We start from the raw sequence: 71,621 nt of genomic DNA, 5'->3' as shown, positions 1-71,621 counted from the left end.
TAATTAAGGTAGGTACATGTAAACATTTTTTTTCAAATTTAACACATACATGCATATTCTTTGCAGTACAGTCTATTTCATTTCTTGCTAAAATACACATATTGTAAAATTATTGAAGTATATAACATACATTATAAGGGTATAGCATAAATTGTAAGGGTCATATCGAAGGTATAGCTCATAAATATATACACGTATATATACACATGCAAATAACCTCTTTTCATGCTTAAATTGTTCTAGTAACAATTAAATAATGATAACATCGTTTATAATTTAGTTAATCGGTAGTTATAGATATAATGTATCTGTTTTGAAAGTATTGTTTTCAGCCATTAATTTAGCCCGTTTAAACATTAAATAAAATAAATTGTGAAATAATTATGCACTTTAAACTCCGCGTAGAAAGCACACTTACAATTAAATAAAATGCCTGTAGTTGACTGAAGTTTAATGTCTTTTAATGTGTATGTAGCGATGGTAAAATGGTAATTTGTGGTTTTTACGCATTCGTACATTTCAGGTTTTCAATCACATTTTCGGCTCAATTGAAATGATAACAAATCATTATAAATTGATCATATTTATTTAAGAAAGTTAAAGTAATAATAAGATTGGTTGTTCACTTGAAAGCAACGTAAACCAGAAAAAAACATAGACACGATGTCAAAGGTTTATTTCTATTTAAAGAAAATCTATCACGCATGAAGTTGTGGCATTCAAGCTATAGAAAAAGTAACACACTGCAGCCAAGTTATCCATCGAGTCCACATAGTTAGATTTATTACAAATAAGCGTGCAGTTCTATTTTGAGGTCAAAAGGTGTCCACGTGTTTTACACCACATTAATCTACCATATCGCTATTATTTAGGATTCCTATCCGAGTGGACAGCTCCTAGGTGTCACAGGATGTCGGACACTTTTTTTACTAAATAATATTCACAGTGCAATGTGGCATCTTACTATGCAATAAGCAGAAACAACTAAACAATTTACTGAAAATAAGGCTCCCTCCACCAATTTCTATTCGTATACCACATGTATTGATTACGGTAATCTAAAGAAAACTATCTTATGCACAGTAAAATTACTTTATATATGTGTGCGCTTTATATATCGCGTTTAAATTTTTATATAATATATAGCCCCCTTGAGGTTAAAAGGTACGAGGTGACATTGAAGTAAGAAGGCACATGACACCTTTTTGCACCAATAGGGCGATATGCACTTAAAAATGATCTTGTAACACGCAAATGAGCATTAGGCCGACGCGAATGAATAGGTCGCTGTTGCGTAGTGGATATGGCGTCACGAATTCGATCCTCACTGGGAGCTTTTTTTAGATCTCCATCAAAGACACCAAGTTCTGGTTCTACCCAGGAAAACGTATCGGGAGCGTTTCCATAAGCCGTAGGCTTATGATGCATCAGAGCATAAATAATTAGGTTTTAACATTTTTGAATTTCTAATATACATGTTTCATCAGGCAAGCTATAAAACAATGACAAACAGGAAGCAAACCCTACAGTAGTATGTTATGCATGTACTCCTTATTGATTGTTTGGGCTGTGCGTTAATCTTCATTACCCTTTATGATCGTCTATGAGTGACGCGGTAAAATGCATTTTTTATTTTAATGTAATTAAATGTGATCCGTCAAACGAAAATTTACCGTGTACCTTCACTGTATCTCACATAAATTTGTCCTTCCAATTATGTATGGTCGATTTAGGTCCGTAACATACACCAAAATCAAAGAGTATGTAGGTGAATGAGTTATTATATGGACTGCGTGCGATAAGTATGGACTGCGTGCGATAAGTATGGACTGCGCTTGCAAAATATGGACGTATTACGTCAACACCCGCGTTGCACACAACATAGTTGCACTGTTCTTTAATTTATGTCTTTCGATGTTGACATTTACGATTGTTTAAAACTGAAAACATTTTTTGTGAACAAATAATTTTTTAACAAGTCAAAATGCCAGCGTTTTTTACGAAACATTTTTTATGTGAATATATATTTTGGATTATGTGTATGGACCTCAGCACTCAATAGCTGTATGCCTGTTCAGTATTTTGTCATAGGGCCCACGGTCGCTATTTTTAATTGCAAAATACATCTCTTCAGACCAACAGTTTATTAAATGGTAATATGATAATGCTCTTTCAACAGGAATATTATTAGCTGTAATAATTTCCATCTTTATGTGCCATCATTGTTTCTGGCCTTGTCGCATTTATCAGCCGAACGGCTTCGTATCCAACAGAGCCAATATTGACCTATATTTCCTGAAGATCATCGGATGGCTGTCGGTAAATAGTGTTTTGCATTTTGAGTTTTCAAATTATTGAAAATTGTTAAAAATGCCATGTTCTGCATCTCACCTTAAGGAGATATGTTCAATTGTATGTTGCATTTTTATTTTAATCAATACTTGCTTTAAAATACTGTTAAATATAACATGTATTGTGTGTACTCTTCTTATAATTAATCTCTTAAAAATTCACGATGACCTTTTAATTGTACTATCCGGATTGAATGATTTTAAAATTTCCTTAATTGTTTTAAAAAGCTCATATATATTAATAGCAAAACTATTGTAATGAAGTGCATGTCAGAAAATTGTACATGACGATAAAACGACCAAACCCAAAGATATATCGATTCGTAATACGCATTATTTTATCAATTCTTCGTTTTGATTTCGTTCTTAAATGTGTTTATTATCAAAATTTAAGTATGTTTTTATTTCTAGATTATTATAAGTATTAATATACGTATCACTATGTGTGTAGTGAACACACATCCGCTTTCAAGCAATGCCAAAATGGCGATTGGTAAAAAAGGACTTCTCTCAGAGTATCTCTCAGAATATAACATTTTCTCAAATAATGTCACATCAGTGAATATTGTATACTTTTATATTATAACTCACGATCTTTCAATGAGTGTAAATGTAATATTATTAAATAAATGATGGTGCATGTTCTTTATTGATTTTAATATAATTTCTTTCATTTTTACATAAAGTACCTTTTTAACTCTTGCTTCAGAAGCATACTTATTTAACAATAATTCACATTTCTGTCTATTATGTTCATACGACTTCTATTTCTTAGAAGTATGTCTACTTAAAAATGTTAAAGTCATTTAAATATTATAGCATGTACTTGACATTTAGACAGATACAAATGTACCGATACGTCCGTCATAAACAGTACTTGACATTTAGACAGATACAAATGTACCGATACGTCCGTCATAAACAGTACTTGACATTTAGACAGATACAAATGTACCGATACGTCCGTCATAAACAGTACTTGACATTTAGACAGATACAAATGTACCGATACGTCCGTCATAAACAGTACTTGACATTTAGACAGATACAAATGTACCGATACGTCCGTCATAAACAGTACTTGACATTGAGACAGATACAAATGTACCGATACGTCCGTCATAAACAGTATTATTATACTGTCATACATTGTAAGTTAAAATATATTCTTAGCAATTAGATTATTATCGTGTGCTTTACACTTGGGAGTAGTTTTTACATCTGAAGTAGACATTTTTTTATACTAAATTGCTGTATCTTGATTTTTTCGTAGTTTTATAAACCAAAATGATAAGTTTAAGATTAAAATAATAGTTATTATAATACAAGTATTGTTTCATTGTAGATGAGTAACACACGTAAACATTATTATTATGCATTACATAACTAAAATATAACTGGAGAAATACCCTATTTTGCTTACTTTACATTTAATCAACGGATCTACTTTTCATTATTTTACTAACTTGTATTTAGAATTCGTCAAAGAACGTGTTTCTACAGACCAATGTGCGTTGGTAATTATTTATATTTAAATCTCTCCGATGATGCTATGCTAACAATTCCAGCAGAAACCCCAGCATGTCGGTTTTGAAGCTCTCGAACGCACGTGCATCATCATGAGCCGTATGATCGTCTGTTGTTGTTGTCTTCTGCTCACTCTTTTTCTAGAATGTCAAGTGACGAAGGCCTATGCACCAGGTAAAAGTGATTTTGTTTTAATAAAATAAAATATTTATTTTGAGTAAGCGGTGTCTGATTCTTGCATAAAAATCGTTTCATTTAAATTGAAACTGCTATAAACCGATATAAGATCAAATGTCGCTTGACACTATTAACAAATGCATATTGTATTTAAACTCTTTAAATGTCATAGCTTTTATTACTCTGTATCAGTACATATAAAAATGTGTATTGTTCTTAGTTTAACTTTTTTCAATGTTCTGGCAGTGTTATGTGTGTTCTAAATGCTCGCTGTCATTGAACAAAACTGGAAGCAGAACACATGGAATGTTGCAACGCGTTTCAGCTATTGTTTGGGCAAAAAAACAACGTTATTAAATAATTATAACACCATTGTATAAAATATGGGTTGAACGTTGCAATCAATATTTACTGCATGACTGCAATTTATGAATATCAACATCAAAGAAAACTGCAGCTTTTATTAATTAAATAAATTGCATAATTCATGTTCCGCATCAAATCAACTCTGGTGATTTCAGTTTCTGATGACATGAACATGAATGCGATTTCTGTTTAAAACACCTTGTTCATTTATGATTCATAATGTTTCATATTGCCTACATTTAAACTGTCGATGTATTTACAATTCATGTCAATAGATCAAATGAAAATTGTCACGTCTTTAATGAAATTGACATTTTAAATTACTTACGGTTTACAGTTCGTTGCTGAAGACTTATCATAGCCTTCCAGTTGGGCCTTGTAGTACATGTATGCATTCGTTAAGGCAAGACTTAGACTTTATCGTTACTTTTAACTCAAATTGTATATACCAGTTTTACAATATTTTTTTTAATTGGTTTGTTATAAATGTGTGTGAAAATAAAAACGTTTCATGTTTTCAAATTCTAGGCAATAAGAGCATCAAAACAGTTGTTTGCCAACAGTTGCTTTATAATTTGAATGCCATACTCTATATGTAAACACACATAGTTAAAATAATACATGAAGAAAGGACCGGTCTGTACCAGGATAACCCTGATATAGTTCAAAAACCTTAAAAGACCAAATTGTGGACAAAGAAACACAATTAGCAAAAATGAATGCATGTTTAATTTGTATTGTTTCGCATCTGTATTGAGCAAATTTCAATGCTTTTGTTCCTTGTGACATATCAATTCGATAGGCATTCACTTTATTGTCATGGATAAAACAATGTTTTCTGTAAACATTTAAATGGTTGTTCCTACAGGCGCACTCAAACATTGAACGACGGGATCATCTTTCTCACTGGTAAAATTAAACAAGTTCATTTTAATGTAACAATGATACCATATTTCCTTTTGCGTATTGCACTTGAATGCAATTTATAACCAGGTCGTCATTGATATTGGTTAGTTGCAATTGTAATTAGTGACTGTTTACCGATTGCCATTGGTCATAATATTTTACTTGCACAACATAAACGTGGTCTTTTCTTGATACATGTATTTATTGTGCAGTAAGCTGGTATCTCCTGAACATAAAACTATACATTAAACTATATCTCCTCAACCAAATGTTCATTTTCATTATTTGCAATATACTTTAGCATTGAACCTTCCGAGAAAATGCCTAAAACGCAGTAGTTGCGAAGTTCAAGACAACATTTTTGAACTTTGTTAGGTTTATTGCAATCGGGTTATCCAGTTAATGACACGGTGGTTATATGGATTGTAGAAGGTCGGACATACATTTGATTGCCTTAATATTATACAGACAATACAAATGAGTTCAAAAAGTACTCTTGTGCACACAGGCGAATGCAACCTGAAGGCCTCTGATCTGGGCCCTGACTGGTACAAGGTACCCCAGCCTGTGCCCGAGGAGTCGGAGGGGGCCGGGTATGAGCCCTCGTACGTGCACATGCCTTGCGCGCCGACCACCATGTTTGAGATCAGTGTGTGCGGATGTACCAATCTCGTCTCGCTAATCTTCACCTCGATGCGTAGGTGTTCACGAGAACTGGTACAGTTTATCCGGAAAACAAATGGTTCTATTTCTGATCTTCTGTCCAAAATGTCGATGGTAGGCAGGGACTGTTTAATGAAGTACCGAATGCCTCAAAGAGTCAAACTACGCGCATTCGGTCTTATGAACAATATTGGAATTTGGATCGAGAATAATTTAACGGCAATTCCCAATTTGTCTGTGAACAGTAATAATATTTTGAAAAATTAAAATTTAGGGACAATGAAGGATAGACGGCAAAAACTTAAGCTCGTCTGATCTAACGTGTGACTATTGTTGTAGCCCTAACTCTATTTCTATATACCAACTATGGTAAAAATCGAGTCAATTACTGATTTAAATAATAAATTAGGTTTACACATCTGTTATTCAGTAGATTTCTCATTATGCTTAACAGCAACTGATATGAAAATTAACTAGCAATAAAAAAGCAAAGAACAATTTTGAAATAAAGGCGGAAATAGATTTTGTATCAACCTAAATATTTCAGAAGGAAAACCTGATAAAAGAAACACCGAAGAACGGCGAAAACTCATAGAACCCGGAGATTTTGTGAAAGCTCTTGGTAGGTTTAAAAAATCATCATGTTCATCATCATGTTCATGTTCATGTTCATCATCATGTTCATGTTCATGTTCATCATCATCATCATCATCATCATCATCATCATCATCATCATCATCATCATCATCATCATCATCATAATCATCATCATCATTATCATTATCATCATCATCATCATCATCATCATCATCATCATCATCATCATCATCATCATCATCATCATCATCATCATCATCATCATCAGTAGCAGCAGCAGCTGCATCATCATCATCATCATCATCATCATCATCATCATCATCATCATCATCATCATCATCATCATCAGTAGCAGCAGCAGCTGCATCATCATCATCATCATCATCATCATCATCATCATCATCATCATCATCATCATCATCAACAGCGTGATCGTCATCATTACAATGATCTTCTTCAGCGTATTCGAGATTGTCATAATTATTATAATTGCCGTCGCCGTCTTACTGATAATTTTCTGTACAATTATCAACTCAGTATCATTATATGTATGAACATCACCACCATGTTCATCCTCGCCCATTTATACTTTCTTTTCTGCGATAATCATGAAAAAATAAGAGCAGCTCTCGTGTTCATGCTGATATTTATCAATATCATTTATAATGGAATCACAGTACAACTTATCAACTTTCGTTATATAAATCGCCCTTGTATTTGTTGATGTATTCATACATGTTCAGCATTTATTATTCAAGTATCAATTATTTAAACCTATAACAAGATCTAACAAGCGAATTGACGAATCTATTAAGTCTTGTTAGCGTATTTTATTTCTATTCTCCTTACGGGAATAAACCTACTGCGCGACGCCATAATGTGCATCAATCATTTTAGGACGTGTTATCCACAGGTGCTATGCAAATGAACTGGTTCTATATAAAAGTTAGAATAGCAATAACCAAGCTATAATTTAGTGACAAACAAGTATAAAATGTGATTTTTCATTAACTGTTCTAACGTACTTTACACCTTTTTACAGTTTGTCAAAACATTTTGATAGATAGCACACAGCAACACCAGTTTTTCTGCGCTTACGCTTTTTACCATTAACATTATAATCAATTTGCTGGAGAATAATTTATATGTAAAGTGCCTTATTATACCCGTTTAAATCCGTCTAGTTACTAAACATATAAGCTGAAAATAGGCGCAGCTCCAATATAGGGGTATTCCACTACGACCCGATTCCCCACGATTTGTCCCGATTTCCAATATTTTGAGGTCGGGGACATTCGTAACTCAATCGGCGAAGGTCCTAACTCATTCGTAGCTAGTTGCGGGCGAGTCGTGAGCTCCCAAAAAATCGCGGCCAGTTTTTAAACGTGTTTAAAATTTGACCAAGACTGAATTTAATCGCAGTTGACTCGTAACAGTGTCGTAGTGCGTTCTTGGGCGTCGTAATGGAATCTTAGGTAATTCGTGACTCAATCGGGGAATTGGTGATCACGTGATCTGTCTACGAATCATTTACGTCTTTGTCAAAACTCTCAAGAGTTCACCCTGATTGAGTTGCGAGCCCGCTAAGATTCTCGCGATTTAGTTACGAAACAGTTACGATTTTGTAAAGAATGATAAAGAAATAATATTTTTCCATCATGTTTTGTTGTCTAATAACCCACAGTAAGGAGTATAGATGCGTAGGAATTAAATCACGAATGCGGAGCACGAGTGCTTTGATAACACGAATCTATACTCCTTACTGTGGGTTATTCGACAACAAGCCATCATAGAACAATATTATTTCTATTCTAACAAGATTCTGATTAATTTGCTTCAAGCTTTTGGATGTGAACTATATTTTCCAATACTCCACCCTATTAGTACAAAGTTCACTATTTAGTGACGTCATTGAATTGTAAAAACATTTGACTTCGTTTTCATTCATAAATATTTTGCAAATTACGTCACTTTCATTGAGAACAACACGTATAGAAACTAAACGACGTCACATGTGTTAATTCTTCTGAAAAGCTGACATGCTATAAATGTTTTCTTAATTACGTTTTTTAACAAACAAATTCTAAGCAGGCGTGGTCATGCCACTTATCACCAAATATACAATTTGTTGTTTCTTTTCATTTATATACGTGCTACATTGTTTACAGTTCTTTAAGAGCTTGATTTAAGCACGTGCATTTAACTGCAATATTTTCTTTATTTATTCGGAACTATTTTCAAAACATTAAGCTCTGCCCATAATTTATCGCAGAATAACCCACACTTTATTTCCTTCTTTGTCTATAGAAAACAAGTCGCGTGCCGTGTTAGAATAAATATCAGTAGATATTGGAGCCGAATTCATGGGTGCGTTCGGTGAGGTCCTAGCTTAGTCGTGACCGATCTGCATCGTTCGTAGTACAGTCGCAGTAGATTCTTACACATCGTAGTGAAGTCGCAACCCTATTCGCAAGACTTCAACCGAACCCCACGATTCGTCGTAACTCAATCGTACCACTGTCGTAACTGAATCGCAGACTGTCACGAGTCTTCCCGATTCAATAAATGTGAGAAATCGTAGCGAATCGTGGACTTGTTTTCGTAGTGGAATAGGGCCATTATGAAAGATGCTACTTCATAAAAGTGGTGACTTTATATAATGACATGTCATAGATTTTATTAATAGTCTAAGTTCAAAACAAAAACATATTTACACACAAACTCTTGCGGGGTTCCATATAAAACTGAGAAACGCATAAAAAACGTTTTCTAAAATAGTCAACTAACGACGTTCATCATGCCTTCAATATTTTTTAATTTGATAGGCCTGGGTGTTCAGGTGCAAAGCCCATGCTTAAAGATGACCTTGTTCACTATAAATTCACTCCTGCAATTCATGTGTTTCAAGAATACAAATTTGTACCTTTTTCAGATCCAAAGATTGAAGAGCGCAACACCGCGGGTAACGTTGTCCTAAATACACGAACCGGAGAGAGTAAGTAGATCGACTTACAACAACAACAATAACAACAACAACAACAACATCAACAAAAAACAACAACAACAACAATAATGATAATAATAATAATGATAATAATAATAATAATAATAATAATAATAATAATAATAATAATAACAATTATTATTATTATTATTATTATTATTAATATTATTATTAAAATAATCATAAAACAAATCTCAACAATCACTGCAATATTAATATGAAAAATACTCAAATCAGAAAACTGAAGCCGTCGTCAGAAAAATACTACGTAAAATACTTATAATGTCAAATAGACAATATATATGTTCTGCAATTCGAATTCTTAAAACTAATGGTGTACAGTTTTCTGGGTATGAGTTTGTGATATTGTAAATTTGTTTGCGTGAAATGGTTGCTCATGCTTTTTTCAAATACTACTATCCTGATTTATAAACACGAGAACTTCTTCGTCATTATTAATTTTAAACGGATGCTCTATTGCCACAAAATTATTGGGTTTATAAATGAACGATACTGAGAAACTGCCTAATAATCAGCACGGTTGCAGTAAAATGTGATACCATGCGTTCTCTTCGATAGCGCATTGACGATCCAATCATATGGATTATATTTTTAAGACATACCATGAAGCAAAATGAGCCACGCTCTGGGAAAAGAGGGTTTAATGCATGTGCAAAAAGTGTCGTACTAGATTAGTCTGTTCAATCCACACGCGCTTGTCAGGAACGATACTTTCCACCTTAACAAGATTATCGTCTAGAAGAGACTTCATTCTAACGACAAAACCCACAAAATTGGAGAGTGTCGTCGGCGATAGGCCTGCGCGGACTGAACACGTAAATCTGGGACGACACTTTGCGCGCATGCATTAAGCCCTTTTTTCCAGGGAAGCGGCTTAAATATTTGCCAACAGTTCAACAGGGCAGGTTCTCACATAATGAAGCCGAACGCGCGGAAGGACTTGTTACTAAACTGAGACACGCACAGTAGCTCGTTTCAAGCGAGAGGTAATTAGTTGTGAAGCATAATAAGTTTTTACCCAGTAAACTATGAAAAATTAAACTTTCAGTGACAAACTGCCCCTTCCGGGCGTCCAGTCGCGGCCAAGACTGGTACCTGGCTTGGGAACCAGGCGATGTCTGGCGGCATATGCGCTGCGCCGATGGTACCTTGTTCAGCAAGATCAAATGCACGTGCGAACATAGGTCGGGTATGTAAGATATATAGAGCGGATAAAATGCATGCATAGGGTTATGTCGCATGGAGTTTTGCATTTCAGTGTTTTTCTATTATGTTTTTCTTGGAAGTATTTCCATTCGGTCTTGTGCGGAGTTTCTGGTGTGAGTATTATGACATAGTTATAATAGTGATTTCTCTTTATTAACATTCGCCCCAACCTCACCCCCAACACACGAAAAAAGTTATCTGTGTTCCGGCTACCGACAATATTTTCGTTAAACATCCAAACCTTAATATTAAGCGAAAATTTTTCTTGAAAATTCTTATTCGCCGATTAGCATTCTGTATCGTACTTAACACGGTATGTCTTGAACCAAGTTATCAAAATGTCATCTGATATTATTCACCCTGAATAAGATTTTAGATTTTATTTCAGAAATATAAAATATGTTGGTTTTGTCTGAGATGTTACTTTAGTTTTATAAACGTTTACTTTTTTACTGTAGGGAATATTTTGTGTACTAATGTATTTTCAAGCGTCTGTTCGGAACGCGGTTTAAAGTTTCAATACACACACACCAATAAGAGTCCCGTAGTATCAGTATATGTGCAAAGAGTGCCGGTAAACTCTTCTTATATTCAATGACTTTTTGTCAGTTTGACCACCTTTACAAACATATGTTTTGAAAACGATTGAAAATTAACCACACATGCATTAAACTACACCACACAAAACAATATTTGCAACAAGCAGCATCACAATAGTAATTTTCCTACGATTGCAGAGAGACTAATTAACTGTGTTCTAAATACCACAACGCTACAATTTATGTACTGATTATGTCTACCACAGATTAAGATCGATTACCATTCGTGTTTAAAAACAGACCCGAGTGATGGATTAGTTCGAATTCCGCTATTCAACTTGGCTGATTTGACAACTGATCGGTTTGTCACCGATACGGTTTACTAAAATAAACTATGTGTCTTAATACAATATTAAGACGTTGTAGATTATGGAAGATAAAAATTATGCTTATAATACAAATTAAAATACTTTTATTGTTTTTTTTTAAAACTATTCCATCAACAAGTGACGTGTGTATGGCAATTCAATGAAACACGTCGACGTCAATTTGGCTAATAAAAATACGTTTTAATACCGTTCGTTGTTGCCTATATATAACATATGGACCGTGTTCTGTAAAAAGGGGGTTAAATGCGTGTGCGTGAAGTGTCGTGCCAGATAAGCCTTGCAGTCCGCACAGGCTAATCAGGGACGACACTTTCCGCTTCTATTGTATTTTTTTTGTTTTAAGATAGTCTCTTCTTAGCAAAAATCCAGTTTAGGCGGAAAGTTTCGTCCCTGATAAGTCTGTGCGGACTGCGCAGGCCAATCTGGGACGACAATGTACGCGCATCCATTAAACCCACTTATCACAGAGCACGACCAATATCCTTAGATGTTTCAAGCTCAGCGTTACACTCGGAAGAAAACCATTTAAGTAAGAAAACCATTTTAAATCTTAAATAGCAATATCTGATAAACTTAGTAATGGGTCTGTGTATTTATAATTTTATACACGTATACGAGTATACATGTACATAGCAGCAGTTTAGTCGATACAAATCTCCGATTTGCTGCGTGCTAAAATTCTCCTTATTTTTACGTAAAGTGCAGCTGAACTCTATATCCCCGCTTTGCTGCGTGTTTCAATTCTCCTTATTTTGCGTAAAGTGCAGCTGAACTCTAAATCCCCGCTTTGCTGCGTGTTTCAATTCTCCTTATTTTACGTAAAGTGTAGCTGAAGTATAAATCCCCGCTTTGATGCGTGTTTAAATTCTCCTTATTTTAACGTAAAGTGTAGATGAACTCCCGTTTTTGAACGTGTATTAGTTCTCCGAATATTATGATCTGTGACCTGTTTTAGTTGCTCTACGGGAGCCAATAAAGCCAGAGGATGAGAACTTAGTAATCATTGCAGAGGACTCCATTAACACCCAAGACGTACGTAGTTACCGCTGTCTTCTCAGTTTCACTTGCGTCCGATATTTGGGAATAAACATGTTTGATTGCATTTAATGTTACATTCCTGATTTGATCTCCGGAACAAAATTAATATGTAAAAGAGTGTAGTTTATATGTACATATTTTTTAAAAGCTTATATTCACATATGAAAATATACCCGCATTATAAATGAAATCCATTCAATTTTGACAGAAAGAGCATGTTTAACACTAATTAAATTAATAAGTGGGCAATTATTCTTACAAACAGTTCACTGTGCCTTTAATCGTAGTCAAACTTCTATCGAACTCAAGTGGCGTTGCGGCTCGCAGAATTCTTCCTAGACATTGTTTTCATATTCCGAGATTTTCCAGACTATAGATGCTATTTTTATCTGCAAATGACTGCATGAATTTCCAAATTATTTCAAAATCATCTCTAAATAATGCTACATTTGTTCTTGATAAACAACATTAAATTGTACATAAAAATTAACCGGTATTATAAATGACATTATTGGTAATAATGGTATTATTATTAGATTATAATCTTTTATAAACACATGATCATTGTGTGATCAGAATGTGTAAATTTGGGTTCTTATTTAAAATTAAGTGAAGCAACCAAGCGAAAACTGTCTTAACAATTATGACGTTAACTTATACCATTTGATTGTTAGTTAAGCAACCTTTAAGCATTGTTTTAACAATATAATATTATGAAAAGAACACAAATCTATAATATTGGCTAATTAAGGTTATTGATAGTATGTACGTTTGTTCGAAAATATTACACATCTACCAAACATATAATTTCGAAATTTAACACGATATGCTTAATATGGAGCATTTTGAATCTCCCATCAAACAAACAAAATATATAATTTGTTCTAGCATATACAGTTCGATAGACAATGACATCTACGTCATTGTGGAATCACTTATTTTTGCGCAGTTATAATTTTTGCGCTTTTCGCGCGCCTGCCAATACACGATTTTATGGCCACCGCAAATGTATACCACTTTGTCATCTCAGTAGAGTACATGTTAATCCATATGCAAATGCACGAAATTAATGCATGAAATGTATTGTTATTGCCTATTTTTGCATTCGATTGAGTGAATGCATTTTATTAAGCAAGACTTGGCAAAGCAATTTATTTAAATATTCGTTTAACATTTAACTGGCGGTGCGTATAGCTGTCAGTTGACATAACTATAGATTAAAGTACAACACCGCCTGATCTATATTGTGTTTATGAGGCGGTATTACATTGAAAAAAATGTCATTAAAACATTACTTTAAATATATTATTACACGACCCCAATAATCCACAAAAGAGGAAGTTGACCTATTCAAATTAAGAGACTAAACAATACGGACAATGCCTATTATGCTTTTCGCCAAAACCTACCAGACTCTAAATTTCAAGGAAAAAAAACCAAGATAAATTTCCAATGAACATAATAACGCAATAAGTGTTTGGAAACAGCAAAAATACAATGGGTATATGTATTCCGATTTACTACAGAGGTATCACAATCGCATGTACTTTCACTTAACTAATATTTAAAATACAACGTGGCTTACTTTGGCAGATTAATTGAACCATCGACATAGATCATTCAAGACTTCGTTAAATGGCATGTATCTTTTCAGGAAATCACAATTACTAGCCCCAAAACGTTGATATTTTCAGATGAACACTATAAGTCGGAGCCTTGGAATAAATCTGAATGACGTCGATTTTGGATTCAACAAGAACAAAGACGATGGAGATATTCCCTTCTGGAGAAGAAGCAATCCTACGAACACTCAACCGGAGGTAATTCGTCCTAGAAATATTCTGTCCGATGTCAGTGTTAACATTCACCACCAGAACCAGCTCCTTGGCACTAATAGACGTAGTGAAGTCAACATAGGCATGGACCAAATATCTGACGCTCATAAAGAGTTGTTAATTCGCTTAAGATCAGGCCCCAGGTCGTTCTTGCCTACGGAGAAGACGTCGTCGATCCTGATACTGGATCGGATAGAACAAAAACCTAATGCTTTGCCACGGAATACCGGGGCTGTTCTAAATGAGGCTCCTGTGAATGTTGATTGGAAAGTTGATGCCAACATACCGAATACTAGAAAGCCATTTATTTATGTTGAGCCAAAACCGCTAGAGCGTACAAAAGTTGATCATGAGTCAAAAGAAATGCGAGAGATGCAGACATTTTTTAATGAATTTAAAGAAGTGCATAAAGAAAGAAATGAAACTGGAAATAGTGTTCCTCAACCGAAACAAATTGTGTATCAACCAATAGTCGAGATTGTAAAACATGTAAGTGATGACGTCAATATAGACGTTTTAGCAGATGTTTTAGGTGTCATCGGTAACCAAATTAACGCAATTGAAAACACTAAAGTCCCCGTTGAAAGGATTGTGGATAACGTCAACGTTCAACCGATCGTTTTCGATATGGGCGCTGATTCCGTCGACGTAGTCACAGGAGCAGGTATGTTAGAGAATGCCGCGTTTGAAAATTAGCATGCATGCCAAATATCAAGTTGCTGTCTTCAATATTGCAAAAGTTATGAGCAAGGTTCAAGTTTTGGGACAGACACACACATACAATGACAGACAGACACACACAAGTAATGACAGACAGACAGACAGACAGACAGACAGACAGACAGACAGACAGGCAGGCAGGCAGGCAGGCAGGCAGGCAGGCAGGCAGGCAGGCAGGCAGGCAGGCAGGCAGGCAGGCAGGCAGGCAGGCAGGCAGGCAGGCAGGCAGGCAGGCAGGCAGGCAGGCAGGCAGGCAGGCAGGCAGGCAGGCAGACAGACAGACAGACAGACAGACAGACAGACAGGCAGGCAGGCAGGCAGGCAGGCAGGCAGGCAGGCAGACAGACGGCCAGACAGACAGACAGACGGCCAGAAAGACAGACAGACCAAACAAATATACCCCCGATCATTCGATCCGGGGGAATAAAAATAAAGCAAACAAAGATGGAATATTGTAAGAGAAAGAAAAATTCATTTTTATTATTTGCGTTCTGCTGTAAACGTAGTGGATGAAAATAATAATGGCTATATTTATTAACAAATATGTGTGTGTTCTACCAAGTCTACAATTAAGTGGGGACAAACTTAATAAGAGTACAAGTGATTAATATCTTTATTTATTATTTATTTTATATATTGTGGTTATCAATAAAACGACAAAACAACTTGTAATCTTTTACCAAGTACAAATCAATTAGAAATGTAAGAGAATAAACTTGGTCAACTCTATTATTATATCTCTTACAGAACGTGCTTGTTCCTCACAAAAAAGTTTTTTTTGCAAAATAACCTTTCATTCTTTTACTCAGTGTTTATTAAATGTTAAACAGCATAAAACAATAATGTCTCTATATTTTACTGGATCATATAAATTTATTTTTTATACGTAGGCAAACAAATTCCTTGACACCAAAACTCTGGAAACCACACGAAGTCTAATCTGATATTGAATAATAAACATAAAAGCAACACCATCATTCGATCAAAATATGTAAATATTTATTTAATGAATTGTCAAATTATGCGGAAAATGAATATTTCGTCAAATTCTTTTTTGCCATGTGTACTTCAAAGCCAGTGAAAGGTACTTTTATTTCACCCTTGATATAACTCATTTTATTGAACTCTATTTAAGGATGTTCGATCGTTTTGTGAAAATTTTCAAAATATCCGGAATGCTATAATTTTTTGTATGGTGATTAATGAATCTGTATCTGAAATTAATATAAAATAAAAAAGAGAGGTCACCGTGAATAATTTTGAGATAACGAAGGTTTTTAAATGCCATGTGCGTTTGAAAAAAGGTCATTTTTGTGGGGCATAAATTTGGGGGTACGGTAAAATGTTTTTGTGTAATACATTTAAAATGGCATAATAGTATTGAGATTGCATTAGATTAGCAACTGTAACATGTGTATTATCATAGTGAACAGTTTTAAAACCAAAAATTATGGAAATCGTAAAAAATAATGAGAAATAAGTATGACTAGTTTTTTGTTTGTTTTGAATTTTTTATTGCACAGTTCAAAATAGATAACATGCAATACAGATACATATTTCTGTTGATGTAATATTCATATTCATTTGAAGTTCTCAATAATTAAAGGAAACTAGCTAAGCATTAAAATGAAGTAAAGAAATTGATAGGTCACCGTGGATTTTTTTTTGCTATAGAAATTTTAATATGGACTTAATTTCAAAAATACAATGACTAACATTGTAATAGTAATTAAAACATATCTATATAATAACTGCTCCATAACAATTAAATTATCAACTGAAATGTGATACACGTAGAAATATTTATAATGTATATTGTTATGAACATATTTCAGATGTAACAACTGAAAAAACAATGTTGATGTTCAAATAAACATCTTAAATTAACCCACCCACCTGTTACCCATGTTGTTGGTTGTAAATTGAACATATGTACTAGGTATTTTAAAATTATTTTTAGAACTGTGTGATGTGTATTTAAAGACAAGAGGCCATGATGGCCCTGTATCGCTCCACTGCTGAAAAAAGACTGAAACAAATATTCTCCGCATGTGCAGATACTTAAATAGAGGCCCTATTTAAGCACATGTACAATTTTGTGACCACCTGGGCTGGGTCAAATTTAACCCCAGGGGCATAATTTGAGCAAACTTTGTAGAGGACTACTATATCTCACTCCATACAAAATGTGGTGGCCCTAAGTCTTAGATGTAGAGTTAAGGACAAGAATATTTTTAACGTTTTCAAAAAATAAGCAAGATACAGGCGTATATAATGTTCAATTTTGTGACCCGCGGGTCAGGGTCAAATTTGACCCAAAGTAACAAACTTGGTAGATGACTTTAAGATGTTCCTGCATACCAAATTTGGTAGCCATAGTCAGAATGGTTTTCGACAAGATTTTTAAAGATTTCACAAAATAGGTGCTTTATAAGCGTTTATTAAATTTTGTGACCCCCCGCAGCAGGGTCAAAGTTGACCCCAGAGGCATTATTTGAACAAATTTGGTAGAGGTTTATAAGATGCAGGGCTCGCGCTGTCGTTCGCCACTTGAGCCATTTGCGAAAATATTGAGAATTTGGCTCAAGAAAAATCCGATTTGCGAAAATGCTAAAATCTCGTAAAATTTCATTGAAAACCGCCGCCATTTTAACCCGAAACTGGTTTTCTATATTTTTCTCTTTGTTTCGATGAAAGTATTCGCAGTTTGAACAGTGAACGAAAACCGGTCTGCACCTGTATCGAGACATCGCTTGACCTTATTGTTATTGAAGTGCACATGGTAGCTGGCCAATCAAAACTGAGTTCGCTTACACATGAAATGACGTTGTTGAATGAAACGTAAAAATGGGTGGAGCTTTGAATACACAGTTAATATTGTCGTCTGCAAACAAAATAGCGGCCGGTCGCAAATGTCGCATTATAAGATTAAAAATGAAAATAAGCGTGACCATAAATTAATTATTTCCAAGCTGACTATCGATCTAAATTAAAGAGTGATAATTAAATAATTAGTTCTATGTCGTTGATGTTACAACTTTCTGCCGATGAAAAGGTGATTATTAATTAATTTGATCGTTTTACTCACACACTATGCTAACTAACAGCGGCGTATTTTAATCAAAGGAAAACGTGAACAACACGCGCGGTTTAATTGCAATTAAAGTTTAATTAAAGTTACGAATTTGTAACACATAGGAACAGTAATTCATATCGTCTACAAAATTTGGAACATCTCATGAAAATCTCAATTGAAGGAAAAGACTGCAAAGATGTTGACTTTAAAGTGATCTACAAACTGTAGCCTTGTAAAAAACAGCGCATAATAATAATGATATAATAATGATACATGTCATGACTTTGTTCTCTGTGTATAGCAGGATTTGTTTGCAATGTATTTTGTGAATGAAATGTATGCTTGTATTTTACATGCCATTCATCATGTTGTTAAAAATGTCCTGTATGAAAATATCTCTATAACTATGAAAATTGTGGTGTGATGTATATTATGAGATGTGACATGTGCCTGTATATTTTGTTATTTTAAACAAACAAAAACTGGTTGGCAATAGGCCCAAAACGCACCACAGATAATCTAGGATCCAAAAAAATTTCCGGACCCCCCTAGATCTGGGTGGCTCAAAGATATTTTGGGCCAGCGCTAGCCCTGGATGTCACTACATTCCAAATTTGGTAGCCCTAGGCCCATTAGATATGGACAATTTTTTTTTAAAGTTTTCACAAATTAAGCACTTTATAAGCATATGTTCAGTTTTGTAACCCCCGGGGCAGTTTCAAATTTAACCCAAGGGGCATAATTTGAACAAACTTGGTAAAGAACTATTACATGTCACTACATACCAAATTTGGTAGCCCTATGCCATACTAATATGAACAAGAAGATTTTTAAAGTTTTCACAAAAAATGCCTAATATAAGCATACGTTCAATTTTGTGACCCTCAGGGCAGGGTCAAACTTGACCCTAGGGGCATAATTTGAACAAACTTGGTAGAGGACTATAAGATGCCACTACATACCAAATTTGGAAGCCCAAGGCCCAATGGTTATGGACGAAAAAATATGTGAAGTTTTCACAAAATAGACCCTATATAAGCATATGTTCAATTTTGTGACCCCGGGGCAGGGTCAAATTTGACCCCAGGGGCATAATTTGAACAACGTTGAAAGAGGAACATTCCTAAGAAATTTCATCACAATTGGACCAGTAGTTTAGGAGAAGAAGATGTTTAAAGAAAACGTTCAGGCACGCACGCACGACGGACACAGAATCATAACATAAGCCCCACTGGCCTTTGGCCAGTGAAGATTAAAACAACAAAGAATACAATAAGCTGGGAAATTATGTTTCACACACCATCTGTGGTTTAATGCACTGCCAAAAATATCTTACAACTTAGGTGAAACATGAGAAATACAACTGACATAAGAATCACAACTATGTTCGTCATCGAGAAGGAAAAACAATTATGTAACAGCTATTAGATTTCATAGCTTATCTATATACAAGATGCAAATTACAATTGGTTAGATGTTGTACATATTATTTTCTCTGATTTTGTTACTCTGATTTGTCCGTTTGTAACCTCTGACAGGGGGCTTCTCAAACCACTCAGTCCGTTTCTTTTTGATACAGGACTCAAATGTTTAAGTTGAAATCCACTTCCTGCAACTTTCCTTGCAACACCTTGACTTATAACTTTTGTATCAATTATGGTTTGTAAAGATTTGATGTTGGAAGCAACATTTAGTTACACATTGTATGTTAACACTGCTCGGTAAAAGCTGAATGAATATTTGTTAACAATTTTTGGTCAACAGGAACAGAGTTCACTAACTTTTGTAAAGCTAAAATATCCTGTATAGCGCCATGTGCCATGTATAATTCACCAATGACGTCTTTAACTAAATGTTCCCGCTTATATGATTTCATATTTGGTAATATTTCCTTTAACATTTTTAAGTATCTAAAAAGCCACAAATATTTTGCTGAAACTCAAACATTTTTCAACAAGTATGGATAGCACGGAGCAACACTTTACAATCAAAAGACTCTATATTATGCCCAACTGAAATAATTGGTGAACATTTCTGTAAGAATGTTATAAAACTTGTCAATGCAGATTTGATGGGGACAGCTGTTACTGTTTGTCTCTTGACAAGCATAGAGTCGCTAATAACTGTCACTCCAGTTATTTCTGACGCTTGCAAGGAAATCTTCTTCTCATGAATCACATATGTTGAAAATTGACCAGTTGAATGCACTGCAGCTATCTGAATTATGTGAGAAGTGTGCTCTGAAAAAACAAAACAAAAATTTTAAATAGAAATTGCACAAAATCCATTTTAGCCCCGTTAATCACAGAGCCCTGGGTCGCTCCCCCAAGTACAATGTAAACTTCTTAAAATACATTTGAAGTGTTTACAATAAATATAAAAGGTAAAAACATTGTCCCCCACCAGGACAGGACTTTTTTTTAAGCTTAATGTGAACAATCGTAGAAGAGGTTCCTTCACATTCATTCTCTATGCATTGTGGTTTAAGAGAATTTTCAGTTGAAGGGTTATTGATCGGAAACAATTTTCACACTTATTGTGACCTTTGACTAAGTGACCATAATTTAAATGGGGGTTATATACTGTCCAATTATCCCTATGCACATGGAGAGTAAAAAGCCAATCAGTGAAAAAGTTGACAAATTATTGATCGGAAACTTAATGATCTACCCACAGACAAACATCCAGCAAAACAATATTAACTCTCTCTTCCAAGGGGGGCATAATAACTGTTATTATGAAAATTGAAACGCTCTTTTCTTCCATTCATGGATATATCAAAGTAAGTTGTTGGCATCTAATGATCTTATGTATTCATAAATCTGAAGAAGCGAAGAGAAGAGTGTTTAAATTCTTAAATGATGCACAATAATGTACTAAAGCCAGTTGTTGGTAATGTAACATTGCATCATCTTAGTGGTATTTACTATCATTTTATCAATAAAGATTAAGAATGATGTATTATATGAAAGCAAAATGAGAAATTAGTCTGAACATAACTCTTGTTGCAATTCAATCATATGCTAGGTTGACCAACAATTCACACGATATCTCTTACACATTGAGTTACTCAGCAGTAGCAGGTTGAATTATGTTATACATGTAAGTAAATATGTATATTTTTTAATAGAAGTTCAACTTTGGAGATTTAGAGTACCTAAATACCTGAATTGGACCAAGATAAACTTCTGTATGTGCAACACTGTGAATAAGGAATATGTTAAAAATAAACTTTACCTAACCCTCTTGTTTCCAAATCAAAGAAAACAAATTCCTTCCCAGTAGTGTCTAGCCCTGCTGGACCAGGCTTGGGTATAGGTGGGGGTATAGTTGTAACTTCAACGTCTTGGTCCTCTATGTTTGAACTGTATGTTGGTCCCGCTCGTACTTCTTGCACTGTCCTTTGAATGCCTGAACAGAAAAACAGAATTTCAAATTGGAAAATTTGCTTGCACCTTCATGGGTTATCTCCGATTTTTATTTAAAGAAATGATTACACAGCACATTAATGCTTATACAATAATCAATTTACAAACATTAGCATATGCTTTTAAATGTTACTACTACTTTGCATATATAATTGATGGATCTATTGATACAATCTACAACAAGAAATGTGTCCACACGACACGGATGCCCCAAACTCCAACTTTGTAACTATATAAAAAAATAATCCATACAATTGTAAGAAACCCAGTTTGGTGAAGATCGGATGAAAACTACTTAAATTAGAGAACAGGCACGAAAAGTGTGAGGGACTGACCGACCAACGGACAGTGCGAAAACTATGTCGCCAATTGGGGGCATACAAATGAAGAATACTGTGTTTTAAATATAAAATGCCCATAATTAAAAATACCGTTCGAGTTTTAAGTCTTATGCGTCACTGTTTTGCTGCACGAGTAACAGCTATAGCCTTTCTTTTTTTGTGCTGAAGGTCATGGAGAAGGGCCAGTTTCGATGTGAAAGTCCCAGGTGAAACACCCAGTTTTTGATTTACCTGAAACAGATTGCAGTAAATGACAGAACAGTTGACAATGCACAATGCTAGAATATGCTTATGCGGAATAAAATAATATGAAATAATGTCACTAATTTACAAAAGTTACAACATTTTATAAGACCTAGTGATCTACATACACACAAATAATAATTAATGCAAGCCCTTTATTTTCAAAATCAATACGTATTTGACAAATTGAGAATATTTATGTTTTGTAAACTTGTAAAATTTCATATTTATTACCGGTATCAGGGCTTTTCATCTGGAAATTGGGAAGAAGCCCTAGCCTTGCAAATTGGGAAATTTAAGCGCGATAAATGGCCATTTTGGGAAAAAAACTTTTAAAGCATTTCATCACAGGTAAATCATTTAATCAATTTTAAACAGTCACAATAATGGTTTTAACTTTATTTTTGTTATGAATTAATGACCTGGAAATGTTCTTTTCAAAGATTGGCCAGCTATATTTTCAAACAGATAAACTTTTCAACAGGTAACAGCAGTTTTTGAACAGTAAACTAAAAGTTATCTCTAAAATTCAGCGATGACACTGGTGACCTCCCTTGCGGCCCTCGTGCAAAAACCGACAATAAAACCCGTACTACGCAATATTCTGTTCTAGACTGGTACACAAATACAATTAAAATTCGGCTTAGCGGTAGTGGGGAAATACCTGAACTGAACTGGTAGCGAAAAAATCGATACCAGACAACAATTACGCAAAATAAACCTTCATCTTTGTTTATCGCTCGTGGAAGCTTTCAATAAAATTACAATCATCTACAAGACCAGTAAAACTATACCGAATAGTAACTTGGCTACAAAACACTATCCGCTGTGTTTATTTTTTTGATTTTCAGGGGAATTTCAATCGTTTTTTTTGGGAAGTCTTTCAGCCAGAGTTGGGAAAAAATAAGGCTTTTTAGAATTGGGAAGGAGCCGAATATCGGCCTCTGTTATATAAGGATGAAAAGCCCTGGGTATTAATAACTAGGACTGCAGGAAGAAAATAAACTTATGTCACTTTAAAATATACATGTTTAACTAAGGACAACCATTCACATTCTACTGTAATTGTGTTTACTGGCAGTAAATCAGACAAAATATGAAGGAAAAATATAGCAAGTACAATATAAAAAATGTATGCATGTAGACTACACGCGAATTACTTAGAGATAACTATCTGAATGTATTCAAAAGTATCAGTAATTTAGACAATAAATCATGATATAATGCACCAATGTACCAAAAAGACAAAGAAGTCTTACCCAAATGCAAGCTTTGTGATCATGTCATGAACTCTGCCATGTTTCCGTCCAGTAGCCGCATTATTTACTGCACCACAATTGCTAAACTGTATGTCCAAAACACATGCCTGTCCGAAATCCATGCTTTCTACAGTGTTAAGTAAATTCATGGGCACTTGACAAGCACTGCATGCTAAAAGCGATTCGGTCAATGTGTCGAGTTCAACGACACGTCTACCAATTTTATATCCAACTAGCATCGCTGTTGTCACATGTGGTCACGCTTACCAACGAACCGATAGAAAAATCGTCAAAATAACAGTGGTCATACCGGAAATCCTGATTGTCGGTGGAAATAGTCTTTCTATTGAAATCCACATTGTTCTTTTGAACGTTGTTGTTTTCAATACCTTTTAAGTTTCGTTTTGTATTCCGAATTATATCCAAATTAGACATTTTAAATGAAAATTATTAAGCCAAGTATCTGATTCTCATTGTTGACAAATTATCGTTTCGTTATCAATAGACGCTTGCATTTGCACAGAAAATAACATCTACAGCGTAAGCAAGCGTTTCATCGATGTCGATCACGAAGTGACGTCAAGCAATCGAACGCTTGGTTTCAATGCAGTAAATCTCGAAAATATGTAAATGCCGAAAATTTGAAGGCGCATTATCAAAACAGTAAAACTAGAATTTACACTCGTTTATTCCAACCTAATATTTTGAAACCGTGAAAATATATAAAGGTTTTTAATTTTCACGATATAGTGAATCAATTACCGTAAAGTGGAAACGATCGAACATCCTTAAGCAATATAATAATTGATGTACTTTTAATTTATTTTACTAAAATGATTATAAAATACATAACTTACATGTTGTTCACAATCAAATATTTTTTCACCAAAATATTTATTTAGAAGATGTCAATTAGAAACTTATTAACTATTGTTCAAACCTTTTAATGTCGGTAAGATTAAATCATTACATACTGTTAATTTGCTTTTGAGCTTAACTACTATTACGATATCGTCAAAATGTTACTCTTGCAACTTCAGTCTTTTAATAATACAGAATAAGTACTTTCCTCTTTTACTTTCATTTTACAGTCCTTTCCAAACCACGATAAACAATTAATAAGAGACCTGGTAAACATTTACCAGATCTCTTATTAATTTGGAATCGTTAGCAACATCCAGAAGAACGTTAAAAACGCTTGTGGAATTGCTCACTACATCTGCTGAATTAAAATGATTGCAATAATAGTATCTAGTTTCATAGATTACATTTAAATTATTTATTTATCTAAATTATTTAGAAATCTTGTTTTTGTAAAGTAATTTTATGTTTAGTATACTGATCAGGTTACAAAACTAGATTCGTATAAAGTCATAACGAAAATTGATTTTAACACAGGCGTCAAATCAAACAAACATTCGTTTTATGAAAAGGATCGTTATAATTTTTAATAACTTGATACGTTTCAGAGTGCCGGAAAAAGCCGGTGTTGGATCTAGGGGACCAGTATTTCCTACTTCCGGTTCTAGGGGTTGGCTACATCCCATACGCATGCCACGGGGACCAGGTGTATGACCACTTTATATGCGGCTGTCGGAAAGCAACAAGCGGTAACATTAGCAAGTCATGGCACTGTAATGATTTACATGTAACTGTTATCAGTATATGTATTTATCAAATTGACGTCTGTTTAATTTAATGTACTGTCATTTTATCAATGCGCTGTGTTCGATCAAGTAGACACTCGATGAATGAGCACTAATTTGTTATCCATGCCTGTAGTTATGCCCTTAAGCTCCATTTGCACAACCAGTTCAAAGTGAGCGTTTTGGAACACATTTTGTTCGTCGTGAATTGTCCGCAAACTCTTTTGTACAAATAGCATTTCCTCAAAAACCGCTTTGCAGATTTTTAGGGGAAAAACACAAAATTAATCCTTAATTTATGCTCTTGCAAAGTTGTTCAAATCATTTCGTCCGCTTCATATGTAGGTTATGAGACCTAACATAGATTTAAAAATCTGAAAAGTTTAAAATCTTATCTTAAACCGTAAGGATCGGGGGTTCAATATGTGGTAGAATGCTTAGTATAATTGTCCTCCGCTTAATTTGAATTAACACTGCCCCTATGTGCAAACCGGCCAGGTACTAGAGGTCGCATGATTTATTTAGGCTGCTATAGAATATGACTATTTTTTAAATCATCTTCTCTGAAATCACACGGATCAGGAATTAAATAGTTTGTGTGTATGGATGTCTTCTACAGCGTTTGTAAAAATCAAACCCTGGGGTCCTAATAGGCTCCTCCCTAGGAGTTTCTTGTTTCCTTATATGTATGTTGCTTGTATTAGGCATGTAGTACGTGTTGTATGGTGTTCCACCTCCAAGTTTGTTCAAATTATTCACCTGGGGTTAAAATTGGTCTCGACCTATGCGGTTACTTAAAGTCCATGTATTCAATGGCAAATAGTGACAAATAAAGCCCTTTTTCTGAAACTGCAAGGCCGAGAGGTTTTGTATTTTGCATGAAGCATCGTATAGTGGCTCTGTACCGAGTTGTTGTCAAATCATGCCCATAATTTCAAAACTGGCTACGTATCATAGGTAACATTTTTTTTATATACGACTATATAGCAAAGGAATTCTTCGTCCCTGAAATCAGGAGTCCCACAACTTTAATCTGTGGTAAATGCAACCAAAAGTAGTCCCCTACAAAGATTGTACAAAGCATGCCCTACAGTCAAAACTGGTGATCGTTTAAGTCGTCTTTCTTATTGTCGTCCTCTACTAATTTTGTATCAATCCTTTCCTGGGGTCAAAACTGAACATGCTCCAGGGACCGTCACCCCATGGTTTATATTGACTTCCATAATAAATAACTGAAATAGTTATCTTGAAAAGTTTAAACGTTGATATTTTGCAAGTAAAATCCGATAAAGGCCTTGGTCAAATGTTGTTACATCATGTCCCAGGGGTCAGAACTGGGATTGACTAGTGGCCACATGATAAATATAGTGTAGCATATAGTCAATAACTTAAACATGCAATATTCAGTGTCTAAGCAACATACAAAGGCTCTTTATAAAATTTTGTTCAAATCGTGATAAGTCAACGATAGCCACGCTCCAGGGTCATATGATTTATATAGACGTTTATAGTGAAATGACTTTAAAATCGTCTTCTCTTAAAAAAACAAGGTCGAGAGGTGTAACATATGGTATGCAACATGATATAGCGGCCCACTATTAAGTTTTTTTTACTGAAGCCACTGGGTATTTTCAAAACCGGGATTTGGGAATACAAAGTTTAATTTTTAATTGTTTGGAATATTGAATTAAACATATCCACGAAAACACAAAGAACGTAGCTTTTACATTTGGTATGTACCATCAGATTGTGATTCTTTACAATGGTTGTACAAATGAGACCCTTGGGTTTGCAACTGACCACCGCTTAACACAGGTGAGCAAGCTTAGTCCATATTGACCACTATGTTTAATAAAGTGTTACTGTTATATGTTTACTGTTTTGCAGGAGAGGTTGCTTACAACGAAATGTTATTTCCTTCCCACGGTGAGCTAATGTGCATTGTATCTTTTTACTTCAACCATAGTTCCATCAATGATTGCCATTATATATATAGTTGTCTGTGTTGACTTTAGTCAGACTGAATTATGAATCAAAATATTCTCAAATATAATAACGACAAAGTATTCATTGATGACAAGCATACTGTACATACATTTCGCTGATTAGATGTGGTCGAGATTTCATATTTTGTAAATGGTATTGAAAACCCATTAAAATCTTGGTATCACCAGATCCATTATGTGTCGTAAAAATCATGTTTATCCTAATTAAATTACAGAGTGCAATAAGCGGGCCATCCCAGAGTTAGGACCAAAGTTTTTTCAGACGTTTTCGGCTGGTTTGGGGTATGTTCCCATTGCCTGTCATGGCGATACGGGATTCGACGTAGACAAATGTACATGCGTGTGACGGACAACCAGTCGTTATCTGACGACCATCTAATAAACCATCATACTGTTTGCATATGTATACTAAATGATGACAGGGTTTCATCACACAGAAACGTGAACGACTATGTCTTTGCTACATCAACCCATTTATGCCTAGCGTCTAGAAAAAAGGCATTGGCAAATAGCGTAGACCCAGATGAGACGCCGCATAATTCGGTGTCTCGTCAGGGTCTGCGCTGTTTGCTTAAAGGAATTTCTATAAAAAATATTCTAAATATAGAAATACATATATTAGACATCCCCAATTTTGGAAATACATTGATCCAATTTAAAAAGATGGCAGAGTCAACTAGACATAAATGGGTTAAATAAAAGGTCAAACTACAGCAAACTACGCTTGTATTAATCTGTTGATAATCTGCCGGACTATTGCTAATGAATGTTAGTTTGTATTTAAAAGTGGCTTGAAATATAGTTATTTTCGACGCTTTAATGTGAAGAAGCTGTTTTAAAAATTTAACTGTTGCATATACATAGGCTACTTTATGCTTAAAATACATTGAAGATAAAAACAAATTCATACATGAACACTTACATTTATGTAATGATTAACTTAATTATTAAGCAGTAGTTTTACCGAAAATAGTTTGTACTGATTTGCAAGCAATATTCAATGATAGAAACTTCAAAATCAAGCATTTTATTCTTAACCATTTTATTAATAATATGCTAATTGTTCAAGCTTTTTTAAGTGATACTTTTAAACATTCATAACATGACACGAGATTTGTATAAAAAAAGGTATCAACGGACCCCAAGAGGAAGAATTCATTATATTCAAAAAGCAAAATAACACTCGTGATTGAAACACAAGTTTTAATATAAAAATAAATAAAAAAAAGCTTTAATTGGTTATATGGATAATATGTCTATTGCAAACGACAATATGAACCTGATGTGTTTATGCCACTATGAAAAAGAGTTAAAGTTTTCGCCCAAAGGACCTGGGGTATAATCCACACGCAGGCAAACATTTTCATTGATCTTTTTTGTCGTGAGATCATATGTGTATTATAAAAACTGCTTTAGTTGGTAAATTATCTAACATATTAATATAAATAAGTGGATCTCAAGTTGCTGGAGAAGTATTGCATCCTTTTTATATACAATGTACTAGAAGTCTCATGAGAAATTGTCAAAGGTCCCTTCTGAGTACAATTATTTGGGTGACTTTTTATGGGAAACATATAAAAAAAATCGAATCATATAATTTTTATCCACGAATCATATTATTTACATTGTCTGCATATTGTTATGCTAAACACGCAAAATGTTACATAATTATGTGATATAATTGTTATTTTATAAGGTAGATGTTAAAGATGTCAATTGTATAATTATATTTCAGTTTTTAAAGGGACCTTTTCACAGATTTTGGAATGTATTAACGTTTGTGATTAAATGCTTTATATTGATCAATGTGAACACTGGATCTAAAAAGCTCCAGTAAAAAAACAAGAATAAAAATAAAGAAAGAAAAAAGTAACCCTCAACTGGCCTCGAACTACTGACCCCTGGGGTATAAGTCTATCGCTTTGACCACTCGGCCATCCGCGCTCACCAGCGATGAATTTTATACTATATATAAACAATTTTCGTAGTATCACAAATATAACGGCAACAACAAAACTCTCAAATTGTTCAATCTTTTCGTGTTGTAACGCTTTATAATTTTCAGGTTTTTCAATCGTCAAAAGATGAATATAATGGCTTTTTAGAGCATGGTAAATGTTCAGTATTATTGTTTTCTCACACAAGTGGTTAGCGTGTGGCAAACATATTAATTAGTGAAAACATCATTTAGAATGATAAATAATCAAATTATAACGAAACATCAACTTTTCTGGAAAACAAAATTCAAATATATATAGAACAAGTTATTAAACTCAAAAAGACCCGAAAACGGGGTGCATCGCTTTAAACAACCATAACTTCATCAATTGTGCAGCGATTTTCATTAACCCGGTCTTATTCAACGCAAAAATGAATTTCAATTCTGGAAATGTGTCTTGTTATATTTCTACAAATGCTGGGTCAAATTTTAAGAAATAACACGATACACAAATCGCGTGACCTAGTCAACATCGATCACACCCGATCGAAGACTGAAATCTTCACGGATTTAAGGACATTTTCCCTGCAAAGTTCACGGACCTCGATACCATATTCAATAAAACGTTTGAAAAAACATTCTTATCGTGCTTGCCGTTACATTATGCATCAAAACTAACTGTCCAGTGCCGCTTGAAACCTTTGTTTACATACATTTTAACTTACCGACATTTTAAACACACGAGTGATTTCATTGGTCCAGTGCGAAGGTGTGTCTTGACACCTAAAGATTTCAGTCATGGTTCGGGTCGGATAGCTGTTAAGTAGGTCACGCGGGTTGTGTATCGTGTTATTTCTTAAAATATGAAATTCTTATTGAGAATGCGCGTTTTGTAGGCATTTATGTGAAGAAAACACATTTCAAAAACAGTGTTTATTTTTGCTGATCGATTTCTACAATATAGGTATGTGAATAATAATATACGTGGAAAGAGGGAATAAGCAAAAGCGTTATTACATTTAGGCGAAATACCGTTTATTTATTACTTAGTAAAATATAACAAAATCAAGATTTTACAGAAACACAAAAGCAATAAGTTAAGCATAAAATTCTTGGTAAAAAGAATCAAATTAAAATTGCTAATGAAAACAATCGATGAACGCAAACAAAAAAATGTACGCACACAAAACAAGTCTTTGGAACAATACAAATTGATAATGTTTCGATGTGTACAGTTGTCGATGAGGTATATGCATTCATCTCATTGTAACTTCGTGTAATGCTTCTACCTGACAAAATGAAGTAAGTAAAAACAACTATACAAAACTTCGGGTTATCACGTAATATAGTCTCAGGCGCGGAAAGGACTTCGAAATACACACTCGTTTGTCCTCAGTTGACTTCCATAGCTCCATGGATTAACAACAAGAACTAAATGTGGATGGGAACATATAGTTAACGGACTTGCACATGTTAGAATGTAGATAACTGGTACTTTGACTTGCACAAATGTTCAGTTACTAGTATATTAGGGGAAAAGGGATCGTAATAAAAGTTTGGATTCGTATGGACATAATTTTGATTAATTATCGTACAAGATTAATCATTGTCTCAATAAACTTTGCAATGTTCCAAAGCAGTCTGTGACCGGATTTATAGTCAACTTTTTGAATTAACGTAGGATCCATTTTTTAGACGGACAAACGGACGGATAAACAAACAAAACTTCAATAAGTTGCGTATTTCCATCTATCCATAAACTGACTTTCATCAAGTTGCCTCAGTACGGTTTGAGTCATCGAGCGGTATGGCGAGCAGGCGAATATTCAGGCAGACAGACAAAAAGAGCGACAGACAGGCAAATAGACAGGCAGGCATACACACATACAGAGGCAGACAAATCGATAATACAGGTATAAGTGCATGTTAAAAACATATGATTGAATCAAAAAGTAAATAAACATAATACAAACGTAACGATGTAAACGTCAAAATCACGTTATAGAACGGTTATTATGTTAATAAAAATAAACAATAATCAAATAAAGAAAAGAAAAAATGTTATGGAATACGTACAGTAAGGATACGCCAATTATTGCATACATTTTACATTTGTACTTGATAAGTTTATCTGGTAATATTACAGTTAATATCCGTATATTTCATACCTCTATTTCAAAACGAATTCGAAATTTAGAAAACAGAAAAAGCAGTTCACATAATGCAAATAACCTCAGAAAAGACAGCTACGTTTAAAGTCTTTTTAAATTATATGTGATAGACAATATTGCGTTTCTCAGACATGTACAATTTAGAACAAACATGGTTATGTAGTCCCAATCTGAGCAGTTTAAGCTAGAAATATTAAACTGGTTTTCTGCATCCGTTCTTTGCAATTTCAAACATTGAGGTCACTCGCAATGTGTTTTTATTTATTAGACTTATGAACCATAGGAGTTCAGATTGTCGAATCGCCATTCCAAAGTATCTCACACAATCGTTCATTCTTCATACAGACGCTGATCGATTGTTTCTTCGTTGAACTGAAACGAGCGCGAGTGGTCCCGGGTTTCTCAGGACTATTAAAATGCATGGAGGTTTAAAAAATAATTATCAAACAGTTAAACAGTTCCAAAAATAATCATCCAACAGTTATTCATTTCCGAAAATAATTATCTAACAGTTATACAGTTAGTAAACAAATACAATTGGTTTAGGGGGAACTACTCCTATAAACTAAAAAAAGAATATTTTACCAGTACCAACACTTGATCTGACATTAAACAATTAATCACACCATGTGATAGTGTTTGTTAATCATTATAACATACAACAAATATTTATTTGTTTTAAAATTGCAGGTTTGTTCACTGGGATATTATACATTTTTGCGGGGAAAAATCAACTTCATGATTGAGTTAAAAAGTTGTCAGAATCTGTTTTATGTTTTAGTTTTTATAAATACATTTAAAAATTGCATTAAAAAGAGTCAGACATGGTATAAATCAATTTTCTGTGAAAGAAAATCATATTATATATTATAAGTCAAGGATTTGTAATACCTTTACATGGGTGCTATAAGTCAAGGAAATATAATACCTTTACATGGGTGCACAATTTTTAACCATATTAAATTCCTTACAATTAACATTGAAGTTCGGTAAATATAATTATTTTAGTATAATTTGCACATAAGCACACCCGTATATAATTTATAACGTAAACTCACGTCCTCAACTGTCAGGTGTCATTTTTTTTTCCACATCAACACCTGTCAACGATATTTGAATCATATTTTGAATGCTATCGACAATTTTATCTGTACAAGTTTTTTGTTCAACACATATCACTGACATGGACTTTTTCTCAAGACTCTTTGATTCGTCTTGAATAGCTTTCATTTTTGTATTCATATCATGGCATAGAAGGAACATATGTTGATCGTTGCCATGCTCTTTAATGTTCCTCATGTTGTCTTGGTATTTATTGATTTTCCTTTTAAGAGGGATTACTGTAAGTTGCTTTTTCTTACATATTGACAGGAGCTCTGCTACTTTAGCTTTACAATGGTCCATCAATTGTGTCTCGAGAGTGCTGAATGCAGATTCAATTTTAGCGTGCACATCCTGCAATAATGCTTTGAGTTGGTCAGGACTTTTTGTTAACTCAGCCTGTATATTGGTCTCATGCTTGATCAGCGCTTTCATTTCATTCTCCAATGCAACTAAACAATCAGAAATACGCTTGTAACAGTCATTTAATTTTTCTATCTTAACTTTCGCCTTGACATGTGAGTAAATAGGCCTATTATTTGAATCAAAGTAAGCAACCACGTTGGTAGGTGGCGTTGCCTTTTCTGGTGCATAATGCTGTTTCACACATTCTTCTATTGTATACAAGAGGTCACACTTTCTGTGATTGGCGGCGGCACATTGAGTACAACACAGTTTGTCTTCTTCTACACAAAAAAAGATTACTTTTTGTGATGGATGGTTCGGGCAGATTGAAAGTTTATGTATCATTTGAAACACGTCGGACGGTGGTGCTTCTTCAACTTTGAATACGCTATGATCCTTGCTTAATTGTGATGTCCTGTGCCAGTTCCCACAATGTTCACAAAACTTATATCCACATTCCATACAATACAAAATTGCAATTATCTCTTTATTATTACACATACATGCGGCACATAAGCCTTTTATTGATTCTAGATCTGATGTGACTTCGTCGCTGCTTTTAAAATCCATTTTAGTTTAGCTTGCCTTTACGCGATAGATGTTTTCCAATCTTTCTATTAAACGCACGCTAATGTTCTAAAGATAATATTTATCACTGATATGTGTATTTAGCAATCTGAAAAACAAAACACACTCGAAAACAAACAATGAATTTCTTTTCTACCAAAAATGTACAGACACCTTTACAGACCTGACAAGGGAGACAATTTTGTAGATCAGCCTGTCAGGTTATGATACACTAAATCTTCTCCCAGTTGGGTATCAGCTCAACATCCGCGCAGACATATGGCCCACTCTTACAAGCCCTATACAAATAAATATGTTAAAGTCTCAGGTTTCGAGCATTGATCTACCTTCTGAACAGGAGGCTGCACTGCAGGAACTTCTACACGGTACACGTTGCCTTTTCACCACATGGTGTTAGTTTTGAGATAGGTACATAAGGAACTTTAACACAATACACGATTCCCTATCAATCTCTTTCATTTAATTTTGTAACGATGGCAATTTTCAATTTAAACCGTTTGTTTTCAAACGATTACCATTTTGTTAATGGAAATCGGAGGAATTATTTGGGATAAAATGGTTAAGAATAATGGGGGTTTGAAGAGCTATTGGTTGTTTGTGATTGCTTCTCATGGAAACATCAACATGCATTCTGTTTATTCATGCTTCATAGAAATATGAAGAAATGTATTTGTATTTTTAATATAATGAAAAAGCATTGTTGAATATTGACTATTATAGGCACAATGCAACTAAAATTGTTATCAGACTGTTCCAAATCGCCCTTTGTCTATCTGCATTACTTAAATTGGATATTAAATAAAAAATTTATGTGCGGGTCCGAATTGCAAGGCATACATGAAGAAACAATTTGATTTTCACATATTGTGTCGTATATCTGACGAAACACGTTCAGTAAACACATTAATATGGCCAGTTTTGATAAATACATGTAAGGTCAGGTAAGTCAGGAAAAACCTTTGTAAAAGACCAAAATGATGGGCAAACAACTCATGTTCATTATTTCTACAATCAGTCAGTTAGAAAAAATACAATAAAATCGTAGTGGTTGTTTATCTAAAATATGTACATGTAGCTTAAGTGACGATTCAATGATAATAAATGACACGGTTTTATGGTTTCTTGAACGGCCGTATTTGTGTTAGATAATTGAGCAATCAATAATTATGTTACATGGAAGCGCACACGTGGCGACAGTTGCGCGTGCTTGTTATTTATCTATTTACATTTTTAAAATTATAAGAAAACACCTGACTAATCAATCCTTCAAATAAAGGTAAAATTTTGTTCTGGGTAATTCAAGTAATATCCCGTTTCCGTATACTATATCCCATTCTAGTAATGTTATATGTTTAAGTATCTATATTGATGGTTGACTAATATAATGGGTAATAAAAATGCAGATACCAAGTCAATTCGAATGCAAAGAACTATTCCGACCAAAATAAACCAACCTCTCAAGCAGAAAAATAATGCGAATTTAATTTGTATTTGTCTCTGCATAGCGATCACATTGAACGGTTGTATTTAATAAACCGACATCTACCACAAACATATAATAAGTAAATCATCTGTTGATGGGGTTAAATTTGATTAAATAAGATCAAATGCGATTATGGTGATTTAATTATCCACCTTTGCGTAAAAAGAGACGGCGGACACTGTTCCTTTTTCAAAATACCTTAAACCAGAAAGAAAGGCTCTAAGCAACGCCTGCACAGAAGGGGTGACAAACAGGTGTTAAGTTTCAAAATCAAGAAATTCTACCCTTATTGAATACCAAATCATGAGTTTTTATGAGAAAAAGGGATTTATAAGCGCCAATATAGTACGTAAAACGCTATAAGTAAGAGATTTTTAACACAATAAATTACTTTTAATGTGAATAAAGTATATTTTAATTGAGTGGTTGTCGCTTTATTGAATTATAACATTCTATAAATAGATATTAATGACTGCGTAATTAATCACCGAAACACAGTTGTGCAATAGTGGTCCATTAAATATCTCCTGAGTTTTCTATTAACTCGCGCGGCTGTTTACTAAAACGAGTATCGGGTAATTTAGACCGATTTGATACAACCAATGCACAATACAGTTTGGTGTAAGGCTTAACGCTATGAGCGTTTGATTACATGTACCTTCAACTGGTTCGAAATTTTGATGAAAAGGGCACTGTCAGCGTTCATATTATGTTCGTTACGACCAATGATCTAAAATATTTACTTTTCAAGCATAATTTCAATATACTTTAATCCAGTTTTGAAAATGAACGATGTTTGCAAATAAATCAAACTGACAGTAAAACTGGATTTTTTTTTACAGATCGCCTGTTCTGTTGAAGTATTGATAAATGGCCTTATATATGTCAAATTTATGACTGATTTTTTTTCGTTCAATATACTTTTTTCTCTTCGTACATAGGTGTATGTGGGTCGATGGCATCCCAATCAACATCTACATACTTTGCAAGCATTATATGTCTATTACAACACATTATACACATTTGGTAATAATAACTTTTATATTACAGTATAAACAACATTTTATTGTTAAAGAATTGGTTAAAGTGTCTTATCACAACTACTGGAAAACAGATAACGCAAATCGTTAAAGTAATTAATTTCGTTAAGTATATTGCAGTGCAAGGACAGGAACGATTTAGCACCTTTAAGAGTTGGTCTAGTTTCGTGCACTTATTATAAATAAACATTTTAACAGACCAAATAATACATTTAGAGAACTATTTGTGTTTTCATGTCCCAGTATAAAGGAAGAAAATTAAAAAAATGTTAACATCTCGAAAACTATATTGTTATAAGCTGATTGACATGCTTACATTCCCAAATATATATGTTGAATATTTCACGTTCAGTTTCACAAAAGGTACAGTTGGCCGTAGTGTCATATCAAATTTTAAATAAAAATGAGTTTGTACCTAAGATTTAATGTCCACGCATATATTGAAACAAATGTAAATTGGTATCCCGAGTAATACGAAAAGGCATATTAAAAATTGTGTTTCACGTCCGTGTATATACCGTATATTTCCATTTTCATGTTAAATTCGACACAACGAAAACACTAATCATCGTTTATTAGTTCATATTCCGATTTTTAGCTCCACTGGCCAGAGGCCAGCGGGGCTTATGTCATGGTCCTGTGTCCGTCGTACGTGCGTGCGTGCGTTAACTTTTTCTTTAAACATTTTCTTCTCCTAAACTACAAGTCCAATTCTGATAAAACTTCTCATAAATATTCCTGGGGTGAACCTCTTTCAAATTTGTTCACATTATGCCCCTGGGGTCAAATTTGAACCTGCCCCGAGGGTCAATAAATTGAAAATATATGCTTATATAAAGCTTATTTTGTGCAAACTTTAAAATCTTCTTGCCCATAACTATTGGGCCTAGTGCTACAACATTTGGTATGTAGTGACATTTAATAGTCCTCTACTTAGTTTGTTCAAATTATGCTTCTGAGGTCACATTTGACCCTGCCCCGGGGGGTCACAAAAATGAACATACGCTTAAATAAGGCCTATTTTGTGCAAACTTTAAAGGGGCCTTTTCACAGATTTTGGCATGTATTGAATTTTAAAAGCTCCAGTAAAAAAATTAAAAATAAAATTTCAAAAAGGAAAAAAAGTAGCCCGCCGCAGGGCTCGAACCAGTGACCCCCGGCACAGCCAACTGAGCTATCCTGCAAAGCATACATAAAATACTTATTTTATACGTTATATAAGCAATCTTCGTAGTTTCAAAAATTTAAACAACAAAACTATCCAAAGTATGCAGTCGTTTCGCGTTGCAACGCTTTATAATTGTTAGGTTTTTAAATCGTCAAAAGATGCATATAATGGCTTTATTAGACCATGGTAAATGTTCAGTAATACTGTTTCCTCACAAATATCATAACTAAACCGACAATTTGCGAATCTGGAACAACTTTTTTTTAAATTTTGTCAATTTACCAAACCGTGAAAAGATCCCTTTAAAATCTTCTTGTCCATAACCGTATGGCATAGGGCTACCAAATTTGGTATGTAGTGACATCTTATTGTCCTCTACCAAGTTTGTTCAAATTAAGCCCCTGGGATCAAATTTGACCATTCTCCAGGGGTCACACAATTGAACATATGCTTATATTTGGCCTATTTTGTGCAAACATTAAAACTTCTTGTCCATAACCATTGGACCTATTTCTACCAAATTTGGTATGTATTAAAATCGTAAAGTTCTCTACCAAGTTTTTTTCAAATTATGCCCATGGGGTCAAATTTGACTCTGCCCCGGGTGTCACAAAAATGAACATATGCTTAATTAAGGCCTATTTTGTGCAAACTTTACAAATCTTCGTGTTCATAATTATAGAGCCTAGGGCTACTTAATTTGGTATGTAGTGACATCTAATAGTCCTCAACCAAACATGTTCAAATTTTTCCACTGGGCTCAAATTTGACCCTGCCCCGGGGGTCACAAAACTGAACAAATGCTTATATAAAGCCGCTTTTGTGCAAACTTTAAAAATCTCCCTGTCCATAACCATTGGGCCTAGGGCTGCCGAATTTGGTATGTAGTGACATCTTATAGTTCTCTACCAAGTTTGTTCAAATTATGCCCCTGGGGTCAAATTTATCCCTTGAAGGCTCCCATTAAAAAGTTGTCCAAGAAAAATTGATTCGTCAAAAAACATGGCCACAGGAAGTCGTTGAACTTTGCATGTTTATGCGTTTTTGCTATTTATTAATTATGGGATGAATTAAAAAAAAAATCTTCTCAAACTAAATGTTTATCAAAATATACTTGGTATAACTTTTTAATTATAAGAGATAAATGCATGCATGTCGAGCGTGAAAGGTAGACCAACATGTTAACTATCCATAAATGTTAACCCTTTCACAAACGACACATTTTGGACTGCCCCAAATTGAAAGAGATTGCAGACGAGAAATAAGGCTGTAAAGGATTATTTATTAATTGGCTGGGTTAGGAAGAAATCATTGTGATAAAAGGAGAAATTGCTCATAATGAGCAATTTCTCATTTTTGAAACGGGAAGTCCTGTTTTCAAAACGAAAACAAACTCTTCAGAAGGAGTTATGGTCTATTGGAAGGTCGAGAATGGCATTTGGTACTTTATCATCCCATATCTACAAAGAAATTAAATTTATAAGCTTTGTTTGCCGTTAATATGATAACCCATCAGTTCAAAAGCACGATCGAAAACATTTCTGCATATGCGCGGACCAGTCTAAGACGTTGTTTACATAATTAGTTCCAAGGTCACAACAACAACAACAAACCTGCATGCATGCATGGGAATCAAGCCTTTTTGCGTCCGTCTGTAGACATTATCTTTACTTTTTGAAGCATGGGAGATGTTAATCAATAAAAAATCTATCAATACATGTAAGCAGATGCACAACTTTTTATTTTATTTTTTGGAAATCAATGTTTATACAGACCATCGGAAATGAGGTCACGAAGCTGTGGGAACAAATGTCGCTTTTGTTGTTTTCTTCTGATTTTCTTGTAAACATGAGATAAAACCCCGTCATTTAGTGCCATTTTAGATCAGATGGTGACTGCTTACAAAGGAATTGAAGTAAGAACATGTGCTACGCATGTTTTTCTAATAAACTGAAGAGTCGGGTTTTATTTAAATATGTATCCGGATGAAAATATTTCGGATGACATGTTAATTTTATGTCTTTTTTGTAATGTTTAAACCAGTTTAATAATATCTTATTGATTTTACAAACACAACTTCCATGAACATAATTATTTCAAGAAAAGGCAATATATGATACTGCATGGTAAACTCAAACTTTGTATCCAATACAAGGTGTTGAAATTAATGAAGTGCAATGTTCTTAACTATCGAAAATACTGCTTTGTAATTACTAATGATTCGACGTTCCATTTGTGAATCGTGACTCATGAATTGTGGATATGATTGTCAATTGCTCAGGCAAATATCTTCTTTGTACAATAAGCAATTTATTCACCACGTTAACAATCCTGTTACACTCACTAATGACTCAAGAATGAAGTTAAGTTCAGGTGATCTACGTCATTAGGTATTTGCATATGTCATGAACTGTACAAGATAAATATTGATGCAAAGCATCTAAGGGCGTCGGGAATTTCAGTGTAAAAGGCACTCAATGAAGTTACATTGAACGATTTTTTTCTACTGTAAATATTAATATATTGGCCGATTATTCTAAACAAAATAGAAAAAGATACTGGTATAACCATTATCTATGATTTTGTGTTATAACCCCCAAATAACCATTATTTATCATGTTGTGTTATAACCCCAATATAACCATTATCTATAATTTTGTGTTGTAACTCCCAAATATTTTATAGTTCATTTTATTTACATTGGTTTCCTTTTTTTACTGGTATCCTTGTGCAGTTTTCATTAATGGAACAGAACTGTGTAGGTCTTAAAAAAATCTGCTTCATCTTGTAAGCGTAATTTCATATTTTTCTCAACTTCAAGGGGAGATGATTCTGAACTTATTCTTACGTTGCTCACTTATGATAGGGGTTGAGTACTCATTGATATGAAAACACTGTAAAAGTTTGAGAAAAAAAATAATGAAAACTGTAAATTGTATAAAGAAGCTGCATTTCACAATACTTTGAAATTCAGTAAAAGATCATAATAGATTTATTGCTCCGATATTCATCATTGTCTATAGGGTTCGAGTAATACTGATATAAAAACATTCAACAAGCTTGGAAAGATTCAGACGAAAGTTGTGAAATCTTTAAAACAAGTGGACATTGTTTATTTTGTCAAATTTATTAGAAAAAAATTCTGGACTTATTGTCCCGATGTTTCTCATTTTAAAGCGGGTATATACGATTTTTTATATGTGTTTAATTGTAATATATTGATAAAATATGTTACAATAACACAAAATAGGCCAGAAAAATTATACATTAAAGCCGAATTTCATAAAATGCAGCAAAGACAAATTAGCGCCCCGAGCCGATAGTGACGTACACATTTTCCTACAATAAAACCGAAGCATTCGTCTTTGTATTAGGATCGGAGATAGTGTTCGTGTGTCGTATGAATAGATATCGTTGCAGAATTTCAAATAAACCGTTAAACTAAGTTTAGATGCACATCGTACATGTATGGTATACATGCTGGCGAATTCGGCTGTACAGCCGTTTTCAATTTCAGAATTAAATATCTGGCTTATTTCGCATTTTTCGACACATGTTCTTCTTAACTTTTATTTTAATTTATATTGAAATATATATATAATAAGTTTTTTACACAGTTTATATAAATTCATAAATATTTGACTAAATCGTATATACCCGCTTTAATGAGGTAAAATTGCTCATTGATATGAAGACACTGTAAGTTTGGAAAGAATCTGATGAAAAATGTTGACATAATCACCTAACCAAGCAGTTTTTCACTTTTATTTTTAAATTCAAAGAGACATAATTCTGGACTTATGGTCCGATATTGTTCATATAGAGTTTGGGTTGGGTCCTCATTGATAAAAAAAATGTGAAAGTTTGGGAACAATCGGATGAAAATTTTGGACTTCGAACAAGGATTTCAAAATTTCTCAAATTCTAAGAAAGATAAATATTGACGTAATGGTCGGATAATGCTAAAGGGCCCATACCACCTTCGCGCTCTAGATGTGGTTCTTAAAAAAAACTCCGAGGAGTGCTTGACTCTAGGGAACGGGTTGCTGGGTCTCAGCTCCTCATTGATAAGCGGCTGCTTTCTTTATCGCAACTCATTGTTACAATCAATAAAACGTGTCGCGCTTCTCGCTCTATATGTGGTAGGGATAGGCCTATAATAGACAACCATAAAAATACATGGATAATAGATGTGTTGTTTGCATTTATTTGTTAATATAAAAACACGTGTGTTTTTTATAAGATATTTAAGTGATGTAAGAAATTTTAATTAACGTTGTCACCACGTTGCATCCATTAATTTTAATAAAAATGTCCAATTGTAGTTAAATGGATTTTAAAATGTCTACATAAAGTAAAGCTTTATTATATTTATTAACCTGACTGAACAAATTGTCTGCCGCCGAACTGTTCCGTTCGTGCCGGAACCCGGGATTGAACCGGGGGCCTTTAGATGACTGTTGCGTAAACAACTTCAGTCTAACGCTCTCCCAACAGAGCTATTCCGGCTGACATTCACTTATGTACTGCTATTTGGTGAAGTTGTGTATAGCGATCGTTATTTTATGTCTATTAATAAACTAATACATTGTACGCTTTCGTACCACTACGCCTTCCAATAAACTTGCTTGCGCGATAGGTCGTCAAATATCGTACTACATTTATTTTCCACTAAGTAAGCAAATTAGAAAAACCACAAAATAAATATATTTTGATTATGTTTTGTTTTTATACAAAACATCGTTTGTTTTTATACAAAACCAGAAAGTTTCGCGTATTTGCCCAGTCCCCGTGATCTTTCCCCTGTGATCAGTTGTGGATCAGTTATTAATTAAAACAATTAGCTTTGCATTGTTGGCAATAAATGTTGTAATAAATGTAATTGGCACAAATGCAGTACTTATTTACACTAATTTACTCAAAAACTCACCACTATGAAAGTTCTTAAAACATAAATATATACATTGATCCGTAAAATAACTTCTCCTCCCATAAGCAAAAAAATGCATTACATACTAGTCGCCGCCCTCCAGGGCGACGCCAAATTAGTAACATAAACTTTCAAACCTACAAACACATTTTGGAATTTTGGGAAAATATTCATGATTGAATGAAGGAACTTCCATTAATCCCGTAGAACATGCGTAGATTTAATCTTCAGCATCTAAAAATATGTGAAATAGAAAGAACGACAATATCTTTTGTAGAGAAAAATGTACCTACGTTATAAGCAAATGACCTGTGCGACAATTCCCGGGCTTTTTAGTCTGTTTAGTTAACACCGTAGTAGCGTTTTCCATATATAAAAATGATCACCCTTCCAACTTTAAGCGCCCAGTGGGACGAGGGATAGAAATAGAAAGTCAAATGCTTAAGTACATTTCAACCCATGTGCATTGCACGCTTTTTTCGCATAAAAAAACAGTGGAGCGATAAGGGCCATCATGGCCCTCTTGTTTTATAACCGGAACAAAAACAAAAAAACAAAAAACAATGTTGAGTTCTTTGTATCGTTTTTCGATGAACTAATAACAACACAAAACACAATACCTTAGTTCCCTATTCATATTTCGTTTAAACTTTATATATACAAAAATCAATATATGAAAATTGAAATACAGTGCCTGTTCCTTTTGACAGTTTTTGAATTGATAAACGGTATACGAATTTTGAAAACGCTGCTGTTTTGGGGGGATAAGTTGTGATTGATCTTTTTGCGCAGTTTCTCCCTTAGATCTAATTATTTTTGAATACATAAATGTAGACAATTATAAAAGAAGAATAGTCGAGTCTTAGGACAACTATTGTTGGCTACTGTAATGGGAAAATACGTAGATCGAGTAACATTAAATTATGATACAAATGTACATGTCTGCTTTTGTTTAAAATCATTGGATTTGAGTACATTTATAACATGCCTTTTGATTATCATGGCACAATCAAATATCCTTTTAAGCATAGATTTTCTCTTAAAGTAATTACAATTGAATTATTTACTACATTGCATTAATATCTGTTAAACAAATGAAAAAAGCCCCACATTATTGCTAAACATATCATTTCCATAAGTATGCTGAACAATTCCCCTGAGAGCATAGATTGCCCCGTGAAGCCCTTTCACGGCACGTCGTGTGCCGTCCTGGTAGACTCTCCATTTTTAAAGTCCATTATTAAAAATACCATATAAGTTTATTTAAAATACCATATAAATTACAACTATGACATTGTAAGAAATAATTAATGTTATGAATAACGTTTTTTTTGGAACGTTTTTACCACTTTTCGAATGACTGTTTAAATGAACTGAATGTGTCAAAAAGGAATAAATACTGTAATACATGTTTTCGACTATTGCATGTACTTTAATAGATCACACAAGCCAACGCTTGCTTGAAGGCGCGTTCCTCTTTCCTGCTCACGGCCACCACCACCTTGAAGAACTAATAAATACAATAAGCTCTGAAACTCATATATATCCTTGACCCAGCAAATCATACACGTAAAGTTACAGATATAAAAGCTTTTCTATAATGGTATTTGAATTTCATTTGAGGAGACAACCATGGTCTAAAACGGAACGTTTCAACGCATGCCAGTAGTTTCTATAGGCTCGACGTATGCTATTCGCCTTCTTTATGAAACGTAACGTTTAAAGTCAATTTTTTTTAGCGGCGTTATAATATCATTGGAAGGTTAATATTTTGTGAGCATTAACTTAATCTTGATTGCTCTTTCCGGAACATTAAATATGTTGTATAATTAGTTATAAAATATGCACATTTATTAATATTTTTAATAATATAATATCAAATGATTTCGAGCGCAAAAACGGTTTCATAAAAGGTGTCTGGTTATAACTTTTTAAGAGCTAAAATCACTAGACATACCACCGTTCAGTTGTGAAATGTAACATGGATTTGTACTTAATCGAACGATTTGGAAATTATACCTCGCATCAAAGGGTCCTTTTCACAGATTTTGGCATATTTTGAAGTTTGTCATTAAAATATTTATTTTGATAAATGTAAACATTTAATACAAAAAGCTCAAGTAAAACATCAAGAATAAAATATAAAAAGGTAATCCTCAGCAGAGCTCGAACCACTGATCCCTGGGGTCCTGGAGTAAAAAGTGTACCACTTAAACAACTCGGCCATTCTTCCAAATACAATGCCAGAAGTATTTTATTCTTTATGTAAGCAATCCTCGTAGTTTCACAAAATATAACGACAACAACAGAACTCTCCAAATTATTTATTCGCTTCGCGTTACAACGCTTTATAATTTTCGGGTTTTTAAATCATCAAAAGATGTATATAATTGCTATTTTAAAGCATGGTAAATGTTCAGTACTACTGTTTCCTCACAAATATCATAACTAACACAAAACTGAAACAACTTTTTTTCAATTTTGTCAGTTTACCCAAACGTGAAAAGGCCCCTTTAACCATTTCGTAAGATTAAAACAATTTTATATTTATTCTCATTTTGTTCTGTTCTTTCTTTCGATATTGCCAGTACTAATACAACTTAACATTCTATTATGTAAGGCGATGTTACAAGTAAAACATAGGGGACATTTTAGCAGCCGCCGCCGATTATTGTGCTTCTTAAAACATCATTCGGGTCTAAGGGGTAATAATAATTGGAATACGAGACTCAGGGGAAGGGGTATTACAGCTCTTGAAATGTAATTACCTCCCCCTGATTATAGGACTTAAACGAGTTTGTTTGTTGTTGTTTTTTGTAAAATTAGTACAGAATGTGCATAGTATAGGGGCAAAGAACAAGAAGTGTCATAAGAGGCTTATTATAGCCATATCAAATCGATTGAATTTACATGACATACCGGTACGTTGGAAAACATTTAGATGTCATATTATGATCATTATTGAAAAAAGAAAGAAAATATCGACATCTTCTCTTACGGCGTGTTTTTCTCGCCTCCAAAATGCACGTAAGAAGCTATGCTGATAGAAATAACGAGTTTGTTTGTTGTTGTTTTTTGTAAAATTAGTACAGAATGTGCATAGTATAGGGGCAAAGAACAAGAAGTGTCATAAGAGGCTTATTATAGCCATATCAAATCGATTGAATTTACATGACATACCGGTACGTTGGAAAACATTTAGATGTCATATTATGATCATTATTGAAAAAAGAAAGAAAATATCGACATCTTCTCTTACGGCGTGTTTTTCTCGCCTCCAAAATGCACGTAAGAAGCTATGCTGATAGAAATAAGTGAATTATTCTTATGCAATTTCCAAAAAAAGTACGCACAAAAGCCACGAATGAGTAACCTCCCTAAGACAGCAGCACAGAGCGAAGATCTATAAAATAAAAATGTTTATTTATAGATCTGTGAACGGCGCCACTCGTTTTTCGTTTTTTGTAAACCGTAATATCAAACCAAGAACGGTAAACGGAAGTTTAATCAAGTTTTAATAATTGATTTTCGTTTTATGAAGATTGAAACGAAATTTAAACAGGGAAATACTTTGTATTCTGTTTTATAATTAGAACAACGAAAAACGATATAAAAAAATAATTTAGTTTTCGTACTCTGTTTTTATTTCTGAAAATCGAAATTTTAACTTATATGTGTTTATTGTCATGTTTCGTTGTGTCAAATTTAATACGAAAAAGGAAAAGACGGTATATACACGGACCGTCTCCATTCTTTCGTTTCAATATAATAAAAAATGTTCGACCATTTAGCTATACACCCTGGTGAAGACTCGTTATTTGTAATTATATCATACATAAGTTTGGTACACTTTGCGTTTTCTAAGATGGATCGCAGGCTGGTGGGGATACAAATCTTCAAAAAAATAATTTCATTAAAGCTTCTGACGTTTATGTACCTTGTCACTGCGTTAATTATACCTAAGAAATGTAGGTAGTGTAGATGGAAGTTATTATAAATTTGCAAAATTCATCATAACAGTAAAAGGTAAGAAGTTCAGTATTATGCATAAGTCTCCAACAAAAAGAGCAACAATCATGTCGAACAATGATTTAAAAAATACACATTTGTAACCAATACAATATAATATAAAATAAAATATTAAAATGATATTGAAGCAGAAGCTGATTTTTAAAATGTTCTTTTTTACACAAATGGTTTTAATGTATTTTTATAGGAGTAAATCTGTAAGATTGTCATCCAAAATTTGTTTTTAGTCATCAAATTTGTATCTAACACTATTTATGTTTAAGTGGCTGCACATTGGTCTGTTTTTGTTTTCATTTTTTAATTTCCTTAATTCATCGAAGATATCATATTTTTCATTTTCTGATGATTCCATGAATTTTCAGTAGTGTTACCTAACTGGTCTTCTGTAGATGGTGTTTCAAGTTCTATCACCCAGTCTTCTTCTGGGTCAGATTCTGACATAAAACTTTCATTTAAGTTTTTGTAATTTTCACATGTAGGATTTGCTTCTGAGTTAAAGTCATTATTTAATAAGATAGTATAATTAGATGAATTCATGTTTTTTGGGGTTTGATAGGCGATTGGTATTTTATTGCTGGTTTCGTCTTGGACAGTTTTGGGAAAAAAAACGGGCAATACCATGGGTCATCGGACTGTCCTAGTTTGAGGTATTCTTCCGGTGTGATATTTAGGCACTGAAATATAATGTGTGACGATACGTCACAAGTGTCACATTGAAGATTTTTGGTTTTTGGCCACAGGTTTTCCACATATTCCACACGGCAATCTAATGGGGCCTTGGTTCGTGTAGGGTATGTTTTGGTTCGACGTGAATATTTTGCATGGTAGTATAAAATATACCTGGTGTCCACGCTAAAACTATTACCGATAGTGGGTCGCGATTTATTCTCCCAGATCCGAAAAAGTCACGTGGTATGGGCACCGTGAATATGTGATTGAAATAAATCACATAAAGTGCTGGGGCTAAGTTTGCATTTTAAAATATATGTATTTGTGTGGGCATTTCGCAATCAATTTATATTGAAAGCTGCGTAAAGACATGGCAATGGTTGAAATGTGGTGCACAATATGTATTTTTCTAGGTGGTTGAGTCTATATCGGTAAAATTCGTGTTCCATTTGTTTTCAATAATGTCATTGTCCTCGTTTTGCAACTAAATATTGATTATAAATTTAATAAGGTATTTTGCTTCGAATAACGCTTTTGACAAAGTTTCGTCTGGTTGATTGATATCGAGGTCATGAAAGCTTTCCTCAGTTTTATATTTGGTTGGGATAGATGTGATGAAGGTATTGCATTTCATAACGTCGTTGTTATTGATGTCGTATCTAGATATTTAATGTTTTCAAAATTATACATCGTTTTATTTTAAAAGTCAAAAAGTTGATAAATGTATTTTATTACTCTGTCAAACCAATCGCGATCAAATAATGTTTCTCCGTTGTCGGTTATTGACTTGTTGTTTCATATTATTTCCTTATTGGTGCGTTTTTTGTGAATGCTGTGACTTGTATATTTCATTTGCTGCAGACCACGGTGTATTTTTTTTATTTTATACCACATTTATATAGCGCCCTTTTTATACTCGCGGGTGCGTTCAAAGGCGCTTTACATGTTTTTCATGTAATGACGCCGTGAAGAAAAGTGTTATCTCCTCTTATTTTTTTCACTGAGTTCACTTTCAAAAAATAATTTTGTTTCCATATTTATTTAATCTCAAGTACCATAAAAGTTTCCATTTACCGCAGTTTTCTGAGTCTAAAAATCTTTTTGTCCAGCTACTTTTATTGAAGTTAAGAAATTATTAATGTTTGTAATGTTTAAACCAGCACTTTCGTACTTTTTATATAAAATGTTTCTTTTAATTTTGTCCGGCTTCTTGTCCAATATAAAGTTAAATATACTGTTTGTTTTATTATTCAGTATTATGCTAGAAGGGTTCGGTAAAACTGAAAATGGGTAGATTAATTTTGGCAACGCAAACGTTTTAATGACAGTAATTTGGCCCATTAAGGAAAGTTACCTGTGTTGCCACTGTTTTAATCATATGTTTAACGTATTCAGCTGTGGGATTAAATTATTCTGTACATTGAAATCACTTCGGTATTTCTGGCTATACTGTTTAGTTCTTTCTCTTATAAAGGCTTGGTCTTTCTTTGTTTTGGCGTGTATCGCCTTTGTATATCCTTTTGCTCTGGCCCTTTCCTTCCCTAAAAAGGTTTCATCTCTTGCCTTTTTGCGTTCTCTGTACGCTTTCTGGTATTCTGCTGCTGTTTTGACCATCTTTCTGAAAGAACGAAAATTACATCAGATGCGTTCTATTGAAAAGCGAGAAGGTTATTGTTTCGTATATATTTGACAATGCTTCATATAATGGTGGTTAATGCTAGCAATATGTACCCCATTTGGTAAAAACCATTGAGGATATTGTGAAAACTCGATTAAAACATTAAAATCCGTCAATATTTATTAGAGTCAGATATGTTAAAGTTGTTCATCAGATACGTTAAATACATCGAATCGTTTATATTTGGGTTTATATTTCTATTGTCGCATGCAAATTGCTTTTGCGTTGCATACTTTACTTCCAAAAGGTGATTATCAAAGTAAATCGAAGCATAAATCAATACTTACCTCTGCTTATATCAAACACCATCCACACTTAATATTTTCCGCCATATGCACGCGCAGTAAACATACGATTCGAGCGATGACGTGGCTCTAGATGCTATGTAGAACAGTGACGAAACACAATTACGTTATAGTGTGACGAAATCTTAAATTCAGAGGCACCAAACGGGTTGTAAAATGTATTGTAATTAATCGATTTAACGTATTTGACATTAACGTATTTGATGTACATTTGCTAAAAAGCTTCCCAGAGATAAGTGGTAAACACATTTTGTTTAGTTTTAATGTTTTCCTTCGAAAAGGATAATACCATGATATGAATTTCGTGTATTTGTGCCTTGCATATCAAGTCTAAGTTACAAGAAACATACAAACAAGTTAACGTATCTGATGAGTTCTGTGCACAGGTGAAGGGCGCGTGGCCAAGTCACTTTATAACTATCAATTTGTCATAAAACAACATTTTTTTTATCATATTGACAAGAAAAAAAATCAATTTCTTTTTCTGATATGATATATATGAACAAGGTAGGTATCTCTTGACACAGGAAAATCACCTTCATCAACATTTTAAGCCATTAAGTGCCTAAATGGCGGTCGATTTTCGTAATTTATGTACCATTTTGTTGGGAAAGGTTGCCTCGTGACGAAATATGACCACAAACGGCTACTTGCCAACATAAACTACAAGAAAATACTTCTCGAACTCGTAGAAATACTTGGTAGGCTTCGATCTGACCGATAGTTCAGTGCCGATTTTACAAGAGTAAAACTATCGAAATACCACAGCTACCGAACATAATACCCATTAGTACAATAAACAAATAAGAGTTTATCAACTTACAACACAGATTTGTCCTTTTGTTTGCGTTATAACGTCGAAATAATTGTAAATCGGGAATTTTTTTTTCGGCTATTTCATGTCAAGTTCTATGTCGATTAGACGCACAATTTAAATACGGTTCTCGGTTTCAGGTACTCGGTAGTTCTGAAGCGCGGAACCAAAAGTTCGATAAATAGCGTAAGGTGAAGTACGGATCATCGTACACGATTGAAATAAACATTTAAACTTAACGATTATATTAGTGTTTGGTGTGTACAAAAAGACAAATATGTGTTGTAATTTGATAAGCTCGTATTTGTTTATTGTAATAATGCGGATTATGTCGCTAGCTGGGTTTTTTCGGTACTGTTACTCTTGTAAAAATCGGCACTGAACTTTCGGTCAGATCGAAGCCGACCTAGAATTTGTTCGAGTTCGATAAGTTTTTCTTGCAGTTAGTGTTGGCAAGTAGCCGTTCGTGGTCATTTGTCGTCACGAGGCAACCTTTTCCTTCAAAATGGTACATAGATTACGAAAATCGACCGCCATTAAGGCACTTAATGGCTTAAAATGTTGATGAAGGTGATTTTCCTGTGTCAAGAGATACCTACCTTGTTCATATATATCATATCAGAAAAAAAATAAATTGAATTTTTTTTTTGTCAATATGATAAAAAATGTTGTTTTATGACAAATTGATAGTTATAAAGTGACTTGGCCACGCGCCCTTCACCTGTGGTTCTGTGTATATTAAAAAAAAAACGGATTTTAGGCAAAACTTAAAAAAAACAACGTTTTGATGGTTAGAAATGTGATTGTTTTCTTAAACGATATTACATGTATAGCCCTCATTTAGTGTAATATTTAGTTCTTATCTATGTCTTTAACATATTTAACAACGATCTGTTTTTGTTTAACGTATCTTACTTTTATAACGAGGACAACTTTATAATGCATGTTTTGAATTTGTGTTTCCTCAAATCAAGAGAAAAATTGTGATATTTTGATAAACAATATTTCTTACTTCTGAGAAGAGCCCAAAATAGACATGTTCTGTTTAAACACCTTTCTCAGTTTGGCTTCATAAACAAGTATGTCGTGCTCAGTGATTCATTTTGCCGTGCGTCCCGCTGGCCAGACGCACGTTTATTTCTGGGGACGCTTCATTCTCAAACATGTGCGTCCTCGGGACGAATTGTTTAAAAACTCAGATTTTCAACATCGTCAAAGTTGAACAGGATACCGAGTTCGATTCGTGGAGATAAGCGAAACACATGTCAACACCTTTTTGAAAAGTAGAACGGAAGTCAACATTACTACATTTGGAATGTAGTACGCGTATTTTGATTGGTTGAAATATATCAATTATCCAATCAGTTACGGCGTTTTATTAAAAGTTCGTTGGACGTTGATTTGGCGGTCCCGGATGGTAAACAAAGAAAATGCCAGCCAAAACGGTTTTCAAAATTGATCCTCAACAATTTAAACTAGCTGTGTAGATATTTATCGATAACGCAGCCTCGATGTAAACCATGTGGTTTAATGTGAAGAATAAACGGCGGAAAACACAGTTTGCATTCGTCTGTTGTGAGCGCAGACAGTTATTATTTAGTAAAGCGATGTTATTAAAATTTTCTGGATTAATTAAGCATTGGTGTTTCTTCTAAAGTGACAAATAAAAATTTGAAAGTTCTGAAATAAATAGCATCTTTATTTTTTATACGGTACATACATAATAGTGATACAGATCGTACAGTATTCCTTCCTATGTAACGTAGAATGTAAGTACATACATGAATAACAACACAGACATCTGCTGTTCATACTGCAGGATGTGAGAGGGGTTTTTCTGTACAGAATAAGGTTTTGACCAAATTCAGGAACTGGTTAACTGTAGGGAAACAAGACAAACTTATGAGAGTGAAGTTGTGCAATTTTGCGCGGAATGAATTTGTGGAAAAAGCTCTCCCTCTCTGGAGAAAAAAAAACAAGGCGAGAAGGCTATACACCTTAAATACAGTATGAGTGTTGTTACACGTAATCTGTTTTGAAGGTGTAAACCTTTTGACCAAAGGAGAAATTGTCTTTTGTCACACTGTTTGAAAGGGCTAATTTTGACCAAAAAATTATAAACACTAGTCATCCAATTTATTTAAAAAAAAACAAGTAAGTCCAAATTGTAAAAGATGTTAAATGTTCTCTGTTTAAAATGTTATATGTTTCACTGCTTGTTTTTAAAAGTAAACCAAATAAAGATTTTACTTGCTATAAACCTATTGCTGTTTTTAGCTGTAAAATTGCATAAAAGAGCCCCTGGCTAAGGCATATCCTGTTAAGTAGATTATTTGTAATGAATTTAATTTACAAAAACACAATCTGGGACCCATTGTTTTCAGTTTGGACCCATTGTTTCAAAATATGCGAGTCCCAGGGACTCATTAATGTAGATTTCAAAATGAATCACTGCGTGCTAGGACAAAGAAACTTTTGGCTTATATGACCTTTTTATGAGATATGAAATGTTTCATTTTCATTTAATTCCAACTATTCCGAGTGCAACAGTCAGCCATGATACCAGAGTCATACCAAAATTATATGGAGCCTGTTTTCACGGCTGTACATTACTACACTTACACAAAGACAGACATATCATAGAAAGTGCTAGTTAAGCGTAGAATTAATTAGTAGAAGTACTTAATAGTAGTAATAGTAGTAGCAGTAGCAGTAACAGTAGCAGCAGCAGCAGCAGCAGTTACAGTAGTAGTAGTAGTAGAGTAGTATTGGTAGTAATATCATCATTATAATTATTATTATGATATAATTATTTAATTATTATTTTATGTTCATAAGCATTATTATTAAAATAATATTTGTAAAAACGTGTGATTCTTTTTTGGCGATAAATTTCATCACTGCGTTTTTGACGTCGTGACGTCATGGTCTGTTTATTTGCTTTTTGACCTCAGTTTACAATTGTTTTTTTTTTGAGTACCATAAAGAAAAACTTAGTACATTAATGAAAACAAAAAGTCTGTTAAGGTGATAGATATGAGGAAATTGTGGCGATTTTTGTGTGTATTAACTATTAGTTAACTGGATACGAAAGTGAGTAATTGTAATATCTTACAGGAGATAACGTTATTTTCATACCATATTAAAACAATAACCTTCATTTAATATGTATATAAACACGCTTTCTGAAGTTTATTAGCAAAGCAGATAAGGTAATGGGAAGTATTTGCTTCCGTACTTTGACTAATGTCCTAAAAATAGACATAGTTTTCGTTCTTTTTATAGTCCTGAGTAGTAATGCGATTCAAAAATAGCAATTATTCGTTTCTATTGGGATTTAATAGTGTTATGAATGCCGGTTTCGACATTAGATAAGCTTAACATATATGGGTTTTACATTTTAAAGAAGACTTCGTGGAGCTAAAAAGTTCGGAATTAATTGTATGTGCAAACTATCAATTTTAACACAAGACTACAGGCTAGTAGAGCAACGGTAGATCAACTTTCGTTTTTGAAACGTCCATCTTAAACTAAGACAGTCTTCGAAATTAGCACACGCCCGATCGCCTGTGGCGAGTAAAATTACTGCTGGGCACATAAAAAATTCACGTTTGTAGCCCGCCAGGCATGTAAATTATTGAAGCCAATTGACAGTTTATAAAAAAAATATTGTAAGTTCTTGATATTTGCATATATATTTTTCAATTTTGCGATTAAACACCTTGCCGGAAGTTGTAAAACAATGAAATTTGATTGGTTTAACATGCAAACACGCACCTGCTTGCGCTTGTCATCATTATTGTATTTGACCGATGCATTTCTGTCACATTCAGTTCTTATTGATAGTTTCTCTAGAAATTAATTGAGTAGATGCTTTTTGAATTTATTATTTCAATCAAGTAATACGCTTCTGTTTTCGTCAATGTCAACAAATGTCATTGTTGAGTCGACAAAGAGGCTATGCAGTATCTAAGGTATGTTCATAGGGCTATGCCTAGTAAAGCACTTCCAAAATAGAAAATTGACAATGATTTAGAGAAAAAGGAAGCCATTGCTGCCAAGAAACTTTACGAGGACACCAGAGAACCGGTGTAACGAACGACCGACCTTATTCTAGTGACTTATTAGATGTCATTGTATTCACTACTATTGAAACAAATGTTCTGCTTTACTATGTGTAGCGTTTAAGTGCTAAAATGTTGTGATTCGTTATATTTTTGGTTTAAAAGTTCGGGCATGTACAAAATATGTTTGGCATGTAAAAATGTAAAAATTCTTAAGTAACTGGCCCGACTGGCATGTAACTTTTCAAAGCTAATTTCGAAGACTGCTAAGACATGCGTTAAATAGTGTGCTTGATTGATCTTTACTACATCTGAAGAGGATTGTGCTACTTTAGTGTAACAGTGACCGACAACAATCGCCGATTAACTAAATTGTCGAAATTATTACAGTTTGAACAATGTCAACACTTTCGGAAAACCTCCAAAGGGAGGGAGGAAATACTTTTCCAATGGAAAATGTTCAAGGGAGACAAATAGAATCTGAGCAGACTGCGGATCTTACGATAAACGATACCGACAATGTTGATGGCAAAATTATACGCGAGGACATCGAACTTCCGCAAGATTTTAAAGGAAATCTGGCGTTTGTACTCTACAACGTCTTCACATCGAAGGTACGACTGTAGAAAATGGTGTAGCTGGGATGATAATTGTGTGTGTGAATGTGTAACCGTGTAGGCTCGCTTTAAGGGTAAATTTTAGGTTTTCGATAATTGATTCATATTTGTGACAACCCAAAAACGGACGTCACAATTACGGCACTTTTGTCGAACGATTCCCAATATAAATACCTCAATATCTAGACAGATTTGACCACCCCAGGAAACCCGATACCTTGCGGGTCGTGTAATACCATAGGGGACAGTGCTGTGCATTTTGGCATGAACTTACATAGGGTAAGTAAATTAGAAAAATTAAATTTTTCAAAGTCCAATTTGAAACAACTGTGTATTAACATTGATAACAAAGGTATTGGCCTACATGTAGAAAAAATCCTGACAAATTTTCTTAAAAAATGAGCAAAATGTGGCTCCTTGAAGTAGAAGATCGGGCAAAACGGGCCATGTTCAGGCATTTAGAGGAGAAAAAACTGCTTTAATTTGCAAGCCACTACAATAATTAAAGGATTTATACAAACTTTCACATGTCTGCCATAACCTCTCAGCAGGGTTTCTCCAGAAAACTATTTATTGTGGAGAAATTTGCGTTTTTAATGACAATGTTGGGAAAACATTGATACCATCTGGGGAAGACCAGGAAACCATATGTGGGCAGTGACTTTATATTTCTTTTTCAGCCATTATGTTGCAATTTCTTTGCTTTGCAGAGGCCTACAGTAAGTGTATGTGGGCACATATGCATTCAATTGTAATTTTAATGCCTTATATATTATCAATATAGTACCCTATGTAAGTTCATGCCAAAATGCACAGCACTGTCCCCTATGGTATTACACGACCCGCAAGGTATCGGGTTTCCTGGGGTGTTGACAGTTTTTCAGATGTGTTTCTCTTGTTTTAGTTCACTGAATATTGTTATTCGCCATTTTACAATAAACTTACGCTCAACGTAGTTTGCTCGACCCAACTTGACTCGATTATAAAAAAGAATCAATTAATAAATCTTTACCATATTAAAATCTAATTAGCAGATGGCTTTTACACATTCTTTGAACTATGCCTTCAGCGTGAACCTGTCAATGGCTGGTTGTACAATCGCCATTCATTTTAAGCTGGCCAGGATGAAAATTGGATTGATCACACGTAGAAAGTCACTATGTTTATTTGATCTGTCTCTTTCTGTTACGGACCATATATGTTGGTTCTCCACAGGAGTGTGAGGACTATATAGCCCAGACGGAAGTGATGGGGTATGAAGAGACCCTAGTCAACGTCGGTGGTGGAAGGTAACGTGTACAATTGTTCGTTTCCGCTTAACCGATCCGAAACGATTAGTATTCCAGGTTGTGATTACAATCATATTTGCTGTACCTATTATAATTATACATTTTGTATGTTGATTGATTGATAATTCACAAATGCCCTCCTAGCATTTCCAGCAAAGGTAGGTTTAATGCCCCTTAAATTGACATGTATCTATCATGATAATAAAGAAACCGCGACATGGAATATCGAGGTACCGGTAGCGCGCCTCGATTTCCGCCCTTGATTTAATAATCTCGTGTTTTATTAGGCAGGTAAAGATGACGGGTGTGCGCAAAAGCTCGCGATGTATATGGGACACGGTGGAAGAGGCGTACCGGATATGGGAGCGTATAAAGAGTTACGTACCGGAAATGTGGCGCGACAGAAAAGTCTTGGGGTTGAATGAAAGGTATTGTGTGCATATTAAATAATCCTTTATAAGCTATAAACTAATTTTCCATGTGTAGTGATTTCAATTACGTACATGTAACTACAACTATAGTAATTTCATTCTTAAATATGTCTCGATAAAGCTTCTTCTTCTTATTATTATTATTTAAATTGTTTCTTGTTGACAATGCTACTTTCTATAAATACATGTATTTGACAACAATAGATCCGACTTACAGCTCAATTTACGACCAGTACCATCTTACTTATTGTATTCGAATATACCTCGTGTGTTCAAAGCTATGAGATGTTTTGTGGTAAATATCTGCAGACGCTAGATAACATATATACGCGAACCCGGCATTCTAGCAGGTCGGCTATTCTCGTGGTATTGCGTTCATGCCCCATGACTTACAAACAAGCATTTGGAAAATTAATCAGTAGGTCACTTATTGAATCTGCAAGAAAACGTCTCACGCTGCCAATATCAACCGATTCTTATTGTATTTTATGTCCAAAAATTTGCTATTTAACTTCTTCACGTAATCGATTTTTAATGCGTATGTCTGCTTGCAGGTGCTTGGGTCAGCCATTTTTATTATTGTTAAATTTCTTTGGTTGCAAACTACTTATTTTTATTGATTGTCCTGGTCAAACTTATACAATATTCGAATGTAACGAGTTTGAGTGATTTTTAAAGAAAAATCGAAACAGAAAGAAAACTACCTTGAAATTTGTTTTATTAAATTAAAATTATTTAAAATTATATCAATTAAATTGATTGTAGCTTATGTCAGATATTTTTTAGTCATGTTTGATTAAATTGTTGTTCTATCTATCCTGTTTAAAGCGGAAATACCCGATGTGATTATAAACGAGAATGGCGGAAAGTTGTATTGTTGTTGTGACTACAGTTCCGATTTGTTGGTTTTCGTTGAAAAAAATAAGTAAGGCTGAAATGCAGTAATGTAAAATGTGATAATTTATTGAATCATTTATCCGATATATTAGCATGATATTTAGACCCGAATGATTTTTCCTTTATAACAGCGAGAATACCGTGTCGCAGGCTATAGGTACCTACTATGAACTTGTGATAAAGCCAACAGTCTTTCTAACTGTCAGCGTTTTGATATCTTGATACACATATGAACAATAAGGAATCCTCAAATAATGCATAAGTCGCTGAAGGACTTTGCGAAAACATGCAAAAATCATCCAATATATGAGCATTCTTCTGAGAAAACAGATCTTAATGCGTGTTCGTAAAGTGTCGTTCCAGATAAGCCTGTGCATTTATGATTCCCATCTTGCGAATCAGGGAAATAATTTCCACCTGGATTGCATTTCTTTTATAAATTTTACGCACATACAATAAGCCCCGTTTTACCAGAAGGAACCCATGTAGTAATATGTTGCCGTGTCAGACTGCGGTTCCTGCGGTACGACCCGGGCGACTACTTCCAAACACACCTGGACGGCGCGTACGTGCGAGACAACGGGGAGCGGAGCTACATCACCGTCCAAGTCTATCTCAACCAGGTCAGCGGCGTGAGGTCATATGAGTCTCGTCATGGGATAACTGGGCTTAGTGCTCGTGCGTTAAGCGTCGTCCCAGATTAGCCTGTGCAGTCATGTTTGTTTTTATAAAAAGTATCTTCTTAGCTTTACGCACATGCATCGAGCCCAATTTACTAAAGATCAATTTTTTGATAAATAAATGTTCACCGTCTTACTAAACAAGACTGGTCAGCTCAGTCGGTCGAGCGCTAGACTACTAACGCAAGGATCGTGGCTAGATCCTCGGGTCGGCCGCATATCATGTGTTGGGAAAAGTCCTGAAATCCTCTATACGGCCATTCTCCCCTACCACAGATTCAAGTGGGGCAGTTTTCAGTTCAATACCTATGTAAAATTGGTACTAGTAAACCAGCTCTGTTCTTGGTTCTAGTAAACCAGTTATCCCCCCAAAAAGAAAGTTGTTTAAGCTCAAAATCGTTTGTGAGGATAAAGTAAATGTGTTGACAGTTTGTGTAAGTAGCTTATATGAATGTGTATACGAAGCCTTTGATAGCATTTTTGGGCCAGTCAGATCAAGGGTAGATGCTATGTTACTAAAATTAGAAACCCTTTGTTTGGTTTGGATGCAGGTTTTGCAAATTATTTCTATGAAATGTTGAGTGTTAGTAGCTATATGCAGGCCTAGCTTAGAACAAAGTAAAATGAAAATGTTATTCTGTGTCATATTTCATTTCTTTTTAACTACATACATGTTGCATAACTGCAATAATACAAACATACGTTGGCATGCGTTGTGGACATTTACATACAATGTAATTAGTATAAATGAGGTATCTCATTGCAGTTATAGTACTCTGATATTCATGTAATATAACGCTTAGTACTATATGATAAACGAAAATAGAAAACATCGGTTTGCATTAGTTAAACAGTAATTTATTTCCACATTTCCTTTTTCAGGGCTTTAAAGGTGGTAGTACAACATTTATGAGTTATTCGTGCGAGAATAAGGTGGAATTGGTGCCCAAAACAGGTACAATAAAACATAAAAGTCAAGCCTCTCGTGTACACGTTCATCAAGTTATTACAAGCAATAATACACACAACTTATTTTCGTATTGTTTGCTTCTTAGCAGGATTCTTCAGGGCCGTACCCAGGAAATGTTGACTGGGGGGGGGGGCAAAACGGGGAGTGTGCGGGAGGGGTTGCCCCTCCCGAATAGATTTTTTTTTATTAGGCACTGTTCAAGGTGAATTTGAATGCATATAGAAACATATGTTGTGTTATAAATTTATGGATATATAACAAGTAAATCAGCACCTTTCTGAAGTCTAAAGCTTTAACCATTACGGGCCGTCCATAAAGTATGTCACGCTCCAGGTGGGGGAGGGTGAGTAAGAAAGTGACAGTTTGTGACATGGGTGAGGGGAGTCGGGCCATGTGTTTATTTAAAAAAAATTGTATAATTTATTTATTATTTCTTAAGTAGAATTAAAAAATTATTTCAAAAATTTGTGAAACACTTGAATTAGTTTTATGTGAAAATAAGACGAATTGCCTATCTCCTGATTCTGTTGTTCGAATGTTTAATAGGCAACTTGGCTGGGCCGGCTTATTCAATAGGCACAACCTCCACACAGATTTCAATGACGAAATAATTGGACTGTTCCATTGTTAGTTAGTAAAGGGTTGAAAGAAAATCTAAATTATAATTTCGTTTTTATTAGAGGTTAACTAGTGGATAAATATTCATACTGCTCATCGTAACAACCTTACAGTTATACAAGCCTGTAATGTGAAAGTTCTTTTGCCGGTAAGTGAAATTTTAATACGGTTTAATAGTGAATTGAGTTTTAGGTTTAATTTAAATTAAGTATTAGTTTTTAAAAAATGTTCGAAAGTGTGAGTTTGTAACGTACTTTAGGGAAGGGGATCCAAGATTTTGTTACAGTTTGTGACATGCCGGGGTAAAAATGGTAAAAAAAGCGTGACATGCTTTATCAACGACCCCTTGGTGTGAAATTCACACACATGTTTAAAGCTTTAGATTTCAGAAATGTGTTACACTTTATAAAGAAGTAAAAGCAACCTTTGAAACTAAAAAACCTTTATTATGAAATGTAACATAAAGTATGACTGTAGAGGAGGTTTGATTTCAAAGAGAAAATACTACTATGGTTATATGTCAGTAACTACAAGACAAGTTTTCACAGAAATGTTTAATAAGCTATGACTCTAGAGGAGGTTTGAATTCAAAAGAGAAAACACTATTATCGTTCAGACCTACGACCTTCTGTATCAGTTCCATCCATTCGCTGTTTCTCTTTCCTTGTCCAATCAAAAGACGTGTTACACCCACCATCAAAAGATGGGGCATTGATCACAATGGGTAATTGACAGATCGGGGATGTGTGTACAAGGTGATAAGAAAACAATGCCTAGGGGCTTATCTCCACTGGCGAGTAAATTAGCGCTAATACCCTTGTGTATCAGGGGCAATAAAACACATCTGCACATTTGTATTGCAGGAAAGTGTACTTTGGGCTCTATTATGTGAGAAAATGTGCAGTAGGCCCATCATTAAAAAATCATAACTCGACAGCCAGCTGGGGGGCCCGGGCCCCTGGGCCCAGTGCATGGGTACAGGCCTGTTCTTATTTGCACAAGTTATGTTTTAAACTGATATCCAAATTGTGGCTTTAATAAACAAGATCTCGTCGTAGAGTTGTCTCCCTTGTTTCGTTGTCTTCAGATATGAAGACATTATCTTAGGCATTTAAATCGTCCAATGTATAAATAACTAAAAGAAGATTTTTACGAAATAATTGTTTAGGTGTTCGTCTTAACTTGACTCTTCATACTGTATAGTTGCTGCCTTGAGACTATACTATTAAAATAAGAAAAAAAAATATAACAAAAGTAAACATATGGAGATCTACAAAAAAAGTAAGAAGAAATAAAGTAAGTTAGTCGAAAGGTTGATCCACACTTTGGCAATACTTCAGGTTTACCTAGTTAACATTTTCGCGGTCGATGTTTGCAGGCAGCGTCCTAGTGTTCCAACACGACATCATGCACGAGGGCTCTAGACTGGAGGAGGGCCGGAAGTACACTATCAGACCAGACGTCATGTATTCCGCAAAGAAGACGGAAACGTAATGACATCCGCCTTCGTCGCCGGTGAAAGTATTGCGTTCACTGTAGTCGTTATGAGTGCTAAAGGAACTACTCATCGCTATCGAATCTGTTGTTGTTGCTTAACGCACTTGGATGTCATTATTGCCATCGCTTCAGTGCATACGACGATAATTACTTTACTTTCTATCGTTTGTTTATTAATTTTATAAGGTACATTTGAACGCAGTTGTCGTTGTTGTCCGTTTACGTTTTTTTATGTTTTGCGTTTAAGTAATTCTGCCGTGATTAAGTCCAGGTAAATTCTTTTTTTTATTCACAAATGGGCCGTGCTTTATGAAAAGGGGGTTTAATGCGTGTGCGTAAAGTGTCGTCCCAGATTAGCCTATGCAGTCCGCAAAGGCTAATCAGGGACGACACTTTCCGCTTATAATAAACTAGATTTTTGCTTAGAAGAGACCATCTTTAATCGAAAAATATCATAAAGGCCCTTAGTATCGTCCCATATGGATTCAGTACAGCACTTTAAAGGACGCACTTTTCACTGTCAGTTGTTGTACTTTTCGTAAATTTTATTTGATGTTGTTATTTGTTTTGAGGTCATCATATACCGTTGCGTGTTGGATTATTTTCCAAGTGGAAAGTGACGTTAAGTATCGATATTTCAGAATTTGCCCAGAGAGTTGCGTCGGGAACATGCTGTGCTATGTGAAGAAGGGGTCAAATTCATGTACGTAAAGTACTGGAACGACACTTTCCGCTTTTATGATACTTTTCGTTTCAAGAAATTCTCTTCTTGGAAAAATCAAGTTAAGGCGGAAAGGCAGTCCGCACAGGCTAATCAGAGACGACATTTTACGCATATGCATTAAACCACAGAGCACGACTCATAACGATAACCGTAACTTATATAAACTTGCGCACAAGTCTTTCAGTTTAACCGTTTGTTTACATTGGCTTTTACGAGTTGTTTTATGACAATAAAATATTATATATATAATATTGTAGATTGTGTATGTTTTTTACCAGACAGAGGAGCGTAGAATCATCACGAGTTCAATGTAAATATGTTCCTTATATATGCTACGGTAATTGCTAATTACTAACGGGTTGTTAAATATAAAAGAAGATTTTTATTAACTTTCATTACCAGTTCAAGACAACGTTTTGTATTTACATGAGTTCATAGTGTGGATGAACGTCCTATTGTGATGTGTTCGCCATGTGTTCGCACGGCTGGAGTGATAAAGTGACCCTAATGAAATAATTTCTTTAAAAATTCTTCGTCAGTATTTTAAACGTGGATTTAGACATCTGATAGAAGTAAATCTGTCATTATTTGTTGCGTTAATGAACATTAAATGTGTAAACTATTTAAGTTCGTTGCATGTGTAAAACCACACTGATAACAATGCGCGTTTCAATGTTTTAATTGTGCGTTTCAATCAGACATTTTTTATTTGATACGCGTGTATTCAATAATTTAAAATATATGTGTAACACGTAATTGTCTAAAATACGCACAATCTGTAGTGGCATCAATAGTCGAGTGGTAGTGCTTTAGACGCTGCTTCAAAAGGTCGAAGAATCAAATCCAAGAGAATATTTTTTAGCCTGAGGCCAGCGGGGCTTATGTCATGGTCCTGTGTCCGTCGTGTGTGCGTCCGTGCGTTAACTTTTCCTTTAAACATCTTCTCCTAAACTACTGGTCCAATTCTGATGAAATTTCTCAGGAATGTTCCTGGGGTGAACCTCTTTCAAATTTGTTCAAATTATGCCCCTGGGGTCAAATTTGACCCTGCCCCGGGGTGTCACAAAATGGAAAATTTGCTTATATAAGGCCTATTTTGTGAAAACTTTCAAAATCTTATCGTCTATGACCATTGGGCCTAGGGCTTTCAAATTTGGTATGTAATACTAATAGTCCTCTACCAAATTTGTGCAAATTATGCCACTGTGGTCAAATTTGACTCTGCCCCGGGGGTCACAAAATTGAACATATGCTTATATAGGGTCTATTTTGGGAAAACTTTACAAATCTTTTTGTCCATAACCATTGGGCCTAGGGCTACCAAATTCGGTATGTAGTGGCATCTAATTGTCCTCGACTTAATTTGTTCAAATTATGCCCATGGGGTCAAGTTTGACCTTGCCTCGAGGGTCACAAAATCGAACATATGCTTATATAAGGCCTTTTTTGTGAAAACTTTAAAAATCTTCTTGTCCATAACCTTATGGCATAGGGCTACCAAATTTGGTATGTAGTGACATGTAATAGTTCTCTTTTTAGTTTTTCAAATGTGTACAACAATCACATTAGAAAAAATAAAGATATTAAGCGGAAATTTGTTTTGTTTTTCTACTTTTTATAAAAAGTTACCATCTTCTTTACACAAATAGTCCCAGATGGATTAACACACTTGGTATACATGTAAGTTACTTAACCACACAGTTCAAATACAAATACTCCTATCATATTCAAGTTATTATTCATAAACAGTTTGCTTTCAATTGTGAGTACTTTGACCCTAACCCGCAAAGCCCAAAATGCACGCCCATGCAAGGTTTGGATGTGGTCGGCCATATGCGCTGCGCCGATGGTACCTTGTTTAGCAAGATCAAATGCACGTGCGAGCATAGGTCGGGTATGCAAGATATATAGAGCGGATAAAATGCATGCATGGGGTTATGTCGCATGGCGTGTTGCATTTCAGTGTTTTTATCTTATGTTTTTCTGGGAAGTAGTTCCATTCGGTCTTATGCGGAGTTTCTGGTGTGAGTATTATGGCATAGTTATATTAGTGATTTTTCTTTATTAACATCCGCCTCAACCTCACCCCAACACACACAAAAAGTTATCTGTGTTCCGGCTAGCCGACAATATCTTCGTTAAACATCCAAACCTTAACAGTAAGCGAAAATGTTTCTTGAAAATTCTTATTCGCCGATTAGCATTCTGTATCGGTCTTAAAACGGTATGTCTTGAACAAAGTTATCAAAATGTCATCTGATATTATTCACCTTCAATACGATTTTAGATTTAATTCAGAAATATCAAATATGTTGGTTTTGTCTGAGATGTTACTTTAGTTTTATAAACGTTTACTTTTTTACTGTAGGGAATATTTTGTTTACTAATGTATTTTTAAACGTCTGTTCGGAACGCGGTTTTAAGTTTCAATACACACGCCAATAAGAGTCCCGTAGTATCAGTATATGTGCAAAGAGTTCCGGTAAACTCTTTTAATATTCAATGACTTTTTGTCAGTTTGACCACCTTTATAAACATATGTTTTGAAAACGATTGAAAATTAACCACACATGCATTACACTACACCACACAAAACAATATTTGCAACAAGCAGCATCACAATTGTAATTTTCCTACGATTGCAGAGAGACTAATTAACTGTGTTCTAAATACCACAACGCTACAATTTATGTACTGATTATGTCAACCACAGATTAAGATCGATTACAATTCGTGTTTAAAAACAGACCCGAGTGGTGGATTAGATCGAATTCCGCTATTCAACTTGGCTGATTTGACAACTGATCGGTTTCCCACCAATTCGGTTTACTAAAATAAACTATGTGTCAAAATATGTATATAAACGGTAACTGTATTGTTTTCATGCGTGCATCATTATGATAATAGAGTTTACGCAGATATCATAGTTATTACAACATTGTAGTGATATATTGTACTTATGTTTTCAATCACTCTATGATATGTAATATTAGATCTTCATGTGAGTATGATGCAATTCTTAAGAATGAAATTCTTTATAAATATAAAGTAATGTACATATACACACCATATATGAACATACTCTACATGTATTAGCAAATTTTGTAAATACTCCGATATGATTATTACATCATGACATGTATTTCAGCACTAATGTCACCAAATTGTAAATTTATGTAGATATAACATCATGTTTGTTGAACAAGGACCATAAAGGTCTATTTCAATTGTGTATATGTATATGTTGAAATAAAAGTTCTTTTTCTGTCCTAATACAATATTAAGACGTTGAAGATTACGGAAGATAAAAATTATGCTTATAATAAAAATTAAAATACTTTTATTGTTATTTTTAAAACTATTCCATCAACAAGTGACGTGTGTTTGGCAATTCAATGAAATCCGTTGACGTCGATTTCGCTTATAATAATACGTTTTAATATCGTTCGTTGTTGCCTATATATTACATATGGACCGTGTTCTGTAAAAAGGGGGTTAAATGCGTGTGCGTGAAGTGTCGTGCCAGATTAGCCTTGCAGTCCGCACTGGCTAATCAGGGACGACACTTTCCGCTTTTGTTGCATTTTTGTGTGTTTTAAAATAGTCTCTTGTTAGCAAAAATCCAGTTTAGGCGGAGAGTGTCGTCCCTGATAAGTATGTGCGGACAGCCAGCAGGCCAATCTTGGACGACACTGTACGCGCATACATTAAACCCACTTATCACAGAGTACGACCAATATCCTTAGATGTTTCAAGCTCAGCGTTACACTCGGAAGAAAACCATTTAAGGAAGAAAACCATTTTAAATCTTAAATAGCAATATCTGATAAACTTAGTAATGGGTCTGTGTGTTTATAATTATATACACTACGGGAGCCAATAAAGCCAGAGGATGAGAACTTAGTAATCATTGCAGAGGACTCCATTAACACCCAAGACGTACGTAGTTACCGCTGTCTTCTCAGTTTCACTTGCGTCCGATATTTGGGAATAAACATGTTTGATTGCATTTAATGTTACATTCATGATTTGATCTCCGTAAAAAAAAAATATGTAAAAGTGTGTAGTTTATTTGTACATATTTTTTTAAATCTTATATTCACATATGAAAATATACCCGCATTATAAGTGAACTCCATTCAATTTTGACAGAAAAAGCATGTATAACACTAATTAAATTAATAAGTGGGCAATTATTCTAACAAACAGTTCACTGTGCCTTTAATCGAAGTCAAACTTCTATCGAACTCAAGAGGCGTTGCGGCTCGCAGAATTCTTCCTAGACATTGTTTTCATATTCCGAGATTTTCCAGACTATAGATGCTATTTTTATCAGCAAATGACTGCATGAATTTCCAAATTATTTCAAAATTATCTCTTAATAATGCTACATTTGTTCTTGATAAACAACATTAAATTGTACATAAAACTTAACCGGTACTATAAATAGCATTATTGGTAATAATGGTATTATTATTAGATTATAATCTTTTATAAACGCATGATCATTGTGTGATCAGAATGTGTAAAGTTGGGTTCTTATTTAAAAATAAGTGAAGCAACCAAGGGAAAACTGTCTTAACAATTTTGACGTTAACTTCATACCATATGATTTTTAGTTAAGCAACCTTTAAGCATTGTTTTAACAATATAATATTATAAAAAGAACACAAATCTATCATATTGGCTAATTAAGGTTATTGATAGTATTTACGTTTGTTCGAGAATCTTACACATCTACCAAACATATAATTTCGAACTTTAACAAGATATGCTTAATATGGAGCATTTTGAATCTCCCATCAAACAAACAAAATATACAATTTGTTCTAACATATACAGTTCGATAGACTATGACATCTATGTCATTGTGGAATCACTTATTTTTGCGCAGTTATAATTTTTGCGCTTTTCGCGCGCCTGCCAATACAAGATTTTATGGCCACCGCAAATGTATACCACTTTGTCATCTCAATAGAGTACATGTTAATCCATATGCAAATGCAAGAAATTAATGCATGAAATGTATTGTTATTGCCTCTTTTTGCATTCGATTGAGTGAATGCATTCTATTAAGCAAGACTTGGCAAAGCAATTTATTTAAATATTCGTTTAACATTTAACTGGCGGTGCGTAGAGCTGTCAGTTGACATAACTATAGATTTAAGCACAACACCGCCTGATCTATATTGTGTTTGTGAGGCGGTATTACATTAAAAAATGTCAATAAAACATTACTTAAAATATATTATTACACGACCCCAATAATCCACAAAAGAAGAAGTTGACCTATTCAAATTAAGAGACTAAAAACTACGGACAATGCCTATTATGCTTTTCGTCAAAACCTACCAGACTCTAAATTTCAAGGAAAAAAAACAAGATAAATTTCCTATGAACATAATAACACAATAAGTGTTTGGAAACAGCAAAAATACAATGGGCATATGTATTCCGATTTACTACAGAGGTATCACAATCGCATGTACTTTCACTTAACTAATATTTAAAAGACAACGTTGCTTACTTTGGCAGATTAATTGAACAATCGACATAGATCATTCAAGACTTCGTTTAACGGCATATATCTTTTCAGTAAATCACAATTACTAGCCCCAAAACGTTGATATTTTCAGTTGAACACTATAAGTCAGAGCCTTGGAATAAATCTGGATGACGTCGATTTTGGATTCAACAAGAACACAGACGATGGTGACATTCCCTTCTGGAGAAAAAGCAATCCTACGAACACTCAACCGGAGGTAATTCGTCCTAGAAATATTCTGTCCGATGTTAGTGTTAACATTCAGCACCAGAACCAGCTCCTTGGCACTAATAGAAGTAGTGAAGTCAACATAGGCATGGACCAAATATCTGACGCTCACAAAGAGTTGTTAATTCGCTTAAGATCAGGCCCCAGGTCGTTCTTGCCTACGGAGAAGACGTCGTCGATCCTGATACTGGATCGGATAGAACAAAAACCTAATGCTTTGCCACGGAATACCGGGGCTGTTCTAAATGAGGCTCCTGTGAATGTTGATTGGAAAGTTGATGTCAAAATACCGAATACTAGAAAACCATTTATTTATGTTGAGCCAAAACCGCTAGAGCGTACAAAAGTTGATCATGAGTCAAAAGAAATGCGAGAGATGCAGACACTTTTTAATGAATTTAAAAAAGTGCATAAAGAAAGAAATGAAACTGGAAATAGTGTTCCTCAACCGAAACAAATTGTGTATCAACCAATAGTCGAGATTGTAAAACATGTAAGTGATGACGTCAATATAGACGTTTAAGCAGATGTTTTAGGTGTCATCGGTAACCAAATAAACGCAATTGAAAATACTAAAGTCCCCGTTGAAAGGATTGTGGATAACGTCAACGTTCAACCGACCGTTTTCGATATGGGCGCTGATTCCGTCGACATAGTCACAGGAGCAGGTATGTAAGAGAATGCCGCGTTTGAAAATCAGCATGCATGCCAAATATCAAGTTGCTATCTTCAATATTGCAAAAGTTATGAGCAAGGTTAAAGTTTTGGGACAGACACACACATACAATGACAGACAGACACACATATGTAATGACAGACAGACAGACAGACAGACAGGCAGGCAGGCAGGCAGGCAGGCAGGCAGGCAGGCAGGCAGGCAGGCAGGCAGGCAGGCAGGCAGGCAGGCAGGCAGGCAGGCAGGCAGGCAGGCAGGCAGGCAGGCAGGCAGGCAGGCAGGCAGGCAGGCAGGCAGGCAGGCAGGCAGGCAGGCAGGCAGGCAGGCAGGCAGGCAGGCAGGCAGGCAGGCAGGCAGGCAGGCAGGCAGGCAGGCAGGCAGGCAGGCAGGCAGGCAGGCAGGCAGACAGGCAGGCAGGCAGGCAGGCAGGCAGGCAGGCAGGCAGGCAGGCAGGCAGGCAGGCAGGCAGACAGACAGACAGACAGACAGACAGACAGACAGACAGACAGACAGACAGACAGACAGACAGAAAGGCGGGCAGGCAGGCAGCCAGGCAGGCAGCCAGGCAGGCAGGCAGACAGACAGACAGACAGACAGACAGGCAGGCAGGCAGGCAGGCAAACAGACGGCCAGACAGACAAACGGCCAGACAGACAGACGGCCAGACAAACAGACCAAAAACAATATACCCCCGATCATTCGATCCGGGGGAATAAAAATAAAGCAGACAAAGATGCAATGTTGTTAGAGAAAGAGAAATTCTTTTTTATAATTTGCGTTCTGCTGTAAACGTAGTGGATGAAAAAAATAATGTCTATATTTATTAACAAATATTTGTGTGTTCTACCAAGTCTACAATTAAGTGGGGACAAACTTATTAAGAGAACACGTGATTAATATCTTTATTTATTATTTATTTTATTTAGTTCTATCAAAGTACAAACTTCATTTTTTAACCACTCTTACTCTTCCGAAAATCAACCACCTAAGTTGTCAATGCATCTGCCTAATGTATCCATAAAGTAATGACGCTGAACCTAATATATTGTGGTTATCAATAAAACGACAAAACAACTTGTAATCTTTAACCAAGTACAAATCAATAAAAAATGTAAGAGAATAAACTTGGTCAACTCTATTGATATAAGACAGAACGTGCTTGTTCCTTACAAAAAAGTTTTTATTGCAAAATAACCTTTCATTCTTTTACTCAGTGTTTATTAAATGTTAAACAGCTTAAAACAATAATGTCTCTATATTTTACTGGATCATATAAACTTATTTTTTATGCGTAGGCAAACAAATTCCTTTACTCCCAAACTCTGGAAACCACACGAAATCTAATCTGATATTGAATAATAAACATAAAAGCAACACCATCATTCGATCAACATATGTAAATATTTATTTAATGAATTGTCAAATTATGCGGAAAATGAATAATTTGTCAAATTCTTTTTTGCCATGTGTACTTCAAAGTCAGTGAAAGGTATTTTTAGTTCACCCTTGATATAACCCATTTTATTGAACTCTATCTAAGCAATATAATAATTGATATACTTCTAATTTATTTTACTAAAATGATTATAAAATACATAACTTACATGTTGTTCACAATCAAATATTTTTCACCAAAATATTTATTTAGAAGATGTCAATTAGAAACTTATTAACTATTGTTCAAACCTTTTAATGTCGGTAAGATTAAATCATTACATACTGTTAATTTGCCTTTGAGCTTAACTACTATTACGATATCGTCAAAGTGTTACTCTTGCAACTTCAGTCTTTTAATAATACAAAATAAGTACTTTCCTCTTTTACTTTCATTTTACAGTCCTTTCCAAACCACGATAAACAATTAATAAGAGATCTGGTAAACATTTACCAGATCTCTTATTAATTTGGAATCGTTAGCAACATCCAGAAGAACGTTAAAAACGCTTGTGGAATTGCTCACTACATCTGCTGAATAAAAATGATTGCAATAATAGTTTCTAGTTTCATAGATAACATTTAAATTATTTATTTATCTAAATTATTTAGAAATCTTGTTTTTGTCAAGTAATGTTATGTTTAGTATACTGATCTGGTTACAAAACTAGATTCGTCATAACGAAAATTGACTTTAACACAGGCGTCAAATCAAACAAACATTCGTTTTATGAAAAGGATCGTTATAAGTTATAATAACTTGATACGTTTCAGAGTGCCGGAAGAAGCCGGTGTTGGATCTAGGGGACAAGTATTTCCTACTTCCGGTTTTAGGGGTTGGCTACATCCCATACGCATGCCACGGGGACCAGGTGTATGACCACTTTATATGCGGCTGCCGGAAAGCAACAAGCGGTAACATTAGCAAGTCATGGTTCTGTAATAATTCACATGTAACTGTTATCAGTATATGTATTTATCAAACTGACGTCTGTTTAATTTAATGTATTGTCATTTTATCAATGCGTTGTGTTCGATCAAGTAGACACTCGATGAATAAGCACTAATTTCTTAACCATGCATGTAGTTTTGCCCTAAAGCTCAATTTGCACAACCAGTTCAAAGTGAGCGTTTTGGAACACATTTTGTTCGTCGTGAGTCGTGCGTCGTCCGCAAACTCTTTTGTACAAACGGCATTTCCTCAAAAACCGCTTTGCAGATTTTTAGGGGAAAAACACAAAATTAATCCTAAATTTATCCTCTTGCAAAGTTGTTCAAATCATTTCGTCCGCTTCATATGTAGGTTATGAGACCTAACATAGATTTAAAGATCTGAAAAGTTCAAAATCTTATTTTAAACCGTAAGGATCAAGGGTTCAATATGTGGTAGAATACTTAGTATAAGTATCCTCCGCTTAATTTGTTTAAATACTGCCCTGGGTGCAAACTGGCCAGGTACTAGGTGTCGCATGATTTATATAGAAAATGACTATTTTTTTAATCTTCTTCTCTGAAATCATACGGGTAAGGAATTTAATAGTTGGTGTGTATGGATGTCTTCTACAGCGTTTGTACAAATCGAAACCTGGGGTCCAAATAGGCTCCTTCCTAGGAGTTTTTTGTTTTCCTTATATGTATGTTGCTTGTTTTAGGCATGAAGTACGTGTTGTATGGTGTTCCACCTCCAAGTTTGTTCAAATTATTCACCTGGGGTTAAAATTGGTCTCGACCTATGCGGTGACTTAAAGTCCATGTATTCAATGGCAAATAGTGACAAATAAAGCTCTTTTTCTGAAACTGCAAGACCGAGAGGTTTAGTATTTTGCATGTATCATCGTGTAGTGGCTCTGTACCAAGTTTTAGTCAAATCATGCCCATAATTTCAAAACTGGCTACCTACCAAGGGTAACATTTTAATAGCGACTATATAGCAGACGAATTCTTCGTCTCTGAAATCAGGAGTCCCACAGCTTTAATATTTGGTAAATGCAACCAGATAAAAAGTAGTCTCCTACAAAGATTGTACAAAGCATGCCCTACGGTAAAAACTGGTGATAGTTTAAGTCGTCTTATTGTCGTCCTCTACTAATTTTGTATCAATCCTTTCCTGAGGTCAACACTGGACATGCTTCAGGGGCCCCATGGTTTATATAGACTTTCATAGAAAATTACTGAAATAGTTATCTTGAAAACCAAGTCCAATACGTTCATATTTTGCAAGTGATATCAGATAAAGGTACTGTTCAAATGTTGTTGTATCATGTCCCAGGGGTCATAACTGGGATTGACTAGA

General features: G+C 34.5%; 2 protein-coding genes across 2 annotated transcripts; both read left to right on the top strand.

The window, feature by feature from the left end:
• Positions 1-3,928: 3,928 nt before the first annotated feature.
• Positions 3,929-28,123, top strand: LOC127878601 (uncharacterized). Its single transcript, XM_052425125.1, has 10 exons — positions 3,929-4,052; positions 5,836-6,024; positions 6,502-6,612; positions 9,520-9,582; positions 10,661-10,801; positions 12,702-12,778; positions 14,479-15,283; positions 25,156-25,296; positions 27,220-27,258; positions 27,554-28,123. Exons 1-10 carry the CDS (start codon positions 3,971-3,973, stop codon positions 27,682-27,684), a joined length of 1,779 nt encoding a protein of 592 aa, XP_052281085.1. The 5' UTR covers positions 3,929-3,970; the 3' UTR covers positions 27,685-28,123.
• A 24,490-nt stretch (positions 28,124-52,613) lies between these two features.
• Positions 52,614-61,724, top strand: LOC127880200 (uncharacterized). The gene is made up of 7 exons (XM_052427477.1): positions 52,614-52,751; positions 54,113-54,336; positions 55,555-55,628; positions 55,916-56,056; positions 57,465-57,579; positions 58,519-58,591; positions 60,603-61,724. Exons 2-7 carry the CDS (start codon positions 54,121-54,123, stop codon positions 60,716-60,718), a joined length of 735 nt encoding a protein of 244 aa, XP_052283437.1. The 5' UTR covers positions 52,614-52,751; positions 54,113-54,120; the 3' UTR covers positions 60,719-61,724.
• The last annotated feature ends 9,897 nt before the right edge of the window (positions 61,725-71,621 follow it).

This window comes from Dreissena polymorpha, chromosome 4 (assembly GCF_020536995.1).
Source record: "Dreissena polymorpha isolate Duluth1 chromosome 4, UMN_Dpol_1.0, whole genome shotgun sequence".
Classification (NCBI taxonomy): Eukaryota; Metazoa; Mollusca; class Bivalvia; order Myida; family Dreissenidae; genus Dreissena; species Dreissena polymorpha.
This window is presented reverse-complemented; position numbering and strand designations above follow the sequence as displayed.

Bases quoted from the DNA above. Each gene is read 5' to 3' on its own strand.
- LOC127878601 (XM_052425125.1), top strand. From the start codon at position 3,971: ATGAGCCGTATGATCGTCTGTTGTTGTTGTCTTCTGCTCACTCTTTTT. The intron at 12,779-14,478 runs GTACGTAGTTAC...TGATATTTTCAG, and splicing joins ACTCCATTAACACCCAAGAC to ATGAACACTATAAGTCGGAG. The intron at 25,297-27,219 runs GTAACATTAGCA...ACTGTTTTGCAG, and splicing joins CTGTCGGAAAGCAACAAGCG to GAGAGGTTGCTTACAACGAA.
- LOC127880200 (XM_052427477.1), top strand. From the start codon at position 54,121: ATGTCAACACTTTCGGAAAACCTCCAAAGGGAGGGAGGAAATACTTTT. The intron at 56,057-57,464 runs GTATTGTGTGCA...TTGCCGTGTCAG, and splicing joins GTCTTGGGGTTGAATGAAAG to ACTGCGGTTCCTGCGGTACG. The intron at 58,592-60,602 runs GTACAATAAAAC...CGATGTTTGCAG, and splicing joins GGAATTGGTGCCCAAAACAG to GCAGCGTCCTAGTGTTCCAA.